Genomic DNA, 70414 nt, shown 5'->3' on the forward strand with positions numbered 1-70414 from the left:
TGTTTGTAACCATTTACATGTAATGGTTGTGATTAAATCTACCATCTGGATGTTTGTTCTCTATTTATCCCATCTGTTCTCTGTTCATTTTTTACCCTATTTCCTGCTATTGGTTTCTTAGCTATACCTCTACCTTTTAGCTTTTAGTGGTTGTGCTAATGTTTATAATATATATCCTCAACTTACCAACTTTACTTTAATTAATAATGTTTGAATATTGTATAATAACCTTATAACAATATACTTCCATTTTCCCCTTCCATCCTTTGTGCTATTGTTGTCATACATTTTATTTCTGCATAAGTTATGAACACATGTTTATTTTTGCTTTATATAGTTAATTAGTCATAGAAGAGATTTAAAAGTGAAAAAATACTTTCATATTTACCCACATATTTACCATTTCTCGTACTCCTCATTCCTTTGTTAGATCCAAGTTTCCATCTGGTTTTATTTTTCTTCTATCTAAAGAACTTCCTCTAACAATACTTACAGTGATGTTAACTGGCAAAGCCTCTCAGCTTTTGTTTGTCTTAATAAGTCTTTATTTCACCTTAAGGTAAAATTTTTAAAGAAGATTTTTGCTGGATATAGAACTCTATGTTGACAGTATTTTTTCTTTCATTCTACAATTTAAAGATGTCCATGGTCTTCTGACTTGCATCATTTCTGAAATCTGCTCTCATTCTTATCCTTATTCCTCTGTACACCATGTGCCTTTTTCCTCTGGCTGATTTTAAGATTTTCTCTTTATCACTGTCTTTCAGAAATTTGATTTTGATGTACTTTGATGTTATTGTGTGTGTGTGTGTGTGTGTGTGTGTGTGTGTTTATGCTACTTCAGGTTCCTTAAGGTCCTTAGATCTGTGGGTTCATAGTTTTTATTAAATTTGGAAGTTTTTCAGCCATTATTTCTTCCAATATCTTTCTGTCTCCCTCTCCTCTCCTCCTGCCAACACACACTTTTCTGGGACTCCAGTCAAACATATAATGAACCACTCTATATTATCCCCAGGTCATTGAGGCCTGATTTATTTAGTTAGTTAATGTTTCAGATTGAATAGTTTGTACTGCTACATCTTCAGGTTCCCTGGTCTTTTTCCATGTCTAAGCTGCAGTTAGTCCCACCCAGTGTATTTTTTCACTTCAGATATCTTAATTTTCATCTCTGGAAGTTCCAATTGGTTCTTTATGTCTTCACTGTCTCTCCTGATTATATTCATATTATTTAAAGATCCTTAAACATGTTGAGCATGTTTGTAATAGGTATTTCATTGTCTTTGAATACTAATTTCACCATCTCTGTCATTGGTGGGTCTTTTTCTATTGATTCTTTTTCTCCTCCTGGTTATGGGTCATAGTTCCTGATTCTTGGCATGTCTAGTATTTTTTTTGGGGATCCTGAACATTGAGTCGTTAGATCATTGAGTATCTGAACTTAGCTATCCTCCTTTAAAGAATGTTGGTTTTGTTCTGGAAGCTAGTTAAAGTCCTGGAAGATCAGATTGGTTTGATCCTTTCATGGCTTCTTTTTAAGTGTTTAAGGGTACATCTGGAGTAGTCTCTATTCTGGGCTAGTTTAGCTCTACTACTAAGGTGTGACCCTCTGGGTGTCTTGCACAGTCACTTTGGATGCTGGTCTCTTGAAGGCATAATGTGAAAAGATCCATGGCTTGACCTTGACCTGAAAGATCCTTGGCAAGAGATTCATAAAATCCTCTCTCCACATGGTACAGCTTGAGACCAAAGAGTTGCTGTGAGGGAACATGGAACTGAGGTTGCCTGCAGTTGCATAGAGGGACCAAACGTATGGCTGGATGCCGAGAAACAGTTAGAATGCTCCTGTGAAGAGAAGTGGCTGGCGGATAGTGGGTCATTAATCACCAGGTCAGTACTTCAGTGTGATACTTGATTCCTCTGTATACAAGGACTTGGCAGCGTTTTGGCCTGCTACATAGATGATGCTGAACTTTCTGGTCCCTGTTAGGATTAAATGGCACTGAAGGTTGCATTAATGTACGAGGTCCTAATGCATCTCCTCAGGACCATCAGCCTACAAATAGGAACTTAGAGGCATTGCTACAATTTTGAAGCAGTTGTCCTTTACCACGTCTTTGCTTAATTCCTAAACTTCATAAAAGTTGTTAAATGGTTTTATTTTGAGAGATTTCTTCATATTTGAAGAAGCATATCTTGTTTCACTCATTTGAAAATGACTTTGGTTACTATTTTTCATCACTGTCCTTTGTTCAACACAATAACTGACTTTGAAAATCGCATTATCTGGGGATGGTTTAGGAGTAAAGTAAGGGAGATGGCTTGGAACCATTTGAAATCATTTCACCATATCTATTTACTTCTTTTTCCCTGAGCTGGGGTGAGTAGAGGTTTAGCACCAACCATATCTATCTTATAAGGTGTTTGCTTCTTCCCACATGGATATTCAACTTGGTGTCTGAGGTTATTCAAATGAAGCTTTAAGTCTGACTGCTTTTTTTATTGTGGTTTTTACAGCATTGTTCAACACACTCATTCCATTAGGTCTTGCCGACCATTAGCTTGTGGGAAATAGTTCCTCTTTGTATGTTTAAGCCTAAACTTACATTGGCTTAGTTTAGTTGCATTGTTAACCTTTGAAATGTAGGTAATTTTAATGTCCCCAACACAAGTTGGCCCAGAAATAGATTTAGTGAATATTCATTTACAACACCAAACTATCTTTTCTGATATCCACCATGAGGCTCTCCAAAGATTTCCCGTTGTTTTTATTTACTTAGTGTCTAGAAAGCCACACATGTAATCTGACGGATGAGAACAACCAGCAGGTTTACCCTTCGAAGGGTCTGGGTTCTCTGCTCTGTTCCCTGGCTCCAGGCTGTATCTTAACAAATATAATATCCTGTAGAAGGAATAAGAGGCATAGGGAAAACAACACCTCATTACAGTAAACGTTAAACTAACCTGTGACAGAGCTGTTGGGAATTCTGTGCATAAGGTTCCAGACAACCTTGGCACTTAGGCTTAAGAGTGCAGGAGCCAGTCTCCACTGTCGGTAAGAGTTCACTACCCAGGGCACAAAGAGAACAACAAATTAAGGAAGTCGTCATGGAACTTGGAGGAAGCAGCAATGCTAAATTTACCCTTTGCAACATGAAGTTCAAGTACTGGAGCCCAGAGCACTTTACAGAGCTAGCCAACCGCAGGCCAAAAATGGGGCTGAAAACACACGTAGTTGAGGCTTAGAGGACAGAACTGTAAATCCCCTTCCATCAAAAAGCTTCAGGAAAGCTCGCAGGCCTTCGGTCTGCATTTGAAAAACAGCACATGTGTGTCTTTTAGGCTATTTAAGCAGATCAACAGCAACAAACCTGCACACGAAGGGAATTACTCCGGACACCTGTGACTCTTTGTTTTTCCTATCTCCCCCTCCGACCACTAAGAAAACTGCCTCATGAGGGCAACCTTGTGTAACTCTTACCCTAAAGCTTTGATGTCACCTGCATTTGTCTTTGTTCTTCTCTGATGAACTCGTTAACATTTCTATCGGTGAGGATGCTAATTGGATGATTACCAACCTTAACTACGAGGTGCTCTGAACTACGCTGATTCTTCTTCCTTCGCTGAAGGTCACTCATGTGTGCACCTGAGCTGTGAAAACTCCACGTGTATTTGATATGGTTTGAGGCACGCCCTGAACACACCTGCTTCCCAGAAACTTTGAATCTGTGCTGCAGGCGCCTGGGCCCCATGCCTTGGCCACAGATGATTGGATAGAGTTGTGCACGTGGTTCAAGGACCGTAGGTCGGCTGAGCCAATCAGATTCTACTTCTCAGGATTTTGGACTGGTGAGCTAAGATGCAGCTTCCTTCAGTGGCAGGAGCACCCTTGTGTGCCCGGAGGATGAAGAGTGGGAGATGGAGGTGGAGAGAGACAAAGAGACGAAAGGAAAGAGAGATCATGTACAGAGTGAGGCGGGGAAATCTTGAGCGATGAGACCATCTCTCCGTGGATTGTGAGAGACGCTGCTGGAAGCTTTACTTCTTGGCTCTCTAAGTCCCAGGTGCCTTCCAGGAGGACTGGCTGTACTTCCTGCCCTGTCGGTCTGTGGGATTCTCCTTATGGAACTGACTTAAGTGGTTTTCTATCCTCACAACCTAACTGCTTGAACAGAACCCAAAATATGTTAGACACATACTTGCGTTTCTGGCAAGACTGGCTTTTAGGCTCAGGCAGTATTTCATATTAATCATAAAAGAGCAACTTAGGCTCATAAACATTTGTCATTCACACTAAAATCCCACACAGAATTGGAATTCATGGATTTGCTCAAAACTCTTCCTTATTACAGACGTTGAGCCCGTGCCCCCTCTTCAGGCCACTATCGACGAGGCCTGTGAGGGTCAAACAGTGTGCCTTTCAGATGCGTGAAGACCCTAGGAACCAAGGCGTGATGGATGTGTCTGGTGGAGAAGAGACCATTACAAGCCACTTGTTGTTTAAGAACTCTCTTCTGTCCCATTTGCCACCAAAAGTTATTTCCTCTGTGTTGGTAAGTTTCCAGGCCTTCATTTTTCCTGATGTCAGTTGTGCATGCCAAGGGGTGTGTCCTGCTTCTGACTTTAATAAATACCTGAGGTGGTCTCAGGCTGCTATGCCCTTGCTTCCCTGTTTGCCACACCAGCCTCACCCTACACCACTGTCCCCTACCTGCGACCTGCCAGGAGGCTCTGCAGAGTCCAGGCTGGGGTCAGGCCTCTTCCACCAGCAGTGCAACATGGCACGTGTGTTCCCCGGACATATTAAGGTTCTGTTCATTGTTAGGAGTCCGTGACCCCAATAGGCAATGTTTTTTCATGAGCTATATTTGTTTAAGAACCTGTTTCTCGGTGAACTCAATGTCCTTGGTTAATTTTAACCTCACTAAAGATAAAATGTTAACAATACTTGGTTTGACCTCTTATGTCTATCGTGGCCATTCCATAGGTCTCTCTGACTGGATGAGTATGTCGGGGTATCATTAACTTCAGGAAGCTTCTCTCCCCAGGACTACATCTAACTACATCTAAAAACTTGGTCTCTTCAAGTCCTGGATCAATAAAAAAAGAAGGAAAAAAGTCATCACACTATGAGATTCTTTGCTTCTTCAAGAAGGTTAACAGCTGAGTGTGGCTTTCACTACCAACCTGTGATTCGGAATTCATTTGATATTAGTATGAGCACTGTTCTAGTCACAATATAAGACCCACACTCCTTCCCACAGGAGCTTGAAATCCAGTAAAGAAATAAATGTGATGAAGATTTTTGTTAACCATAACGAACTGAAATCAAAAGGAGGTTCTTGCTGATTTCCACTAAGAGAATGTAGAAACCTAGGGAAGCCTTCTCAAAAAGGTAGCAAATGTAACTGGGACTATCTGAGGGCTGATCCAAGGACCTCCGCCAAGCAGAGGGTATGACTCAGAGGAGAGATCCCAGCCCCCATGCACCTCCTCAGTCAGGTGCCCTGAGCAAGGCACATACTGGGCAACTCTACACAAAAGTTGGACCAATAGCAAAACAACAAAACGAAAGAACTGCCCTCCCGTTCTGGGCAAAATCCCAAGCTCCCAGATAAATAACATCAGAAGCTATTGATCCTTGCCTGAAACTCATGTTTCACTGCTACTAAAGGGTGCTCTACAGACCAGTGCCACATAGCAAACTCTTTCTGCCCATCTGCAAGAATGTACAGAAACTGAGAGCAATTGTTTAGAAACTTGTATAGCAATTTGATCTCAGTGCAACATTTTAATTTAATTTTACAAAAGTGCCAGTCTGCAAAGAATTGGAAATTTTAAGAACAGGTCCATCACCACAGATTCACCATGGATAGTTTTATAAGCACTGTTCTGTCACAATTTTCAAAGGAAAAAGCCACTTGACTTCCTGCTTTAAAAAGAGAATCATGTGACATTTCCTTTTCCTGTACGTACATGGAGTGTCTTCTAGTCTGCTAGCACCTAGAAAGACACACAGGAGGGACAGCTGAAAATGCAACCAGTAATACAACTGGCCTCACAAGCCGACTGAAGTGTCCACTCTTATCTTGTGAAATATAAACCAAGTGGAAAAATTAATTTCTCATTTACCACTTTCTGACTAATGAATTTAAACATAGATCAAATATACACCAGCGCTCAGTTTTTAATCTATCCAGCATGCTTAATTATAGCTAAGGGTAGCTTCTGATAAGAGATATAAACATATATTTATCTTTCCTATTTAGCTATAATGATACAAATATTTTATAATAAACATCATTTCACCAGGTATCACCTCATCTCTGCTCCTTTTTTATTTAAGGGAGTCATAAATGTGTCTACTTGGAATCACATACGGGAAGTTCCAGAACATTCACGCAGCTTTTCAGGTCTTCACCCCCCACCGTCAGTTTACACCAGCTGCTTCTCATCACCTAGCCCTGGGGTCCTTCCCATGAAGTTCGGTCCAGCAGAGAAGCCAGCACCCAAAGGAAGTCCATGCACACACTGAGCAGTGGACAAAAGCCGAGACTTGAAGGTACATGAAGTAGATCCCAAGTTGTTTCCCAGATTCTGTCTTTGGGGATGACAGTGATAAAAAGACATGGGGCCAGGAAAGTCTCAGGCCTTCATGTTTGTCCTTATAAAGGTGTTGATGTATGGTAAGGAGCAATGGAGTAAAGTTATACGTTATCCATGAAGCCTTCTAGCATTACCGATTTGACCTTCACCCCACCTTTTCAAACTCGAGGATGAGTAAAACAGAATAGTAAAATGCTATGCTGATAGTTTTAACTACCATCCTCTATATGGTTCTGTCCAGATGTTCCGTCTGAGGTTTTATAAGTTAGAAATAAGAAAGCCTATTCGTAAACAAAGAATATTATTTCAATGGAAAAAATATTTCTGTACCTCAGGAATGCTTCTTAGGGCACATTCCTTATTTAAATAAACTACTTGTACAGAAATGGGTTTTACAACCCATCTAGACTAAGTTGAAAATACTTAAAGTGAGCATTTAAAAAAAATTTTAGGAAATTGTCTTGACTAAACTTTCCAAGTGACTAAGTGACACTGGTGGCAGCAAAATGACTTAAATAATCTGAGACCTGATGACGTTGACTATGAGGACCAATGGATCAATTATATTCAGAACTCTGTTTTTGTGGGTTTTTTTTTAAACAGAGAGTGGTATTTTCTCCAGAGACACCGGATAGGAATATAACTTGAATGTCCCACATGTGGTCCACTCATCCACGCTGGCTTTGAACCACACTCATTCCACGCTGAGCTCTTGTTTCCTAAAGCGCATTCTATGGTCTTCCAGTGCAGACATATGGCACGCACTTCTGGCTGTTCTACAGAGCCTTCTGGTCCAGGGCTGACTGAATATGTGAGTAGTTTTTCTATCACTTATAAACCATGTTGATATTAAGCATAAATATAGTCCAGATAAGCTTTCATTTACTTAGCCTAGAGGAGTATGACAGGATTAAAACCAAAGTGAATTGAGGGACGACTCAACTGTTTTCAGCAAATAATATAGAAGTGATTGTACCATTTGGACCCACTTAATTTTGTGTCTGACTATAAAGCAAACATTGTGACAAACGGGATTTGAAGGAAACTGAGTGACTATAGAGAAAAGTATAGTCTATATACTTTTATACTATATAGTATACTTTATACTATACTATATAGTATAAAAGTATAGAAACCTAAGTATAGTCAATACTAAGGTAATGAAACAATATTCAACTTATGACAAGCAACCCAATAGACCATTAAAGTTTTAGATCTATAAAAATATATATTTTAAAAATTTACACAGTAACAATTTACATAGTCTTAAGCAGTGTGAAACACATTCTTATAAAGAGAATCACACAGCTTTAGAAACTTGCTATTTAAGAGAACTAATTCTGAATTAGTCATTCCTTTATTCCTATTTGTATAGGTTTTCACATATCAAGTCAGTTATCAGTTAAAATACAGGGCTTCCCTGGTGGCACAGTGGTTGAGAGTCCACCTGCCGATGCAGGGGACACGGGTTCGTGCCCCGGTCCGGGAGGATCCCACATGCCGCGGAGCGGCTGGGCCCGTGAGCCATGGCCGCTGAGCCTGCGCGTCCGGAGCCTGTGCTCCGCAATGGGAGAGGCCGCAAGAGTGAGAGGCCCGCATACCGCAAAAAAAAAAATAATAATAATAATAACCTTCTTTAATGTGAATTCCCAACATTTTCAGAGTACTCATAAATTAGATTTTTTTTTTCCTCCCCAAGGCCTGCTTGGACAGAATTAAAATGGTCTTTCTTAGATCTCATTAAAATATGAGAAAATCATCTGATATATAACAAAAACAAATATTTCCATCCAAAATCCATTTGCAGAAAGTCCCTGGAAAATTAACAGGAATGCCCCTGATCTGGGCTGCTCTTCTCTCCTGGAGGCTGGGCTGAACCTATGCTAGCTCTGTCTTGGGCTCTCCCGTACACCAGAGAAGGCCCTGGGGCTTTCCCCTGGCTCCCCCGTGGGTGGAAATGACTTTGGTTCAGGGCTGTGAAGGCCCACATCCAAGAAATTCAAGGCACTAAGGTGGCCCTGAACTAATAAAGTTTCCTGGGGACCTTTCAAATGATAGTGTTCCTAGGATGAAACCAGAAGCCATCTGTAGTTATTTCTTTACTCTGGAGACAAAGCAAAACACAATTTGCATGACTCATTTGGTCACCTAAACCCCCCTCACATTGGACTTTACACTGAGGGTCTTTTAAGGCTAGAGGAAATAGATTAGAAGGACACGATAGAAAGATAAAGTGAAAAGGAAAAGAAATCCAGGTACCAGGCAGGGGAATTAAACTTGCTTATCAAAAAAGTCAGTCTTGAAGATAAAAGTTCTAAGGATGGATGGTGATAATAGTTGCACCATGTGAATGTACTTAATGCCATTGAACTAAACATTTAAAAATGGTTAAAATTTTATATTATGTATATTTTACCACAATAAAAAAGTCAGTCTTGGTACTAATATTCATACAACCCCTCAGTGTGGACACACATGGCCAAAATTTAAGAGAGAAACTTATTCAAAAATCAAAAAAGAAACTTTATTCAAAACTTTATTCAAAAAAAAAACTTTATTCAAAAACTTTGAAACTTTATTCAAAAAAAAAAGAAACTTATTCAAAAATCAAAAAAGGACAAAATTTAAGAGAGAAACTTATTCAAAAATCAAAAAAGAAACTTTATTCAAAACTTTATTCAAAAAAAAACTTTATTCAAAAACTTTGAAACTTTATTCAAAAAAAAAGAAACTTATTCAAAAATCAAAAAAGGACAAAATTTAAGAGAGAAACTTATTCAAAAATCAAAAAAGAAACTTTATTCAAAACTTTATTCAAAAAAAAACTTTATTCAAAAACTTTGAAACTTTATTCAAAAAAAAAAAAGAAACTTATTCAAAAATCAAAAAAGGACAAAATTTAAGAGAGAAACTTATTCAAAAATCAAAAAAGGACAAGGGCATACGTTTTCATTTTTGCTAAAATTCCTCTCATCATTTGAACCCTGTAAGGTTAGAGAGACATTAAATGTTGGCATCACACAGGAAATTCACTTCCAATTCATTGTTGGCATTTAAAAGTGGTGCTAATTTATATGCAGTTCCTTTTAATTAGTTTGTTACATTCAATTATACAACTGAATTAAAAACATAAAAACAACTGAATTAAAAACACCCAGTACCTCTTCCCTTAAAATCTTCTGTTTTGATGCTTTCCCAAAACACAGCAACTACTGAGAAGTTGTCTTTATTTTTTACTTTCATTGTATCGAAATGTTTTCCACAATCTGGTCTTGCCCCTCTTCTTAAAGAATTCTTTTCCCACCCTGCCCCATCCCCCCAACACAGTTAAGGATAAACATCATGGGTTGATAGGTCACAGAGTTATAGGCTGCCCATCCCTGTGAAAAAGTTCTTCCTTTCAGTCCTGGATCGATGTGGAAATCATTGCACCGGATAAGGAGATGCCAAGGCCAGTGGGAACACACATGTGCCAGGGACATACCTGGACAGGCCCAGGTGGAGCCAGGAGTCCGGAGCAGCAATTCTACGTGTATCAGTCTCAGCAGAACTGCTGCAGGCTGTCATCATATCTGCTTGTGAACACAGAAGGGAGAGTTCATTTTTTCTTGCTCACAGTAACACATCAAGGGGATAACGTGCAACGGTGTCAATTCAGTGACGGGGGTGATGCACAACCACAGATGCCTCCAGGCAGGAAAGGGCTGTAGAGATCTAGTGAGAACCACTGCTTCGCCTGCCTGTCAAGGCAGTGCACAGCCCCCGGGTCTGAGCTCGTTGCTCTCCAACTCTTCACCAGAAAACAAAATGACAGCAGGCACAGCACTGGCTTATGCAGGACATACAGGTGATCGTCCCCATTACAGAAGAATCTGAATGTTATTTTCATACACCACAGCATTTAACATACCTCTTTTTTATTTACAGTAAAATATAGAAATGTGAGAAAACGTTAGCGTCAAACATGTTAAGACGTTCTTAGAAGGGATGTGTAACTTTGAAGTAGTAGATCATTAGCCAAGATTTTAAAGGTTATTTTGTATTCAACATTTGTTGAAATTCAAAACAGACGAGCAAAGTACCTCCAAAATAAAGATTACCAAAATAAACTGAAAAAGTATTTCCAAAATAAAGAGGATCAAAAGCTAGTTAGCCTGAGTATATTAGTTGTCTACTGCTGCTGTAACACATTACCAGAAACTTAGCGACTTAAACAGCATATCTATCGTCTTACAGGTCTGTAGGCCAGAAGTCTGACATGCGCTCCACTGGGCTAAAATCAAAGTGTCGGCAGGGACGCGTTCCTCTCTGGAGGCTCTAGGGGAGAATCTGTTCCCTCGCCTTTTCTAGCTTCCAGAGGCCGCCCACGTTCTTTGGCTTGTGGCTCCTTCCCGAACCTGCAGTAACTTTCTTCCTGTATATGCTGTAAGTAACCAACGCCAGCCATGTTGCATCTGTCTCTGATTGTACCTCACATTTCCCTCTGACTGACCCTCTCCCAAGTCCGTCTTCCACTTTAAGGACACTTGTGATTATGTTGGGCCCACCTGCAGAACCCAGACTCCTCTCCCTATTTCAAGGTCAGTGGATTAGTCCCTTAAGTCCACCTGCAACCTTATTCTCCTTTGCCATTTAACCCAACATATTTACAGGTTCTGGGGATTGGGATGGATTCTCCCTAAACACATTAGATACACTTGTAAATACACATTAAATATACCGTTTAATATTTTTGTGACAGTACAATAATTGTCATTCAGTTGCCTTAATCTACAGAATTTCTCTTTTTGATCTATATAAAACATATTAAACTGGCCAGATGCAATAGTAAAAAAAAAAAAAAAAGATAAAACAAATTGTACAACATTACAAAGTAGTGGCTATGTGTAAGTATGTGTTTGTTTAGATATGTATATATAAAATTATACATGTTTATGTGTATGTGAGTGTAAATACACACACACACAATTTTAAAGTTAATCGAATGGTTCTGGAAAATCAATATACCATAGAGATCCCTGGGAAGGTAATGCTTATAAAATAAGGCCATGTTTATGAAGATCCCAAATCAGTCAAAGACAAGATTCTTAACAATGAACATCAAGATTATAGACAAAGCAATTCTTTCCCTTTAGTCCTTTTCCCCTACTTGTTTTTTTCTCACTTTCTTCCTGTTCTTGTTCTTCCCAAACTAAATGTCCTTGTGCTCTGTTGTGTGTGAAATGACCAGAGCCTTTACAAACAAGGTCAAACCACCAACCCACAAATGCATTAGTGCAAGGGCTCTGGAGGAAATCACTGGAAACAAAGGGAAGGCACGTGGGTCTCCGTCCAGTGTACCTGTAATCCTGGAGAGGGAGGTCCCGATTCCTCCAATGGCAGCAATACTAGCTTTGCTTTTCTAGAAACATGACTTGCAAGTGTGACCACTGTCACCGGCGAGAGCTGGTGCCCGGTCCAGGCAGACTTAAAAGACAGGAATGTGATAGTGGCAGTCATTCTCGGTCAGCAGAGAGACCTCCGGCCACTCCCTGAGCGACTCCTCTGGGTAGCAGACTTCAAAGTCTCTGGAGTTAAACCTGAACAGTCTGAACACTTTTATCTTCACTTCCAGGGAGTATCCAAGTACAAACATATCAATCTGGGGACGAGATGAAAGAGAGGTCACAGATACACATCTCCAAATTCCCACCTCTTACCAGCGGAGGGCGAGTATTCTTCTGCAGCTCATGAGATGATGATGTATTTGCTGACCCACACATGAACCAGGGAGGGGGCACAGAGCTGGGGAACGAACGTCCGCTGCGTGGAGGGCAGGGGACAAGCAGAGAAACGTCTCCGGGGAGTAGCGTGAAGAAATCACAGGGAAAGCTGCCTGGAAAAAAAAAACTAATAAAAGGAAGGCTTCAGTAAAAGTTACACCGTTTTTCCAACGGTTTTTTTTTTTATCGTCTTAAATCAATTTTTATTAAAATGTCAGATGATTTTGAGCACCTCCTAGGAAAGGAAAGCAAAGCAAAGCAAAACGAAAGCCCTTTTCTATGGGGAAATGAAAGCATTGTCTGGACTTCTTTTAAAATTTCAATAACTTCTACTTGTCTGCACTGAGTAGCCAAATGCTCTCCCAGATGTTGCCTCAGTTTGCAGCTGGACTTCCTCCTGGGTAACCTCTGTTGTGGGAAAGCCTGTTACTGCCTGAGAGGCAGCGGGAAGGTCAGGAACGCTCCCAGGACTGCCATTCGCCAGCCACGGGGCTGCAAAGACGCAGCCGCCAGCATCGGGCAGGAAGGTTTATCACTCTTCTCTTCCTCACTTGAGGGCAATCACACCCACCCGCCACCTTTTTGCAGCTGGATTTATCATGGCTGAAAGCAAACTACAAACAAACACCTATGTGCTCAAGTGTTGCCAGCATCGTCCTTCATCATACACACACGATTCTTCTGCCCCATTTACCTGCTCTAGTCCACACGTGTCACCTACAGAATTCAGGTGATTCATCATGAAGCTTAAAGGGTCGGAAGAGGTTTCCCGGGTAAACAGGAGTCGAAAAAGACTGGGAATGGCCTTTTCGGTCTTCATTTGTTCATAAGCCTCAGTGACCTGATAGAGCATGATGAACTTCAGAGCTTCGTAAAGTTTATATTCCAGGATAGCGTCAGAAAAAAGGATGTTGCACATACTTCCTCTCTTGTGATAATCTTTAATTCCACTAAATTCAGTCCACTAAAAACACAGATGTAAAGTGAAACTTAAACGGGAACGGTGAATACATACACCATTGCATAACTGTTCAAGTACTTATAAAACAAACCAGAGATTAATAGAGGGGAGTCGAACTTTAACTTTTCATTTTATATCATTTGACACTGATGTTTTTAACCCTAAGTACTTATTACTTTTACATTAACAAAATATTTCATTTAAACTGTTTTTCAAAAAAGCACCACCTACTAGGTAAAATACTAAACAGGTCAGTTTCCTAAAGCTGCCTCTAAGGGTGTTGGGTTACACAAAGGACTTTCCAGTGACCAACAGTACTAATTAGTATTCTTTCTTTACCACTCACTGTGTGCCAGGGCGGAGTAGAAAGCGATCTACGAGCATTCTCTCATTAAATCCTCACAATAACTAACTGTACAGGGTTGAGACTATTCACATTTTAGTTTTACAGATCAGAAAACCGTGGCACAGAAATGGTATTTCCCAAGGAGGATTCATTTCAACGATCTAAAATCTGTGTTTATTCAGAGCAGGAAAAACAATCTTAGTCAAATTATAACATCTGTCCTGTCCCCAAGTTACTAATAGGCACATTTCAGAAGGGCATTTCCCAGTGCCTTGTCTGGACCTTGCACCACATTTTTCTGGGGAAACAACAGAGGTATGTGATTGTTAAGGTTTCCCGGCCAGTCCACAAAAGCCCTTTTAGCCCGTGATAGGTGTAATCATCGCGTAGAACAGCATCGCTCCCGTTCATTACTGGGAAGGACACAGAAGAGCAGGGAAGGAAGTGGTCAGCTGCTGGAAGACCATTCCTGCCCCACTTCCTACTAGCGGGGCGTAGAGCGACATGCCTGGCATGAGAGAAAAGGGGCTGTGTGTGGGGTGCATGCTTTCATTCCTAGTTTTCCCCCCTAAAGACTCACCTGTGCTTTCAATAATTCCACACATTTACGTAATTTTCCAAACACATTCGAACCTGTATACTTCTCAGGACCAAAACTGTATTGCTGGATCCAATTACAACCTTGTGAAAAGAGCAGTTTTTCAGGAAGCTTAAAAAGGAAGTAGATGCCAACAGTGATCAGTATCTCAACATGTCTGACACACAATTTGGAATATGTCACAGGAGATAATCTTATCCCATTCAGAATCTTCATTTTAAAAGACTATAACAACAGTTAAGTAAAAACATATAGTCTTTGTGTGTGTGTGTGTGTGTGTGTGTGTGTGTGTGTGTGTGTGTGTAGTACACGGGCCTCTCACTGTTGTGGCCTCTCCTGTTGCGGAGCACAGGCTCCGGACGCGCAGGCTCAGCGGCCATGGCTCACGGGCCCAGCCGCTCCGCGGCATGTGGGATCCTCCCGGACCGGGGCACAAACCCGCGTCCCCTGAATCAGCAGGCGGACTCTCAACCACTGCGCCACCAGGGAAGCCCTATAGTCTTGTTTTAGATTTGTGGATTAAGTGATTTGGATCATCTTCTTAATTCAGTTTCACAACTAATGAAAACCTAAATGAAGATTACGTCTACAGAAACAATCTTTTTGGATAAAACATTTCCCGAACTTCCTAGGTATACCCTTTTAGAAATTATTTTTAACCAAGCACCGTTAGAGTAACATAGTATATCAGGGGAATGTAGATTGTACAAGGATGCACTTTGGGGTTCAAACCTAGCTCTGTCACTCGCCTGCTGAGAGATTACTCACCCAACACTGTTTATGTAACCTCTTAGCCTCATCCTCCACTGTAATGGAGACAATGAAAATTGTCAAAAATCAATGACACTACTATCCATTTTGCAGGACTCTTGTTGGGACTAAATAAGATTACAGAATACATAAGAATCTGATCCACTGTGGGTATCTGATCCATTTTCCCACCCAGCTGAGCTTGTGGAGCCCAGGGCCTCGGCTGAGTTCTCTGTCCTCAGCAACTAGCAGCAGGGCTGGCACACAGCACACGCTTAACCGCTAGACGCAATTAAACGACCACTAAAAACAGCTCTAAACAAAAGATGGTAAGGAAATATGCAAATACTTTATATTTCTTTGCTCCTCCATCCTTAAATGTACATCTGTGGTTAGGCATACTACATTCAAATAAAAATTAAGGTTATTCGTAAGACTGTGCTGCTTTAACTGTTAAGAAAATGAAAAAAATAAGGTACTGACTGGGAGAAAATATTTGCAAATGACATAGCTGATGAAGCACTCATATTCAGAATATATAAAGAATTCTCAAAGCTCAATATTAAAAAAACCCAAACAACCCAATAAAGAATGGGCGGGGCTTCCCTGGTGGCGCAGTGGTTGAGAGCCCGCCTGCCGATGCAGGGGACATGGGTTCGTGCCCCGGTCCGGGAAGATCCCACATGCCGCGGAGCGGCTGGGCCCGTGAGCCATGGCCGCTGAGCCTGCGCGTCCGGAGCCTGTGCTCCGCAACGGGAGAGGCCATGACAGTGAGAGGCCCGCGTACCGCAAAAAAAAAAAAAAAAAAAAAAAAAAAAGAATGGGCAAAAGATCTGAACAGAGACTTCTCCAAGGAGGTAATGTGGATGGCAAATAAGCACATGCAAAGATGCTCAATATCATTACCCATTAGGGGAATGCAAACAAAAGGCAGTGACACAAATGCACCCCTATTAGAATGGCTAAAAAACAAAACAATAAACCTGAGAATGTGGAGCAACTGGAACTCCGTTATTGGTGACAAAATGGCAGAGCCAGTTTGGAAAAGAGTTGGCAGGTTCTTATCAAGTTAAACCTATCATGTGACCCAGCTATCTCACGCCTAGGTATTTACCCAAAAGGAATGAAAACTTACGTTCATACAAAATCCTGTATGGGAATATTTATAACAGCCTTATTCATAATTGTCAACAACTGGAAGCAATCTGGGGACCTCCCTGGTGGCACAGTGGTTAAGACTCCACGCTCCCAGGGCAGGAGGCCCAGGTTTGATCCCTGGTCGGGGAACTAGATCCCACATGCGTGCCGCAACTAAGAGTTGTCCCACATGCCACAACTAAGGAGCCTGCGAGCTGCAACTATGGAGCCTGCCTGCCGCAACTAAGACCCAGGGCAACCAAATAAATAAATAAATAAACTGGAAGCAATCCAGATGTCCTTCAACTCATGAATAGATGAACAAAATATGTGACATTCATATCATGGAACACCATTCAACAATAAAAGGAGTGAACTACAAATCCATGGAACAACGTGGATGAACTGCAAATGCATTATGCTAAGTGAAAGAGGCAGATTCAAAAGGCTACACACCAAATAATTCCATTTACGTGACATTCTGGAAAAGGCAAAACTAAAGGGACAGAAGACATATCAGTGGTCGCCTGGGGTTGGGGGTGAGAGAAGGATTGACAAAAAGGGATACAAGGGATTCTCTGGGATGGAGGTTACATACTGTGCTTGTCAACACTCAAATAACCATAGAGTAGAAAAGTGAATTTTAGCAGACCACCTAACTTATAAAGGACAGATGCCCTGCTCCAGAAAAGATGCCGGCATTAAAAACAAACAAAATTGAGTGCGACTATCCTTCTGAGATGGTTTGTTTGCAAACTGACACGAGAGACAGAGGACTGGGCTAAAGGACCTTCAGTCTCCTGACGCCCTGTGTACAAAGCCACCCACAGAAGACCCCGAGCATCTGTGTTGCAGTCCCCATCAGTGTGACCTTTCCCGAATTTCCGGTGTGAGAACGTACCTTCGCAATATCTTTTTCTTTCATCCAGGATGGGAAAGAGAGGCCCTGGCTGAAGATTTGGAAGAGCACCGACCTTAGTGCGTCGTAGTTGTCTCTCCTTACTTGTCGAACACATTTAATATGCCTCCGCCAAAACAGCTCCTCATAAGCCTATGAGCACGAGAGGAGAGGCTGTCTTTAATTCCACTGGATGAGAGAATAAAGAAAGCAAATCCACTGCACCTTCAGCAGGTGTTACTCCCAAATAAAGTGGACAACAGAAACAAAACAATTATAAATTATGAACGCGAACACGTGTAATTTTCAAGTGACTTTTGTGTGTATGGAGTCCATGTCGTGCTATTTTAGTTGGTAACTTCCTGGAAGCCCAGAGCCAGGAAATGTCATTCTGGGGAGATGATGTCTACAACTTGAACACAGTGAAAAATACTATATATACTTTTAAGCCCATGCTAAAGTGTCATTTAAATGTACTTTTCTTTTTCTTTCTCTCTCTCTCACTCTTTTTTTTTTTTTTTTTTTTTTTGGCTTTAGCTAGTGACAAGGTTGGACAGCACTGCTGGGAATATTTACCAAGATTGGTCTGATGGAAAGTTCTAAAAATCCTCAAAATCTTTTATGTCAAGGTGCCTGAATCCCTTCAAGGACAGAAGTCTCCACTGCATGTGCAGATGTGTTCATAGGCTTGGTCAGCAGGGAGCTGAAAAGGGTACAACGCTCAAGTGTCCTGAAATTACGGGCCTAATTTACCCAAGTCCTCGAAGGCACTAGCTCTAGGTGAAAGGCCTGAAGGCAATGTCTAGCAGCTGTTTGGCTTTTAATTAGAGCCACAGTTGTTCTTGGTGCCACATTTGGTAAAGCAGAATGGAATGCGTGTTTCCCGATTTTTACACACAAATTCTCCACCCACCACGAGCTGTATAAACAGACACACCTTCCTCATCAGCTTGGCATGGGGTGTCTCTCCTTTCCATTCTCTTGCACAATAACTGAGTAAATCAACTTCTGCCTCCACACTGAGGTTCCCTGGACCAAATCAAAGATACAAGGTGGTGAATTTTCCCTTTCCTTTCCCTTCTTGAACCCTCTCTGCACTTTAAAAATAAGGAAACATATGCATGAAAATATTTACTTTTGAATCTCCTCTGCAGATATCCAATCCACCTAAAAGATAAGGGAACGATAATATCAAAATTCTATTTTAAACAGCAAGGGCATTTTTGAAAATTAAAGATGACATAGCCACATACCTTTTCAGCCGGTGCCCTAAATATAAATGTAGCCTTCTGAAGTAGCAGAGGGTGCCCACCAGAAATGAAACTGCCAGTGTCACTGACCCCTTTCCTACTCTCCATGCGGTATCTAAGGCTTGGCTGGTGACGAGTGTCCAGGAGTGCACTTGGTCATTTCCTACAAAAATTTAATAATAATAACACTGTATAGCATGGGGAACTATATTTAATATACTCGATAAACCATAATGGAAAAGAATATAAAAAGGAATGTATATATGTGTCTGAGTCACTTTGCTGTACAGCAGAAATTAACATTGTAAATCAACTATACTTCAATAAAAAGTAAAATAAATATACATCACAATTACACAAGCCTGCTTTGTTTAAGGGGAAAAAAAAGATACACTGGATAATTTTACCTGTAAAGAGTCTATCATTGATTTAAATAAACATTTTTTAAAGCATTTGAAAATTCAATCTAAAGATTAAAGAAACACCTAGTTCTCCTATAATCAGTGTCATATATAAAGATATCTTTGTTCCACAGAATTCAAGAGGAATAGGGAACATAAACAGCATGGGTTTCGGAATCCCTCAGACCTGAATTTAAAACCCATTTCTCCTACTTACTCAGCTGCCTGACTGTGGGACACCTCATTTCTCTTCCCCTGAATTTTCTTGACTGTAAAATGGGAGTAAAAATACTGACCTCGCTGGAGAAAGATGGAATGAAATCATTTAAGAACTAGCACAGTGCGCCTTGCACTGTGTAGAATATCTGTTAAATCCAAGAATGATCAAGGGAGTCTGCTCAGCACCGAGCCCACAGGAGTCAATCACACCAGGGGGGTCTCCTGCCGTGTGGCCACGGTGATACTCTTAGGTCATTATGGGGCATAACACATGCCATCATCTGAATGCACAGAACGAGACTCAGACAGCAGGCACAGAGACATGGTTTCCAGAAAGTGGGCCACTCAGAATAGTCGTGGATGGAGCTAGGTGTGCAGCTTACAGGGTACACTACGATTCCTGATGTGACAGGAGAGAAAATTCACAGGCCAGGAGAGCCCAAACTACGTACTTGCAATATTTTACTATGTGCAACAGACTCCTAATTATATTATGTTTGAACATGTAAAATGCTGAAGTACAAATGAGGAAGAGAACTTTTGAATGGTGGCCAAACCTCCTGGGGTTCATTGTGAAACAGTTCCCTCCCTGGCACATTGGTTTAGTAAAATTCCAATGATTAACTGTAGTAAAAGCCTCCTGGATTCGGAATCTACAATTTTAGCATTTTTGATCGTATGGATATCTGACATGCATATCTCAGTAAAGTTGCTATACATTCTCAATAAATATATACACTCTCAATAAAGAAAGAATTTACCAGCAAATAAAGAAATAAAGTTACCAGCAAATAAAAATATGCATGTTTATAATTATTTAAAAGTACATTTTTTTATTATTCAATTAAACTATTTATTTTTAGATCGTTGTACATTCATACGCAGCTCTAAGAAATAAGCTTACAAGAGACAGAGACATCATGTACCCTTTACTGGAAAAGTACATTTTCAAAAGCAGGTACTTACCTGTTTAGAACAATTGATTGGCTGTTAATTATGTATTTACTTCTACCTAGATATTTAGTACAAAGTTTTTAATGAATTGTTTAAAAACGTAAGCTATAATGCCTTTGCATCTATAATTCAGACTTTTATTAAAGCCTACATTATTCTCCTTAAAGAATGTATAATATTTTAGTATAAAGAGAGAGCATCATATGTATACACAATCACTGCCTTGTTGACGAGCATGTGGATTGTTTCCCAGCTTTTCACTTTTACAAACATTTTCCTCCAACAGTCCTCGTGGACTCACGGTATCTTTTAGGATAATTTCTAGAAGAGGAAACTCTGGGTCAAAGGGTGTGCACATCTCCAGATGTTACAGATGTTGCCAAAGTGCCCCCTCAAACAGCTGACACTCCCGCCACATGTACGAGCCTGCATTTCCCTAAACCCCAGGGCCGGTTATGATTTCTCACTGCAGTAACACGTTCATAGTTCTTCCTCCGTGAAGAGCCTTTTGGGGCATCTGCCTGCTTCCCACCGCGTCGTCCTGGGTTTTGTGTGGACTTGGAGGGCTTGCAGTCACTGGGCTGGGGGCTGGCTGCTGCCCCCTCCATGGGGCACTGCTCTCATCTGTCACACACAGACTCCAACCGACGTGCTGCATTCTTAAAAGATACTGCCCGGCCCCTCGGGGCATTTGATTTGAGACCCCTGAAATGGGGGCTTCTCCTGAGCCTGAGGCCTCTCGACAGCTGCCAGGGCCTCCATGGGGACCCACCGCAGATTATGGTCTCCTCACACCTACACACACGTGCATGCGCACGCACGCACACACACACACACACGCACGCACGCACTTCCCTAGCCTACCGCCCTAATCCTTGAAATTAAACCCACCTCCAACCCAAGAAAGGGCGATACGATCAACTTCTCAGAAAAAAACATGTGAGGGCTGAACACCCGCTTCCCACGCAAACCAAGAACACGAGCCTAAACTCCTTGCATCCACTCTACCCAGTGCAGCCACAGGTACTAGCCAAGAGGGGCTAGGGAGCGGATCGGGGGGCTGGTGTGGGTACCAGGGAGTGGCCTGGAGGTGGGACTCAGGAGGTCACAGGGGAGTGGGCTGCAGCTCAGAGAGAACCCCGAAGTGTTCACATAACTTCATATGGAAATATTATCAGGAGTGGGGCTTTGACAGTTTAAAAGAGCTACAGTTTGAGCTTTTGCTATGTGCCAGGCCCTGCAGCAAGCGTTTTACAGGAATTGTCTCATTTGCTCCTAGAAACGCAGTGGCGTAAGGAGGCCCTGGTCCTGCAGTACACGGGGTGGGTGACTCCATGCCCCCAAGTGCCTGTTCCTTAACCCCGGGAGGGAGGGCAGCAGGACAGCCCAGCGCCGGGGACGCAGGGTGGCTCAGGGGCCCCTCTCGCTGCCGTTACCCTGGTAACACGGAGGCCCCCTTGGAGCTGCGGGATGCCCCAAGGAGATGTTGGGAAAAGTGCCGAGCTCATGGCCGGGCACACGGCAAGTACCCAAAACATGTTCATTATTATTTTATCACCTGAGGACACTGCGAGGGACAGAAAGATGAAATAAGCCGCAGAGCTAGAATTCAAGCACACGGGGCGCTGCGATGCAGAAGCTGGACGCCGTCCCACTTGCCTACCCTGCCTCTGAATGATGGAGCTGAGTGAATCCCAAGCCAGCTCCGCTACAGCAAGTGGAATCCAGGCTCTTTAAAGAGAGAGTTTAAAAAATTTCTCCTGCATGTGTCAATAACTGGATCACAACTCAAAACAACAGACAAGGAGGAGAACACCATAAATGAGGCACCCAGCAAAATACTATCATGATCACAGCTTTGATGATCTCCTGAGTCAAATCTCATTTCCCCCAAAGCAGCCGAGACGGGATAAGATCTTCCATGTCAGAATCTTCCCGGGGTCCCCCTCGGCCAACCGGCCAGGGAGAAGTCAGCACCCGCCCGCCCAACTTCCCCTCCCCTGCCCGGTGCCCTGCCTAACAGCGAGCTGGCCTCGGGGGGCGCCCCCTGGACTAACAGGAAAAGAGAGAAGTTCCACCACCATGGAGTCAGTCTTTCAACGTAATAAACAGAGGAGCGAGAAGAAGGGCAAGAAACAAGGGCAGTAGGGGACGAGGGGTGGCTTTGGCAACGAAGAGGCGGAAAACAAGCTTTGCCAGGAATTATGGATTTGATCCTTTTTAACGCTCATCAAGAGATAAAAATGAAATTTCTTGTTAACCCTTTCGGGCTGGACCGCTTGGGTGGTGGCTGAAATGAGGTGATACGTGAGGCACCAGGCATTCCTGTGACAGCGGAAAGTGGACGAACTAGGTCTTACACATCCCCCAAGTCATCAGCATTACCACCTGCGGAGACCTCAACCCACACAATCCGAGGCAACCCTTAGGCAGTTGCGATGTCCTTTGGGTAATGACACCAGAACCTGCTGAAGCCAGTAGTGTGGCCATCTGACGCTAAACTCCGATCTGTGATCACTCAGACTACATGTGGCAGATGAGACCATTGACTAGAACTGAAAAAATAAGAAGCCACTGTTTTTTGTGGTAAAATTCTACTCAGCCTTTTTTTTTTTCCGTTCTCTAAACTGTACCAAAACTGAAATAATTCAAACACTCAAACAGGAAACCAAAAAGAAAAAAACAAACCTGAAAACAAAACTTAAAAGACCCAGAGGAGCCAGGAAACCGAGTGATCACCCTGACAGCACTTGGCCCCAGCCTCAGGCGCGCTCTCAGAGAGAGCCCCGGGGCCTCGCTGGGGCCCCCGGCCCTGCCCCACAGGCCACCCCTGGGGCTGCGGCGGCACAGGGAGCTCGCTCCGCCCTCGCCTCCTCTGCCCCCCCCTCCCCCGGGGTCCAGCCCACTGACATCTCCTGAGGCAGAGGAGGAGATCAAGGGCTCCGGGGCGGGCTTCGCGGCGGAGACTAGGCCTGAGCTGAACAGTGGAAAAGGCGACCGAATTTCGACATTGGAGACAGCAGGGGCAGCGAGACACACAACATGGGAAAATCACCTTGTTGAAAACTTTAAGGGGAAAAATACTAAATTTAACATAATAAATACAACAGATATTTCTATCAGCGTCAATGCCACGTTCTGGCTGATTAGCAGGAGATGGTAGGAAGAGTGGCCAAGAGAGATGGATGGGTTAGGAAGCAAACAGGGCCCGGGATGGCCGTGCCCCTTCTCTGTGGCAGGAGTGGTGAAGGGATGGGGGTGCCCCAGAGAGGGGTACACACAGGCCACGTGGTACAGTGGGCTGGGAGCGGCCCGGGAAGCCCCCGTCCCTCCTGCCCCTCGCCCTTTGGTTATGCTACTTCTTCCTACCCTGGGCTGGGCGCCAGGCTGGCAGGCAGTGAACTGAAAAGACACATGCTCTGGCCCCAGGGAGCTCTTGGTCTGGTGGCACGAGGCTCTGCTGTCAGGAAAGGCTACTGGTCAGCTTGCCCGGGCCCACAGGTTAGCATGTCCTGCTGTCGGGGTCCGGCTAACACGAGGCCCTCATGCTGGATGCCCAGGTGGGTCATCTCTCTCAGAGGGGAGCTCTGAGAACCTCAGAGGCTCGAGAATAAAGCAAAATACAGTACGTTCGTCCAAACATATAAGCTAAGCAATATGCAAACAGAGCGATAAACATACAGAACAAATCCTGTTAGGACATCACGGCTTCTGAATAACTGAGAGCAAATGGGAGACTCCTAGAGAAAAGTCAGCACAGTGGAGTGAAAGGCTGCGTTTAAATGGTCTTGGCTCGTGCAAAACCATAGGTTAGTTGGGTTTTTTTTTTTTTTATCAGCTATGTGGGAAAGAGAACAAATAACCTCTTAATAAATCTTTGAAATGGTGAGGTCAAAAGACTTTCTACACATTGGAATTTCAGGTACTAATCCTGCTCAGTTAAGAAACAATGGTCTCCCGCTTAGTAGAGTTCTATCACCAACAACTACAAGATCAGTATCGCTGAGGAAGAGAACCCCCAACGTGAAAGTTTTTATCTCGAAAGTCATGACCAGCGAGACACACAAGGGTAGCCCTGTCGTGCAACCAACTTAACAAGGGTATGCGCGCAATCCCACGTCCCGTGGGACCCAAGGCTCCTGCCAACCAAGAGTCACCAAACACGGCAGGAAACGCTGCTTGCCAAACACTGAGGGGACTGTGTGCGTGTTTTTAGTAACATCATAGCTCAGAGTATTTTCATGTACTGGGCACAGCGTTTGGTGTGTTAAGTCCCACCCATCACTTTAATTTTCTAACCATGTGGCAGAGGTTTAAAACCCACCCAACTACAAAAGCAGTAGGTGGGATAGGCTCCGGGGACCCCAGAACTCCAGGTCACTGTACCCAGCCAGGCAGACTCCCTGTCCCTGGTCCGGTGGAGACAGCGGGCTGGCAGAACAAGGCTGGGACCCAGTCTTTATTCTGCCATTTTCTAGCTGCAGGACCTCAGATGAATCACTTTGTCTCAACAAAGAGGCGAGTGGTTGGTGTGACCAGATCTGTCACCACAACTTGAATCGTTGCTGCTTGGCGTCACGAGGAACGTGTCTGATTCTTCCTCCACACGACAGCCTTTTAGATCTTTGACAGAAACACGGGATGCTTGGGCCGAAGGGGCTGGAATCCCACTGGTTCTCCAAGGCCTGAGTCACACCAGGCCCTCAAGCAGAATGAATCTCTCCCCCGGTTCCCCCCTACACACACACACACACACACACACACGCTGTCCACACTGCAGGTTAGTTCCGGTTCAGTGGATTCATGACTGTGTCCCCCACTGGCTGGAAAGCACTTTTGAGGTGAAAGCTGAAGCTTAATTCACTGTGGACCTGGCCACCTGATGAGCTGTCACATGCACACTTCATCTTTGAAGCCCAGAGAAAGCAAGCAGAAGCCTGAACTTGAACCCACATGTTCTGACTCAAGGTCAGAGCCCTTTGAATTAACTACACAACTGCCCTTCCTGAGTAATTCTCTTCCAAGAATTCAAAATAATTAATAAGCATGAACTCGGAAGGCAGCTGTCATTCCCACTGTGCCTTTTTCTCTTCTAGATCAGACACTCCCCCTTCTCTCCACCAGGCCTCACTTGACATGATTTGGTGGCGAGGGGCAGGGGGGTAGTCTCTTCACCATCCCGGTCACTCTTCTCGGGACCCACCCCACACTCAGAGTGAGACCGCAGGTCAGAACACACTGTCCTGGGTGTGACCAAGCGGGAGAGAATTCAACCACGTAACCACTTCTTCATGCTCCATCGGGAGTCAGCAAGTTTTCTGTGTGGGGTCAGAGAGTATTTTCGGCACTGCCAGCCGTCTGGTCTCCGTCCCATCCACTCAGATCGTCCCCGACAGAGGGGAAGCAGCCATCAGACAGTACACAGCGGGTACTGTGGTGTTCCAAGAAAACTTTTTTACAGACGCTGAAATTTGAATTTCATATAAGTTTCACATGTCAGGAAATGGTATTCTTCTTTTGATCTTTTTTCCAACCATTAAAAAATGTAAAAACCATTCATAGGTCACAGGCCATATAAAAACTGAGTGGGACAGATGTGGCCCATGGGCCGTGGTTGGCCTGCGATTGCATTAGTATTCAGCCTGCCATCAACCTAAAGCCGTTTAGACCTGTTGCTGGAGCACATCTCCGCATCTGCTGAAGGGGGAGAGAGAAAAGGTGCTATCATCCCACTGTCCTCAAACCTCCAGGTGGAAGAACTGTCCAGGAGATCTGGTGCTGGCCTCCACCCCTCTACCCTCTCCTCTTCCTCTTTCTTGAAGGAGGAAGACTTACCTGATGGCAGGTGTAAGACCCTGTGCTCACCTTAGCCCCCTCCTCTCCACTAGGATCTGCCTGCCTGCCGAGAGGTGCCCTTGGGGCTGCTGTCTCTCTGGGAGGGAGGCCTGACCTCTGAGGGGAGAGTACAGCTCAGGCACTGCCTGCAAGCCCATCTGGCCATATGACTAAGACATAGGGATTTTATCACCGAGCCGACGTTTTAAAAATCCCTGACTTCCATGTCCACCTTTTAGTTAGTTCAGAACCTGGGAAGGGAAGCAAGGGGTTATCCAGATCGCGTGTGCAAGCTCTGTGCTTTTTCGACCCAGGAGCTGACACACAGCCCTGCTAAATTTCACGTTACTGGACTTGGTTCACTGCTCTGACCTGTCGTGGCTTCCGTGGTGCTCTGTCCCTGTCTCAACTCTTAGGCCTTTAAAAATTAAGCTTGTCTTCCACATCCCAAACTAGATCATTTATGAACATGTGACCAAGAGAGAAATAAGGTACACCCTGAGACAAGCCACTTTCGCTGCAGTGATTTTTCCATTAATCAGAATCATTTGGCCTCTGTCGCTAGTGGTTACTCATCCTTCTAATTGGCTTCCCTTCTCCAACGCCATTTTCCGCTCTGAAGCCAATGGTGTGTGTGTTTTGTTGGTTTGTTTTTTGCATCTTTTTTTACATTCAATGGACGTGTCATCTCCTATTCAAAAATCTTTCTGGCTTTTTTACTTATAGGAAGGACCCACATCCTGGCAGCCAGTGGAGTCATCTGGAAAGGCCTCTAAACAAGTGAGAGAGTAATGGGGCAACGCCTATTGCACCATCCTAGCCACAGGCCTCGGAGCTGGTTTTCCCGTAACCAGGGACCGGCCTCACCACGTAACCCCAGCCACTGGTGGAACCAACTGAGAAGTCGGGCTGGGCCCACCACTGATGGGAGCCCAGGGCAGAGGCTCCCTGTCCTCCTCCCCTAGTCTCTACCCCTCGCGGACCCACCTACCTTTACGTGGTCCTTCAGATCTGCTCCCCTGAAAAGAAACCAGAGGCTTCCAAACAAACTCGCCAAACATTATAGAGCATTGTACTCAAAGTCTATTGACAGCGACACCCTTACCAGCTGGGCACTCAGAAAGACAATCCTGGGGCCCCATGGAAGCAGAATCTGTGTTCTACAAGATCCCCAGCGATTCAAGCGGAACCAAAGCCTGGGAGGCACTGCCACCGAGAGGGAACCGTCCTTGCCCTGGCTCTACCTGTGGAGAAGCTATTTATTGGCTGGGCGCCGGGCTTTTCTTTAGTTCCCAGGTGATTCCAATGTATCACTGGCGATGAGACACACTGCTCCGGAGTCAGGGCTTCCTCCACCCTCGGCTGTTTCCATTAGCTCAAATATACTATCACGTGCCAATTGATTTCCAAAATTACCCTTAGGGGAAATCATGCCAGATAAAGTCTCACTGGTCATGTAATCCAGCTACAAGTAAGTGCTGCCTGTGTTTTGTGTCTCTTTCCCTTTGGCCAGGGTGGGGCCACTTTTACTAGTCAGTTGCTATTTTTCCAAGGCTGGGATCTATGCCTCCCTAAAAAAGAACTTTGCTGAAATTAATAATCAAGGAACCCAACTACTAATGTGACCTCCGGGGAGGGTGACCAACTCCTCCTGGCTTGCCTGGGACTCCCCCAGTTTTAGTGCTGAAAAGCTCCTCGTCCGAGGACATCCTTGGTCTCAGGCAAACCAGGACGGGTGCTCACCCCGCCTCCAGGGTCCCCCTTGGTCTGACCCTGACTCTTCCCTATTCTCTCACCTCTTCCTCTGGCTCCAGGATGACTGGCGGCCCTCAGTTCCTCCATCAGGGCTCACTCTTGCCTGCCTTTGCCCATGCTCTTCCCTCATCTGGAATACTCTTCACTTTACTCATTCTCCAGCTCTCAGCTCAAATGTCACTTCCTGGGGCCAAGCTTCTCTGACCCAATCCCAACCCCCAGGCTTGGTCAAATCCCTGCTACACTCTCTCACAGCACACAGTGTCCTTTTCCTTCACAGCACTCGTCACAGTTTATACAACTGTGTTTGTGTTTGATTAGTGTCTGTCTCCCTGTGTAGGTAAATGTCTTAAGGACTGGGACTGTGTCTGTTTTCTCTCTGCTTTCCTGGTCCCTAGAAACATGGTAGATAGTTAACAAATATTTGTTGAATAAATGAAATGAATCGATGTAGTCAGAATCCAGTCCACATGTCTCCACGACAGAGACTGCCGGCCAACCCCAGTATCTGTTCTCTCTTCTTCCACAGGAATAGAATCCTGACTTTGGCTGGATACGTAGCTACTCAGAATAAAGGCTACATTCCACCTTCCCTACGTGCTGGGTAGAGCCATGTAAGTGAATTCTGGCCAAGAAGTGTTATGGGCAGTTTTCAAAAGGTTCTGTTGAGAGGAGTGTGTACTCCTTGCCCTCCCTCCTCCCTACTAGCTGGAATGTAGGTGTGATAACTGACATTCAGCAGCCATCTTGGATCAGGAAGTAGCTGTGGGCGTGAAACCCATGCAGGGTGGAAACAAAGTGGAAGCAGCCTGGGCCTCTGACACTACGGAGCCCATTCCAGCCCTGGGGAGCCATGTCTGAGCTTTGCCATAAAAGAAATAAACTTAATCCACTTATTTGGGGCTGTTCTGTTATTCCACCATACCTAATCCTGCCTAACAGCCTCTCTCTTGCTGGTCCCTTCTGACTTCTAACATGCATGTCAGAAATGGTGTGGGAATTCCCTGGCGGTCCAGTGGTTAGGACTCCACACTCCCACTGCAGGGGGCGCGGATTCAATCCCTGGTCGGGGAACTAAGTCCCACAAGCCGTGTGGCATGGCAAAAAAACAAAAAAGCAAAGCAAAAAGAAAAAAGAGAAATGGTGAGCCACCACTCTTGTTTTCCCTTCCCTTAAATACACTCATGTAAATATAACGCAGGAAGTGAGGCTGTGAAGCGGTCACCTCGTGGGATGGCTTCAGGGCAGTGGAATGAGCGGGCCCCAGGGAGTCAGGAACTCAACTCCAGGTCTGGTCCTAGACAGTCGAGCAACCTGGACCTCAGCTTCCTCCCCTATAAACAAACACAAGGAGGCCAGGCCACTCAGCGCCATTCTCCTCCAAATGCCTCTTTATGTTAACATGTTTCAGAGTTATGTTAGTGGAATGGTCACGTTGTGGTACAGGCACAGGATTTTAAGCAGTTGTGAAACAACCGAGGTTCAACTAAACTCAAAACATCACTCAAAACTTGCACTACAGGAAAGACGCCTGAGCGTGTACAGAAGATACATGAGACCTTGACAAATGCCAGCAAATACTTCACCCCTGAGACATGCGTGCTTAGGTCTGCATGTCTATTACACCAGCTGACCTGAAAGCAGAATTTTGATAAAGAGCCTTTTCCACAAGGGCTTGCGTGGAACCCCAGTTTCTAAATGACAGCAAGAAATAAAAGAGGAAGATTGAGGAGCCTGGGGGAGTGGGGAGGGAAAGGAGAACTGTACCTTCACATGTTAGAGGCTCCACACTTTGAATGAATCAATGAGGTATATGTGGGAGAAGATGCTGGAATATCCAAGCATGAGGACCAGTGCAGTACAAGGTAGGTCTATAAGCAGTGGCTGTACCAGTCCTCTGTCATGACAACCAGCTGAGTATCCCAAACTGAGTTTAACAAATGTTTAAGATACAAAAGAGAGGGATACACCGTGGATAAAACTGATCTAATAAACTCTCAGTTTGAGAGATTTTTCTTTTTATTTCAGATTTCAGAGGAAGGAATCGATGCACCCAAGGCTTGCACTGCTTCAGGTGCAAAACTGAGGGACCCAACATTTACATTAATAATTCGATTGGCTACGTTTGCATTTCAAGGTGCGAGGCCAGCCTTAGCTACGAACTGAGCTCCCAGTTCATTTGTTAAATACCAGGTAAGATGACACAGAGCTGATTGGGTCTGCCACTCAGCCCTTCACAACTGGATGGCGACTGACTGTCCTCACCCAAGCCGGCCTGGCTGGCCATCTCTTCCACTTCTCCCGTCCTCTCAGCCATTCTGCTTCTTCCACAGCATTTCGACCTATCCTGGCAGGCGATTTGGAAGACACAGAGCACTGTTTTCCTGTCACTTTAGAGATCTCACAGCAAAGTTGAGGCCTTCTTGTCGCAGATCAACAAATATACCCACGATGTGCCTGGTGTCACTCTAAGACCCAGGGAAAGGTTCTCTCTTTACAGGGAAGAAGCTCAGTCCACTTCTCTTCAACTTGGGAGACAAGACGCTCTGGGGAACCTTCTCTGCCCCGGCTTAGGGGAGAGACACACAAGGTTCAAAGCCCACGCCCCTACCCACCTCCACTCCTGAGCCACTTGGGAACGAGCCTGTGCCCACGAGGTCCTCCAAGCCTGGGGGGAACAGGAGCTCAGGTCCACTGTATGGGCACATGAGAAGGAAGGACGCTTCCCCCCCCCCCCCCCCGCAGTGAAAAAGACAGCTGTATGTGATTTACATTTAACAAGATTTACAGAAAGGGGTAGGCGTGGTCCTGCGCTCCTGGCCCCCCCAGATCTGGGCAGTGCCTCCAGGACAGCCTGACAGGCCGAGACCGGGACCCCCAGGTCTTCTGGGTCCCTTCCGGCCGCCTGGGCCTCAGCGTCTGACGGCCAGCTTGACCTCTGAGGTGGGCCCACGGCACAGAGCCCACCCGGAGTGCAGGCGCCCCACAGGCCAGGCCAGGTCGGGAAGGCATCTTGTGGCTCTGGGGGCCGCAGGCACTCAGACCCCACCCAAGAGGCCAAACCCAGGTATCTGGGCAGCTGCCGGTGCTCAGGGAAGTGGGCTGGGATTCTGCTTCTAAGTTGGGAGAGGACTCTTGAGAAGCTAGCTTCCAATTATCGATACATTATTACTCCCTCTGCCAGAAGACTAACCCTAACTAATATTCAATAAAAATCAATAACACTGGCAAGCAGAGACAGAGCTAATAAGGTGTTTTAAATTACTATGTATCTAACATCCAACAGTTCCACGTAAACTCAAAGTCAGAGTCACCTGGTTAAATCAACAATGGAAGACTTACTATTAAATTCTTAATTCAGAGGTTTATTGAGCATAGCATCTTACGTGCTACGGTTTCTGGGATTGTTGTTTATTGCCTGGGAATCCCAGCAACAGTACTAACAGACAAGCGTCCTTAGTCTCCTAGAAATGAACATAAACATTTTATCTTCCTCTTATTTTAAACATGATGGCACGTCTATTCCGGCTCAGTTAAATGAAAAAGTAGAAGAACAGAGTATGACTAGAACAAGAGATCACTGGAAAAATGAGTGTATAAACAAAAACTTCTCCCTGTTGACTTATTGTAAAATGACATTTAAGTGTTCTTCCATTCAATTAATTACAAATCAATAAATGTGTATATAACCTCCGTCTTGAGAACAGATTGTCCTAAGTAACTGAACGTGGATCAGAGGATTCAAGTGGGCAGGAGAGAAAGGTCAGATACACTAGTCCATTAACTCCTTTAAATGGTACATAGAGACTTCAGAGCCACATATAAAGAAACACACGTGTAGGAAGTTTTAGCTCGATAACGATGACTTTTTCTCCCGGGCACACACCTGTGAGTTCCCTTGAGCAACAACAATGGTATTACGTTGATAAGCCAACTTTACTTGAGAACAGCTTAACTGCGATGAGGTACCCTTGGAACCTAGAGTGCTCCCAGGTATAAGCCTGACTGCTTTAGGAGACAGAAGCGGGCGATGGTTAAGAACGTGCTGCGGGAGAAGCCAGGCCGCCAGGGCTTAAATCCCGGCACCACTTACTAGCTGGAAACTCTGAGGAAATTCCGTGACCATTCCGAGCATCACAGGACAGTGGTTGTAGAGATTACATAAGACTATGTATGGGCAGTGTCTCCGCGTCCAGCACCTAGAAGAGAACTCCAATACCCACTGCTACTGTGGCAGGGACAACGCTGGGGGCTGCAGACACATAGGACAGCACCCACCTGCTCCGGGGAGCCAGGTGAAAGGTCACTTTCAAATTCAGTCATTGTGCCAATCAAGAATTTCTACTTAGCTAAAACACATGGTGCCAAAACTTACATTTTATTTGCTATTTAATCCATCTCACAGGAACGTAAGAGTAGAAGTATAAAAGTGACAAACAGGCTGGCAAAAAATAGCAACTGTGGACCACTTGGTTGTGAACATTCTCTTGTAGGCTCTGTTGCGGGCATGTGTTTTCAATTGCAGTGTTGGTTTTCCTTTTCCTAAGCCCTCAAACTACTTTTTAAGGAAGGAAAATGTTTCCCTTTAGGCTGGAGCTGAGGAAAGAATTCTCTCTGCGCTCACAGTGCCTGCACACCTTGAACCTGGTGCCGTGGAAGGGAAAATTCCTGACAATTACATTAAGCCAAAAGTAGATACCCTTCCGCGCCCCCCAGTCAGCTTTTCCCAGCTGTGCCCCACCTCCGCTTCCAGCTTTGCTCCACCGAAACAACACAGGGAGAAGGGAAGAAAATCACATATGAAAAAGTTCGGATGGATACACCCCCAGGATTCTATAAGAATCCAAGGTGCAGAAAGGTTGAAAATGAGTTCATTCTCCAAACTTTTGAGGGTGGGAGATACGTCAACCACAGAATTCTAGACTGGGAGGGGCTTTATGGATCAGCTAGCCCAGTGCCCTCATTTTATGGACCAGGACCCAGAAGCTTCGAGGCCCGCAGTCCTGGGCAAAAGGATGTCTAGAACTCATGTCTTGTCTCCTAGAACCGGGCTGTTTTCACCGCACCCGACACTTTGCTGTGTGAATCAAAAGTTCCCGCTGGGACCAAGAATCCGGACTAAGAAGCAGTCCCAGGAACTTCCCAGTGACGCTGCGGCACCTGGAACAGGAGTGCTCCCCAAATTCACCAGTGGGCTCTCACCCCCCGGGTGGCCTCCAGGGAAATACACAATCGGGAATGTGCTCCAAACTGAGAAGCAACTCATCTTCCTCAGACCTGGGGCTGAAAGCATGGGAAGGAAAGCACCCTTCACTCGTCCGGTGAGGGCCCCGCTACGCACGCAGAGGGCAGAGACACCGCGACACAGGTGGCGCGCGGCGACCCCGGCCACCTGTGCCATATACTGTGCTGCCGCTCCTGTCCCTGGTGACATTTTTTGTTTCAAAAGCCAGAGTTTTCTCTGTTGCTCATCGAGTCTCGACTGCTGCGAAGGTGTCGGCCACATCCCCTGCCAGCAAAGCGCGAAACCCGTCAACTTCCCTCCGACAACAATCAAGGGCTCGGAGGGGACACCGAGAAGGGGACACCGGCGCTCGTGGACGCCAGGGCCCGACCCCAGCCGCTGCCGGGGCACCTCACGCCGCCGCAACGCATCCTGGCCCGCAGGACCCGCTTTCTCTTTCCAGGAACCCGCCAGCTCTGCCTCGGAGGGTCGCTCGCTGCCTCGGCCCGAGGGCGCAGTTCCTCACTGAGGAGCGACCCCGCCCCCGACGGCCCCCCCAAACCCTGCAGCCCGTCCCCCTCCCCGCCCCGGGCAGGGCGCCCAGGACCTCCCACCCTTGGGATGGCGGGCCCCGAACCTTCCAACGCAGGGCTGCGCCGACGGCCGGCGGGGAGACCGCTTCCCGGGCGCCCGCGGCCCCCGCCCCGCCCCACCGGGCCCCGGGCCCACCTGCGGCGGAGTCGCGAGGTCGTTGCCGCTCCCGCTCCTGCGGGGGGCTCCTCCGGGCCGCCATGGCGGCCGCGTGCTGCTGATGGCCGCGGAGCCTCGACCGGTGGGTCTGTCAGACGCGACGGCAGCCGGCCGGCGCCCCGTCTCTCTTCCCGGCGGCTGGCGTGCGATAGAGGCGCCGGCAGGGGACCGCAGCCTGAGCTCCCGCCCCGGGAGCCCGCTGGTCGACTGACACACCGGGCCACCAATGGGAGGCCGCGGCGGGGGCGGAGGCGGGGGCCAAGAGGGCGGGGCTTTTAGGGGTGGGCGGGGTCTCTGCGCCTTCTGGGTCGCCTGCCCGGGCTACGCAGAGCCGCTGGTGCTCCGCGGGGCGGGGGTGGGAAAGACACTGCTGGGATGCAAACGCCGCTTCTCGGGAAACATCCTGGGGATTCCACCTGGACGGGTCCTACGACCTCCCTGGCACTTTATATCGAAGGCCCACTGAGTGGGAAGGAAGGAAGACTGGTGGGTGAGATGGTGTGGGAGAGGGACTGGTCCCATTTTCCTTTCATGGCAAGGTTACAGCATTCCCTTCCCTGGCCCATACGTTAAACCGCTGGTCGGTCAAGGTTATGGGTGGGCGAGACCGGAATCCAGCTGTTGACCCAGGGCCTGTTCCACTAGACTCGGCAGATTTCCTGATCTTGATTTCCCTCCGGCTCAGCAGAACGGGGTTGTGCTCACTTAGAACTCAGTTTACATTAGGTTATTGACAAAGCTGATCATCTGTTAAAGTGGTTTATCAAAAGGAAAAAACAAGGCAGTAGTGAATAGTAAAATTAAACAGTCCAATAATAAAAAGGCACTCACAACAAGGTTCTTTCACCCCTGATTTCCTTGTCAGATGACCTTTTTTTTTTTCACAAGAAAAAGGAAGAAACTTAAAATCTTGGTGAACACTTCCTCCTTCTCCAATATACACAACTCCAGAGACAAAGAGACTTGCATATGACATGGTTTGGTACCTTTTGAAAAATTCCATAACTAAAGAAAGATGTGGGAAACACCCTGGAATTTTAGGTGACTCCAGTATACTTAGGGCAATGTCTGCAAGTAACCACTTCCCCCCTCTGAGTCTCACTGCAAATGATTAGAGGCCCACAGGTCTTTGGCAACTTCCGGAAAATTCTGAATCAGAGCAACAGCAATTAATATAATGCTGGACATTTACTGAGAGCTGACATCAGGCCAGGCACTTTGGTAATCCTTTTATGTCTTACTTTACGTATTATTTCACCTAATCCTCACTGGCCCAGGAGGTAGGTACTATTGGTTGTCTAGTTGTTGTGCTGGGTCTTCACTGCAGCACGCGGGCTCTTCATTGCAGGCTTCTCTCTAGTTGCGGCCAGGTTTAGTTGCCTGGGGCATGCGGGATCTTAGTTCCCAGACCAGGGATCGAATCCACATCCCCTGCATTAAGGGCGGACTCTCAACCACTGGACTACCACGGAAGTCCCAAGGTAGGTACTGTTATCTCCAGTTTACAGATGAGGAAACTGAGGCTCAGTAAATGCTGGTGCAGAGTTTGAACCTAGGTCTGATCTCTCAACCACCCCACCATTCTGCAACCCATGATTCACAGAAGATAATAAGAAACGTTCCCAAACTCTGCTCCATGTTTAGAAAAAAAAAAATCCCTTCTATCCAAGTCAGATTTTAACCTAGAGGGGTAGTTTTCCACAGCCATAAACCATGATTTGCATATATAGAGCCATGTTATACAAAGTAAATGACTTAAAATTGCTGTGTATAATTAAACCTAAACGAAGTTATGAGCTGTGATGAGTATAAATTGTCTATTTTAGAAGCTGAAAGTACCAGGGCTAATTTCTTGTGATATAATAAAATAAAATTTTCTTGAGTCCTTTAACCACAAAACAAATGAGCCAGTAACTTTCCCCTCCTCCCACAAGAGAAAATTTATGAACACAGCTGTTTGGACTCAGCCTAAAATCCTTTCAATTAATTCACAGTCAGGGTCCCGTGGTTTGCTGTAATGTTCACTGTTATTCTGAAAGCTGGGTGGAAGGCCTCTTTGTGTGGTACTTACAGACCTAGACCTTGGAACCAGACTGCCTGGCCTGGCTGCATACTAGCCATATGGACTTGCTCAATTATTTAAACTTTTTGTGCCTCAGTTTCCTCATCTGTAAAATGGAGCTCAAATGAGTATCTTCCTCATGGGATTGTTATGGGGATGAAGTAATTAAATATATCCCAAACCCTTAGAGTAATGCTTGGCACATAATAAACACCACATAACTATTCATCAAATAGAGGATGTGGCTACACCTAGAGATTTCTGATTGGCTTTCTGGTCTACCCAAGTGTGCTTTACTACCTGTCTTAACAGTTACGAGGCCATCGATCTTTTTTTATCAACATGGATTGTGAGCTTTTTAAGGGCAAGAATTCTGATCTAGAATTCTTAGTGTCTAGCTCAGTGATTGAATTTTTTTTTTTTTGTATATAGACTGTGACAAACCTTTATGGCCTTTACTAACACACATTCTTGCCTTCTACATTATATCACATCTTGAATACATAGGCTTAAAAGAAAAACTATCTGGCTGGTGCTGCACTAGAAAAATAACTATCATTGAGCCCAGTATAATAAAATCATATTTCATGGACCTATTATGTAGAGCTTGAATTTTTTTGAATGGGTGAGGCCATACTTTCATAAAGGTTGCATTCAGCAAAGCCTGTAGCAATTGTCTCAGCTGAAATGTTGACACATATTATTAAACTCACGGAAATATTGACCTTAGAACAACTGATGACAAAGTCAGTGCCTAGCGTTGTGCCTAGAAGCACATCGCTTGACTGTGATGCTGGGGAGTTTGGACTGAGTGGCCAGGGGCAACGGCTACTCCAGTTAGTCACATGGACGAGCCTGATATGGTCCACATCAGAAGAAAGAAAGGGGGGGGGGAGAGGGGGGAGGCTCACTGGTCAATAAAGCATAGCAAATATTTTCTGAGAATTTTTGTTTTCATAAAGTTTTCTTGACCATCTGAACTCTGAGAATGGAATGTGAATATCGAGAACCCCTGAAGACATTGCAAAACGTATTCTCCATTGCTATGCCAAACTTTTCATGTTACTCAAGAGTCACTCATTCATATCTGGAGCAGCCTCAGGCTAGGACAAGTTGACGTTTGCTCTGAGAACAGCGGAACTCGTTACACCTTTGGGCAATAATTGCAATCTTCATTGCTATTGAGAGTTTGCTTCGTTGACGGGCTTCTAGTTAAATATCCTCCTCTAGCTGGGAGGTTGCAAAGGAAGTTGCCTACCCCAGGAATTGTGCCAGGCACATGGAAGGTACTTATTCAGTATTCATTGAATGAGAACGAGTGAATGTGTGAGTGAAGGCAATGATTGGACTTACTACTGAGAATCAGTGGAACTTTCCCAACTGTACTCACTTCCAGCTGTCCTTATCCAAATTCACTGTCTTTCTTTTTGGTGGTAAAATATACATAACATAAAATTTACCATTTAACTATTTTTTTTTTTTGCGGTACGCGGGCCTCTCACTGTTGTGGCCTCTCCCGTTGCGGAGCACAGGCTCTGGACGCGTAGGCCCAGCGGCCATGGCTCACGGGCCCAGCCGCTTCGCGGCATGTGGGACCTTCCCGGACCAGGGCACGAACCCGCGTCCCCTGCATTGGTAGGCAGACTCTCAACCACTGCGCCACCAGGGAAGCCCTACCACTTAATTATTTTTAAGTGTACAGTTGAGTGGCATTAAGTGCATTCACATTGTTGTGCAAATATCACCAACCATCCATCTCCAAAATTTTTTTCACTGAAACTCTGTACCCATTAAACTGTCCCTCCCCATTCCTCCCCCTCCCCTAACCCCTGCCCCTAGCAATCATCACTCTCCTTTCTGCCTTTGATTACTTTCTCAATGTGACTACTCTAACAACCTCAAGTGGAATCATACGGCATTTGTCCTTTGGTGACCGGCTCACGTTACTTAGTATAATAATGTCTTCAAGATGCATTGCTGTTGTAACACGTGTCAGAACGGCCTTCCTTTTCAAGGCTGAAAACTATTCCATTGTATGTGTATATCACATATTGCTGCTTCTCCAGTCATCCATCAATGGACACTTAGGTTGTTTCCACTTTTTGGCTATTGTAAATAATGCTGCCATGAACCTAAGTGTACAAATCACTGTTTGAGTCTCTGCTTTCAATGCTTTTGAATATAAAGCCAGAAGTGGAATTGTTGGATCATGTGGTAATTCTATGTTTAACTTTCTGAGGAATAGCCATACTTTTTTTCCACAGCAGAAAACACTCCCACCAATAATGCATAAAGATTGTATTTTCTCCACATCCCCACCAGCACATTTTCAATTTTTTAAATAATATCCATCCTAATGGGTGTGAAGTGATATCTTACTGTGTTTTTTTTTTTTTTTTTTTTTCAGTACGCGGGCCTCTCACTGTTGTGGCCTCTCCCGTTGCGGAGCACAGGCTCCGGACGCACAGGCTCAGCGGCCATGGCTCACGGGCCCAGCTGCTCCGCGCCATGTGGGATCTTCCCGGGCCGGGGCACGAACCCGTGTCCCCTGCATCGGCAGGCGGACCCTCAACCACTGCCACCAGGGAAGCCCTTTACTGTGGTTTTGACTTGCATTTTCCTAATGATTAGGGATGTTGAGCATTTTTTAGGTGCTTATTAGACATTTGTACATCTTCTTTGGAGAAATGTCATTTAAGTCCCTTGACTACTTATTGTCTTTGAAAACATTATGCCATCACTGTTGATATCTATAAAAATTAAAATTTGAGAGACCCTTATCTTCACTTCGGTTCTGCATTGTATCAGGTAGGGTCAGTTTTTCTAACAGAGGGCAGTGCGTAGAGGTTAACAGGTACTGATGATGACAATGGTAGAGCTTAATCGAGCACTCATGAAGTACCAACCTCTATTAAGTGCTCCACATGTATTAATTAATTCAACCCCCACTTGAGATATGTACTATTATTATTCCCAATATACAGACAAAGAAACTGAGGAACTAGGTCATTCCGCTAGTAAATGGCAGCTGGAGAGTTGAACCCAGTTTCTGGGGCCGTATGGAAAGTATCTCCTAAAAAAAAATCACTTCTCGTGGAACTCAATGATTCCCTGAAAGCCACGTCTGTTCTTTTCCCTGAATGAGCTGAGGCTCAGAGAACCCTGGTGCACCTGCAACATGCCAGTCCAGGGCCTGGCTGAGATGCACCATGTCCACCATCACAGCATGAGGCAGAGCAAATGTGTGAGACCAAGACCCAAGCTAGCATTTCACAGCCAAAGCTGAGAAACCCAGAGGGTCAAAGCAGGAATGGGGAAGCCAAGGTGTGAAGCCTAAACCGGCAGAGAAACCAGGAGAGTCCTCGAGAGAGGGGCCGACGTGGCAGGAGTAGAAGCAGGTCTAAAGAACCCTGAAGCTGCCCAGAGGGCACTGGCAGACGCTTCTGTGACTCCCGACACTGAAGCCTTAAGCTGTCCCAGCTGGGGCCTCATGCGACAGTTTAAACTGTGTTCCTTGGTCTGGGATTTTGTCTACTGTAAAAATAGTATCAGTCAACTCAATTACAACACTATCCTATCAGTCATTCACACCTTAGTGTCAACAAGCCTTGGTTCCCACTAAGAGCAGAGGTTGGGAAGTAGAGTGCAAAGAGAGCCTAAGAGCTGGCGAGAGGGATAACGGAGATCAGCTGAGAGCCATAAAGGGAACTGAAGGATGTGAGGGTGGTGTGTGTGGAGAAGAACTTCACAATCTTGTGTACGTCCAGACCAGAACTTACCAGAACTTAGTGTTTCCTTTTTTTTTTTTTCCAGCAAATTAGATGGTTTCACTTGTTTCCAAATTCCTGACAACTGCCCTGCCTGCAGTTTGCATAGAGCGGGGCTTGCTTGCGGTCTCCGGCCTTTGACCTTGGTGTTTTGCACTCCCTGGGTGCTTTCACCTGGCTGGCTCCAGTGGTCCTTCCAGATTCGGCTCAAGCCTGCTGGAACCCCCATGATGAGTTAGCAGTCTGGCTCCACTGCCCTCTCATGTGTTCCCACTGTTCCTACTGCACCCAGCACTCATCTCCCCATGCTTGACCGTGAGGTCCCAAGGCCAGGGACAAGATCTCAGTCTGCCCTGGGTCTCCTGCTCAAAGTCTGGGGGACACTGCATGAGCCCTTGCAGAGTACAGAATGTAGGAATCATGCCTCTCTTCAGGGGCTTGCCACCCACTTGCCTCCTCTTGGCTGGGCTCAGTGAGTCTGCAGATCGATTCCTTCTCTTTCTCTGCAAATGGGCTCTGAGGACGCAGAGGTCCTTGTCAACGAATTCGTCTCCTGAAGCTTGGCACCTCCTCCTTCATGCCTGGTAAGCTCTTTGAGATTACAGAGGCAGCAGGAGCCTCGCCACATGAAATATACAAATGAAAAAACAATTTTGCTGTATAATTTGACGATTAAGTGAGAATACATGAAGAGGCACGATCTCTGAAACTTTTAGATGTGTTACTGGGCTTGCAGCTCTGACTAGCCAACAAAGCATATTTTTATATTTAGTTAAAAAGGAACAGACAAACAGCAGCCTTTGTGGCTTTGTCTACCCCCGTGCCACCCTCACTTTTATAAGTAAATCCAGGAGCAGGGAAGAAAACCATATTGCTCTTTTTCTCTGAATCATTTATTTTTCAGGCTCCCTGGGTACGCACACTCCATTAGTTGACTGCTTTTCCAGCCTGACATTTTGCTTCAGGGTTGACATTTAAGAGAAAGCCGCTGGAGGGCTTCCCTGGTGGCACAGTGGTTGAGAGTCCGCCTGCCGATGCAGGGGACACGGGTTCGTGCCCCCGTCCGGGAAGATCCCACATGCCACGGAGCGGCTGGGCCCGTGAGCCATGGCCGCTGAGCCTGCGCGTCCGGAGCCTGTGCTCCGCAACGGGAGAGGCCACAGCAGTAAGAGGCCTGCATACCGAAAAAAAAAAAAAAAAAAAGAGAGAAAGCCGCTGGAAAAGAGTGAACCTTGGAAACATTTTAGATCTGGCTCTCCACCATCAGTTACTTGAAAGATAATGGGAAATCGCTTACCCATTCTAGGTCTCAGTTTCCTTTCCTGTAAAAGGAATAGAATGTACTGGATATGATTTCTCAGATCCCATCTAATCCTATAATCATGATTGTGAGATGAAGATTTCCTCCAACAGGTTGTTTTAAAAACTTGTGGTGCATTTTGGGACTTCCCTGGTGGTCTATTGGTTAAGAATCTGCCTTCCAATGCAGGGGACACGGGTTCGATCCCTGGTCGCGGAATTAAGATCCCACATGCCGTGGGGCAACTAAGCCCGTGCGCCTACTGAGCCTGCGCGCTCTAGGGCCCCCGCGCCACAACTAGAGAGGCTGTGCTGCAACTACTGAGCCCATGCACTCTGGAGCCCGTGCAGCACAACTAGAGAGAAGCCCTCGCGCTGCAACTAGAGAAGCCCGCGCACCGCAACGAAGAGCCTGAGCACCGATCCCGCGTACCACAACTAAGATCCCGCGTGCCAAATTAAAAAAAAAAAAAAAAGTTAAAAACTTGTGGTGCATCTAAATGATTACATATCAGGAAGCAAATAAAACTCATCGTGTCAAAGATATTGATGGACACTGGAAAGACATATTTGTCTCTTTTTGGGGAAGAAACGCTCTTTCTTCCCTTCTGGAGGGATTGTTACTATGTGGGTTAAAGGTACGATGGGGACTTTTTCAGCCCTTTTGTCACTATAAGGAAAAACCCTGCATGATATTAACATGTATGTGGAGGAAGTGGAACCAAGAGATGGAGAAAGAACCCAGTTCACTGTTTGAGCTCCTCCATTCAGCCGTACCCGCAGCAGTAATACTCCTGTGTCTTGCAGTTACAGGAGCCTAAAAACGCCCCTTACTCCCATTTTTTTAATTTTAATAGCTCAAGTCTATTTAAGATAGGTTTCCCATCGGTCACCACTGAAATAATACTAATACAGTATAGGCAGCCAAATTTTGTAGGAAAAAAAATCTATGCACAGAATAATATGGGAAGAGTAAACCCCCAAATATTAACAGTCGTTATCATGGGTGATAAGACTAAAGGCTATTTTTTATTTTCTTCTGCTTACTTCTCAGTATTTTTCAAGTGTTCCAAAATTATATATTACTGGTATAATTTTTAGTGTTATTTTAACACATGATCCCCTAAGAAACTGGGGGGACTTTTTTGTGTTACAGAGAATCTTGCCTCCTTGTTTTGGCCTTTTTATCTGAGGTTGTTTTCATACACTATTGATGTTTCTTGTGGAATAGTCACTGCTCAGGCCCTAGGTGGGCAAGCTTTCTGTAAAGGGCCAGACAGCAAATAGTTAAGGATTTGTAAGCCACATACTCTTCATGGTAACCGCTCATCTCTGCCATTATGGCATGAAAGCAGGCCTAGATAATTTATAAATGAATGAGCGTGGCTGTGTTCCAATAAAGCTTTATTTAGGAACACTGAAACTCAGATTTTATGTAATTTTCACATGTCACAAGATATCCTTTTTTTAATTACTTTCGACCATTTAGAAATGTAAAAACCAATCTCAGCTCATAACCATTACATGTGCTGGGCTGCAGTAGGCCTGCAGGATGTATTTTCCTGCCCCCTTGCTCTGTAATAGGATTTCTGTCATCACACTAGCTTTTGCTTCAACTTGCATGTCTGTGACATTCTGCGTTGAGTTTCCATTAGGAATGATAGTCCTACCATGTCTGGCATGGTTTTTTAGCAAATCTCTGGGGCTTGGGCGTCGTCGATGATGTTTGTGTCTCTGCAGGCATTAGTGTTCTTTCCCTTTATTGAGATGCATGTAGGAATCTTCCTGCTTTTCCACCCTTTATGGTAGAGTCAGAATTCTCACCCCCCTGCTCAAGAGAGCAGCCATGTGGCAGTTCTTGGGGTGGTCAAGCCCCACTCTGGAACCTGAGCTTGAAGCTGATGGAACTTTGAAGGATTTTTTGTTCATGGCTGCCAGACTGGCTTTCTACTCTGTGATGACCCCTAAGTGGAAGAAGTTTATTGCTCAGTCAAAAACATTAGGCAAATGATTGGCCAATGGCAATTTAAATTTTTAAAAGAATATTCGAGTTGGGAACATGTTTGAAGTTTCACTTTAAGAAGGAAAAGACAAGTAAAGGGGTTTACATTGATTGCCATCTTGGTGTGTTGAGAATGTTTCCAGCTATAACTAACAACAAATCTAAATTATGGTCAATAAAATGAGTAAGAGTCTCAGGTCACAGGAAGTCCAGAGGCAGGCATTGTTGGTGTTGAATCCACTGCTCAATCCTGTGACTCTCTCGGTCCTTCTAACATGAAGGCTGTTGATGCTTTAAGCATCGTGTTCAAATTCAGGGAAGGGAGAAGGGGAAGAGACAGCACCAGCTATAGGTATCCTTCCCAGAAGCCGCCAGCAGACAACCACTTAAGTGACATTCTACAGAATGGTGTCCTGTGACCGCCCTGGCTTCAGTGGAAGCTGGGAGAGAAAGCGTGAGCTTTTTCAGCCTCTAAGGTGGAGGTAGCAATAGAGACAGGAATTAGGAGGAGCTGGTGGTTGGCATAACATTTATGTGGTACTGAATAAAATTCCTGAGAGCAAGCAAAGCTATTTCACCCTACCCCATGGGTCAGACCACTCAAGGAAGCACAGACTTCATCTGTCCGTGCATTGCGGTATCCCCAGCTCCTAGCACACCGAAATCACTTAATAAGTAATTGCAGGATGAATGAATAAATGAGCCAATGACAAGGCCTCCTGGAAACTCATTGTTGGTATGATCTATCCTTTTCTGGATAACACACCAACAAAGAACCCTTTGGTTCACTCATGCCTGTCCAATCTTCAAGCATGGTTGAAAGCTGCACCTTGTGACCGAAAGCCCTTACACACAGCTCACCAGCTGTCTCTGCTCATCATTTAAACCCTGCTGAAATCCTACCTGTTCACGGGCATCTTCCTTGACTGCGGAGAGGAGATGCACTGCTTCCACCCGCTTGCCCAGTTCAGAATGAAGCTTGTTTAGTGGCTACCTAGAGCTGGAAATCAGGAGACGGATTAGCACAAAGAGGATAGAGATGGGGGTTGCGGAACAGCATCACAAAGCTTCATTCAGCCCTTCCTATGTTCCAGATACTACGGGGGGGATTACATATGATTATTCACACTTTATCACTGAGGAAGAGAAAGCTCACACGATTAAGTGTGAGCCTTTGAGAAATGTCATGGGTTAAATAAAACAAGATTAAAAAAAGGAAAATTTTAAATTACCAAAAGTTGAAAATTGGTAGACGGTGGTTAACAGTGGCAGGTTCCCTGAAGGCATTGTCTCTTCTAACCTAACATGACCAGAGGAGAAGAAAACAAGGAAATGGAAAATCAAAGAAGAAACACCACTGGGTAAAAAAAAAAAAAATTGCATCACATTTTTAGATGAGGGAAGGTAGATAGAGCAGGGATGACTGAACAGAGAGAGAAAGCTTCCCCCTTCAATGCCCACTATGAAGAAACCAAGAAGAAGAATAGCTAAAAATAATCTTGATAATATATACTGAATGATTATCATATTCCTGGTACTTCCGTGCATCATCTCATTTAATCCTCACCAAAATCTCACCAAGTAGGTAAGATTATGGTCCCTATTTTACAGATGAGGAGACAGAGGCACAGAGATGTAACAAGATGCTTAGGAACTGGATTAATCAGAGAACAAGAAAGAATTCTTGGAAGTTAAAAATGTGATAATCCAAATAAAACATTCAACACTGCCTGACCCAGAGTATAAGTTTAATCAAGGAACACTTACTTTCCAGTTTCACTTTTCTTTTCCATTATTGTTTTATGATCTACACTTGCATCCAAGACCGAGTACCCTTTATGTTATGACAAGCTCTTATTGGACAGAGGATAAGATTTTAGTATCTTGGATAATAGCACAAACTCGACTCTAGATCCCTCCTTTGAAGGGAATTGACTGAGGTGAAAAGAAGCCCATCAATTTTCCTAAGGTCATGCAACTGCTTAGTAGGTACAACCAAGAATAGAGCCCTGGTCCCCTGGCTCCCAACTGAATGCCCTCCATCGGTCTTTTCTTGGTTCAGCACTGCAGTGGACATGCGGGGTGGGTCAGCTAGGCCCCTTCTTTCAGGGCATCCCACCCTCCCTGGTTCTATGATGTCTTAAAGGGAATGCAAATCACAGGGGCCATTAGATCACCTCATTGCTCTGGTCAAGAAGGGGTCAATGACCCACAAAGAGCCAACTGGAGCCTTCCCTGGGTTTGGAATATGGACATTAGAATAAAGAAGTCACTTTTCACTAGGGTTGCTAGTAGAGGGGAAGGAAAAAAGATCTTTTTCCTATACTCATCGTAGGTACCCCGGCTGAGATCCTATAAATTAGGCAGGCAAAGACAGATTAAAAGAGAAAAACAAACAGAAGTTTTTTCTCATGTGCATCGCACATTACGTGGGGGCACCCAGTGATGGGTAGCCCAAAGAGGTGGCTAGAATTTGGGCTTATATGCCATCTGAGGCTAAACAAAGAAGAGGGGTTTGGGGCTTTTGGACAAGCGAGGCACTATGAGAAAGGTGACCAGGAAAGCTGTGCTAAACCAGGGTTGTTTAGTGAGGTTTGTTATGCAGAGTTAAATCAGTGCGTAAAGGTCCTTCTCTTCCTACTACAGGAAAGGGGGACCTCTTGACAAATGGAAATTTACTTCAAAAATATAAGTTTCCTTTACCAAAAAAGACAACTTGTGCCCTGTTTTTGGAGTTTTTCCTGTGTCTGCTGATTCTCAAAAGTCTTTTTTTTTTTCAATTCTTATTGGAGTATGGTAGATTTACAATGTTGTGCTAGTTCCTTCTGTATGGCGAAGTGAATCAGTTAAACATATACATATATTCACTCTTTTTTAGATTTGTTTTCCCATATAGGCCATTACAGAGTATTGAGTAGAGTTCCCTGTGCTATATAGTAGGTCCTTATTAGTTATCTGTTTTATATACAGTAGTGTGTATATGTCAATCCCAATCTCCCAGTTTATCCCTCCTATCCCCTACCCTTCCACCTTGGCAACCATAAATTTGTTTTCTACATCTGTGACTCTATTTCTGTTTTGTAAATAAGTTCATTTGTACCTCAAAAGTCTTTAGCTCAAAATACTTTGGGTGTGGCATGTTCTGGTACCCTTTCTTTGTTGGGGAGGATCTGCAGCCAGAGTGGCCACAGCCATCTTACTGTATCAAGAGTGACGGCAGGGCCATCCCCGGAGATGGAGACAGAGATAGACGGCCTTGGTAATGCCACTGAGTGTGGCCAAGGGAAGTACCTAGATGACAGCTGTGTGTGCAGCTGGTCTAGAGATCATTCAGTCCAGTTGAGACAGGAAGCTGGAGGATTCCAGAAGGGAGGCCTCCAGGGAGGAAAGTGGAATTGGTTTTGTATTAATGCATTTGAGCTTTTGAAAAGTAACATGGCAGGTGCCTGGTGGAGCTGATGGCACACTTGGAAAAAAAAAATATGAGTACATAGGAAACCAAGCAAGCGGACGAAGTGAGGCAATGAACTCCAGGAAGAGCAAACAGTTGTACAAGAAGGGAAACGTATATTACATCATAATTCTTGGCTCATGGATGGGCAATATTGACATTGTTGTAATAAGGTTAGAAAATTGTGACACATGCTAGTGGGATGGGAGGAGATTAAGAATGTGGGAAAGAGTAACGGAAATTTTCATCTCTTGTAGCGGGAAGTCAAAAGATAATGTCTAAAATGATAAACAGTAGAAAAGGTATATTATTTAGGAATATGAAAAGAAATACCAGAAGAACTAGGAAAAGAGTTGAAGTTATAGAGCAAAGCTTGGGAGTTTTGCTGTTGTTACGAGCTCTTAAAAGCTATGTGGTTTTTAGGGCTTCCCTGGTGGCGCAGTGGTTGGGAGTTCGCCTGCCGATGCAGGGGACACGGGTTCGTGTCCCGGTCCGGGAGGATCCCACATGCCGCGGAGCGGCTGCGCCCGTGAGCCACGGCCGCTGAGCCTGCGCGTCCGGAGCCTGTGCTCCGCAACGGGAGAGGCCACAACAGTGAGAGGCCCGCGTAACAAAAAAAAAAAAAAAAAAAAAAAAAAAGCTATGTGGTTTTTAAATTTATGGTTACTGGGGGGAAGGGTGGGGGAGGGATGAATTGGGAGATTGGGATTGACATATACACACTACTATATATAAAATACATAACTGATAAGGATCTGCTGTATAGCACAGGGCACTCTACTCAATGCTCTGTAATGACCTGTATGGAAAAAGAATCTAAAAAAAAAAGAGTGGATAGGGGAATTCCCTGGCGGTCCAGTGGTTAGGAGTCTTCACTTTCATTGCCAAGGGCATGAGTTTGATCCCTGGTTGGGGAACTAAGGTCCCACAAGCCGCATGGCCACACAGCACAGCCAAAAAAAAAAAAAAAGAAAAGAAAAAAAAGAAATGGAAAATTAAAAAAAATATAAAAGAGTGGACATATGTATAACTGATTCACTTTGCTCTACACCTGAAAATAACACAACACTGTAAATCAGCTATACTCCAATAAAATTTATTTTTAAAAAGCTATGTGGTTTTAAAGTTATACATACTTACTATTTTATACATATTATGAATAGAAAATACTTGTACAGTAAATATGTATATTTATATATAACCATATATACGACTATGTTGTATATATAGTAAATATATATATTCTTACTAAATACATATAAATTTCCAAAAAGTATTTATTTTGGAAAAATGTAACATAATCAGTAGTCCCTCAGAAGCCATAAATGCGAGTGGAGTCATTATCTTACTCTATTGTATAAGTCAGCAAATAAGCACAAGAAATAAAGTCCTATGCCTCCCTCAAACACAAGTTTCTGTGAATACAGTAAAACTTAATGATATAGAGGGAAGAAAAGGAAAGGAAAAAAGTTTTCATTAAAATCAACATCTTTGCAACAAAACAATGCAAAAAGAGGTCTTTACCTCCATGATGGCCCTGGAACTCACCCTAATAGAGAGGTAGCCAGGCTCTGGCCCCACACCCTTTAGCACACCATGTTCACGGGCAGGGCTGAGGTCTCAGTCCATAAAAATGTCAACATCTTAAAAATAACAGCTATGAAGTGTGGGCGTGTATCTGTGCCAGAGAAAAATGAAGAAAGTTTCCATTTTCCAGGCACTCAGTATTCCCAAGACTTCTTTTCTTGCTGCAGTTCTTGGGACTAACTCCCTACAACACTTTCCCTTTGATCCCGGCCCTCCAAAGTCCTGCCAGTGATGCACGGGACATTTGTGATGCTCTCAGTTCTGCCCTGATGGCCAAGAGAATATTCCTGAGTTGTGTGAACCACGAGAGAGGGTTGCTACTTGCCTTTCTACCCAGGCTGAGCTCCAGAATCACGTGGGGTATGATTTGGGAACTCCTGGTCTGAAGTACCATCTCCAACTACACCAGGAGGACCTCTTCCACGCACGGGACCACAGGAGAGCAAAAGAGCTGAAAAAGAAGTGGGATCCGCCCTGTGGAGTGTCGCTTATATGATGTATAAGGACCTCGTGGTTTTGAGAGACTGAATCCTAATTGGAGTTATCACTCAATGAATGTTACCTAGTTTTAGTATAAACAAATCCAGTGTTTTATATTTGGAAGCCTTTCTTGACTCCCAACAGCTCGGATATTGCTGCTAGGTCTAAAGGAACTGGCTTAAATTTAGGGCCAAAGATGAGGGTAGTGAGGGTATGAGCACACGAGGCTCCAGAAATACTTAATCTCCTCCCAGATACGGTCTCTCGAATCTGCATGTCACTGGTCTCATGCTTGGCCCCTTTAGGAGCACTGTCAGTGACTCAACAATTGCACATACTATCTTGAAGTTATTATCTTGAAAAATAAAAAAAACAGTTATGCATAAATAATCACAATATTTAAATTGGTTCAACATACTACAAAGCAAGGCTCAAAGACACCCAGATCCCTGATCCTTCAGGGAGGTGAAGTCGCCCAGTCGGCCATCTTCCTGTCCCCATCCCTCTTCCCATCTCCCTCTTTTTTTTTCAGCTTTATTGACATATAATTGACACATACCATTGTGTAAGTGTAAGGTGTACAGCATGTTCATCTGATACATTTATATATTGCAGTGGATCACCACCAAAGCATTAGCTAACATGTCTATCAGTCACATAATTGCCATTTCTTTTTCGTGGTGGAGAACGCCATCTCCCCGCTTTGCTCACTTAATTGAATCTCTCATCCTACTTCTTTCCCACCTTCCGCAGGTCCTCTTTATCCCTGTGAAGAACTAAAGAGAAATTTTAACTTAGGTCATTGCTTTCCTGACCCATTTACAGGTCAGGGTACCTCTCAGCAGTTCACATTTCAGACACGTTTAGGATGGAAGAGACATTGGTCCCAGGTAGAGACCGAGAATGGTTGGCAGCCATCTCCTGAATGAATTCTGAATGAAGACGGTGTGGAACCCAAGTTTCATGTGGTTTTTACGCTATGGCTGGCAGCTTGAACTTCTGGTAAGCATGTCCACGCCCATTCCGGCTCCCACACGGCAGCAAGTTCACTTTCACCTGCTCTGCAGCCACGATGCTACTGGTTCCACCATGACCATTTGCTGTTTGCCCCGGGAGCAGCTTGGGCAAACAGAAGAGATGGGTAGGCGGGGCAGGAAAGGGCCCTAATCACCCCCGACTAAAAACACAGGGTAAAGATGGTTTTATAGCAGGTAGCAGTGCCGGCGACAGTCTCACCTTGCAGGGCCCACAGGAAAACAGAGAGGAACTGAGTTCACCACACTGGGTAGTCACTGCCTCTAACTGGTTTGCTTTAAAGCAAAGTGTCATAAAACACTTCAGCAGCCACTCAGACAGAAGCAACAGAAATCATGGAATAAGCATTATCTTGTCCTGTTGCTGGGTACTCTTGGAGTCAAGCATGGAAAATTTTTTCTTTTCTTCTTCCTTTGCTTCCTTAAAAAAAAATAATAACAGACAGCTGTCAGTGACCACAGAAATTCAGCTTTGCTTTTTAGGGTTGATTTGACGCTTGTTACTGCAAACTGGGCTCGCCCCCTGGAGTCATTCTTCTGCCCCCAGTTCCTAAGGCTGCCCTCCGTGTACAGAGACGAAACGCAAGACATCAGTGTGCACAGGCAGAAATGTATTCTAAAGCCCTCCTTAAAAAAAATTTGTTTGAAGAGCTTTCCTCCAAACCTCTACAAATGAAAGGGTTGAAATTTAGAACTGCTGCAATTGTCCCAACTACAATTTGAGGATTTTCTGGTGGGAATTCACTAGGGCAACTTGAAGGTCATATATACACTACCAAATGTAGAATAGATAGCTAGTGGGAAGCAGCCGCATAGCACAGGAAGATCAGCTTGGTGCTTTGTGACCACCTAGAGGGGTGGGATAGGGAGGGTGGGAGGGAGACGCAAGAGGGAGGGGATATGGGGATATATTTATATGTATAGTTGATTCAATTATACTCCAAAAAAGATGTTAAAAAAAAAAAAGAAGTACAACTAAAAAAAAAAACTTGAAGGTCAGAGGCAAATGGGCGGCCTCTGTCATTTACAGGCATCTTGAATGTAAACAGGGAGAGTCTGAGAATCACTCAGCTCCCCATGTGGTTAGTTTCCTGGGAGAGCCGCATGGACTTTCAACTTCTTGGTCTCTGCTGACTAAGAAGAGGAAAAGGGAGGAGAGAGTCAAGGTGCACCATCCAGGGGAGGGAGCTGGGTGGGGCCCTGGTGTGGGCGTCCCTCCCCCTCCCCCAGTCAAGTTTACAAAAGCGCGGTATCTCCAGGGAACAGACTGAGGCGTCTGTGTGGAAAAGGAGGGGACCAGGCACATCAAGTCCATAACCAGAGCTGGTCACTAGGACACCGCCTGGCTTTCCGCCCCTCTGGCTGCACACTTGAATCACCCTGGGTACAAAGTGATGAATGTGAGGGATGGAGAAGGTCCTGAGGGGCAAAAGGACTTGCCCGCTGAGGGAAGGTGTTTGGTTCTCCTGCCGTCCAATATCAAGGGAACCCCACGGGGCAGCAGTAGTTCCTTTGATTCAGAGAAACCAGATTTAAATGCTATGTTATTTCAGTTAATCTGAAAGGACCGGAACTCTATTTTACAAGGCCTTTTAGTTTAAGTCCTTCCCAAATTGGAATCACCCGAGGGACTTTGGAAAACCAAAACCCGATTCCAGACCACCAGCCCCAGAGATTCTAAGATGGAGGTTGGAATGGGGCTGAGGTTTCTGCGGTTTACAGTTTCCAGGTGATTCTGATGGGCAAGTTCTCTGTTTAGAAAGTGGGCTAAAGCTTGGATATAGTTTATTTTCCTATGGGTTATTTTTCAGGCATTACTAGGTTAGTAGCCAGAAGTGGGTAACTGTCAATCAGGTGACTACTTCTATAATGGCCAACATTTATGAGATGATCGTATAAATTGATTAACAAAGATGTGCACACACAATGGACATGTAAAAGGAGGGTGAACAGACAAGGGAAACCCAGTCTCACTGCATCACTTGGCTGTCATTCCCTCCAAAGGGTTATAATCTACTCTTCAGTACAACAGTGAACATCATAAATAAAAATGATAAATGTTCTCGTTGTTGGTTAGAAGTTACAGGCATAACATACAATAAATAAGAGAGTGTCTTCAAAAAGAAGATGTTATTAAGATTTATAAGTTGGGGTATGGCATTTGGGTATAAGTTTGTTCCCATAAATAAAAAGCATTTTTGTGTAGAAGATTTAAAATGAATGTTTCAGGGACTGATGGTACTCCTAGGAAGGTGAGAATGCTTGGACTGATGTGTGTTGAGTTTGTCATACAAGCCTGGATGATGACACTGTTGTTTTTAATAAGCAAAACCCTCACAGTAAAATACCATGTGTGTACCTAACACTAGCTAGTCGTACCTAAAGCTAGATGTCAGCTTTCCAAAAATTAGAGCTCACCTCAAAAAAAAAAAAAAAAAAAGATTACCATATGATCCCAAAATAGAATTACCACATGATCCAGCAATTTCATTTCTGAGTATACACCCAAAAGAATTGTAGGCGGGGTCTCAAATAGATATTTGTACACTCATGTTCATAGAAGCATTATTCACAATAGCCAAAAGGAGGAAAGAGCCCAAGTGTCCATCAACAGATGAATGGAAAACCAAAATTGTGATATATACACATGACAGAATATTATTCAGTCTTAAAAAGGAAGGACATTCTGACACATGCTACAACATGGATGAACCTTGAAGACATTATACTACGTGAAAAAAGCCAGCCACAAGAGCACATGTCCTGTGTGATTCCACTTACGTGAGGTACCAAGAGTGGTCAAATTCATAGAGATAGAAAATAGTCTGCAGGGACTGGGGAGAGGGAAGAATGGGGAGCTGTTTAATGGGTACAGAATTTCAGTTTTGCAAGATGAAAAGAATTCAGGAAATGGATAATGGTGATGGTTGCACAACAATATGAAGGTACTTAATACCACTGAACGGTATACTCAAAAATGGTTAAAGTGGTCGATTTTATGTTATGTACATTTTACCACAATTTTTAAAAATCAGAACAAAATCAATATAATTTTATTAGTTATGCTTCGGGGGGGTGTTAAAGAAAAGAGACCCAGGGCTTCCCTGGTGGCTCAGTGGTTGAGAGTCCACCTGCCGATGCAGCGGACGCGGGTTCATGCCCCGGTCCGGGAAGATCCCACATGCCGCGGAGCGGCTGGGCCCGTGAGCCATGGCCGCTGAGCCTGCGCGTGCAGAGCCTGTGCTCCGCAACGGGAGGGGCCCCAACAGTGAGAGGCCCGCGTACCGCAAAAAACAAAAAACAAAAAACAAAAAACTGTAGACAGTAAAGAGCCCTCACGGACCCCGTCCTGCCCTAGACTCCTCTCCCCACCCCCATCCCCGTGAGAAGCTGCTGGTTTATTCCTGTGGTCAGGACAAGCTGTCTCTCCAGATTTTCTAGGGCATTCCCCGCCCCCAGCCCTCTGGCAAGTGTCCCACTGGAAGAAAACTGAGAAGTAATTCTGTAACGTCGTCTGTAGAATTTCCTCTTTGAGGGCTGACTGTTGGTAAGCAGTTACAGTACCAGGAGGGGCTCTGGGCAGTGTTCAGAGCTTCTCAACTGTTCCAACCTAACTTCTGGAGCCTGGAAAGGCTGGTGGGAGTTGTGTTGGCTGGCATTTCCAGATGGGCATTGCCATTATGCCATAAGATGTCTGCAAAACAGGGCAGAACATACAGTAACCAGCTACGAGAAAGCATCCCTAGGGGGATCGTCTATAGTTTAAGTACGGCTTAATGATTCTCTTATGATGGCAGAATGCATTTGTAAATTTAGGTTATACTGTAGCCCACAAAATACTGGGCATGTGGCAATGAAAGCTGATGTCCTTGGCCACACCTTGTGCCCTCGCTGTTGAGAGGATGCTTATTGGTGTTACCCGGGATGTGACACAGAATTTCCATACAAGTGTTAAGAGAGAAGAGGTCCTGCCAACCCAGGTGGTCTGGAGCATAGAGAAGAAAGTACAGACTAGACCAAAATAGAGTCTGTCTTCTTCTGGGCACACTGGTTGCCATCAGACCTTCAGTTTGATTTATAACAGGACCCCATTGAATAACCTGTGCAAGTTATTGTTTATTTAAGTATGCAAACTATTCAGGACTCTTGCAGCTGGGAGTGAAGGAGTCATAACTAAAACTGCCATTAACAAAAAAAGGGAATTCATGGCTCACGTTACGAACACATCTGGGTTGTTTCTGGTTGTAGACATGGCTGAGTCTGGTGTTTAAATCATGTCATCATCATCCTTTCTTTTTTATCTAATGATTTTTTTCTGTTCTCAATGTTATAGATTTCTTCTCTTATCTTAATTATATCCTATACTACAAATTTGGAAAACGATCAGTGTCACCTGGTTTGCAGGACCTCTTTCATTAGATAAAAGTCAATGAAACCAGTACTCAGATCTCTGTTTCTAAATGAACATTCTCCAGTAAAAGGAACCAGGATGCCTTAGTGGAATGGCAGGGGTGGGGAAAATACAAGATGAATCTGAAGCATCTTTAGTACCAGAAAGTAAGGAAGTACAAAAAAAAAAAAGAAAAGATAGGGGTATGTCAAAGGGACACAGGAGCCAACCAGAAAGAGCTCCCAGAAAGAGCTCCCAATGACTGGAGCTGGGACAATCTGAACAACAGATTAGGGTATGTTAAGCAGGCAATACAATAAGCAGTCACTATAATTATAAATATTAACATTTTAAAGCACATGGAGGCAAGTTAGACTTTAGAAAACAAGACATCAAACTATAAATCCATCTATATAAAATTTGCATAGGATAAATAGTGAAAGGTCATAAAACATCCAAAATGTCAAGAGGGGTGATGTTGGTGATGGAATCCCTTCTTAGTTTCCACAATACTGTATTACTTTTATGTAACTCTTAGGAAGATTAAATTCATAATGCAAATAATCACTCTCTAATTGCTTTTAAGACTATAGATGTTCTTGCCTGAGATTTGCTTCAAGACCTGCTTATCTATAATCAGTCTGTGCTGCAGACTTTGAAATATACATTTATGTTGTGTCTGGTGACATGTCAAGAAACTCCAGAAAGAAAAGGGAACCCTTCTACACTGTTGGTGGGAATATAAGATGGTGCAGCCACTACGGAAAACAGTATGGAGGTTCCTCAAAAAACCAATAATAGAGTTGCCATATGATATAGCAATCCCACTCCTGGGCATATATCTGGACAAAACTATAATTCGAAAAGATACATGCACCCAAATGTTCATTGCAGCACTACTCACAACAGCCGAGACATGGAAACAACCTAAATGTCCATCAACAGATGAATGGGGATAAAGAAGATGTGGTACATGCATACAATGAAATACTACCCAGCCATAAAAAAGAATGAAACAACGCCATTAGCAGCAACATGGATGGACCTGTAGATTATTATACTAAGTGAAGTAAGTCAGAAAGAGAAAGACAAATACCATATGATATCACTTATATGTGGAATCTGAAATATGACACAAGGGAATTCCCTGGTGGTCCAGTGGTTAAGACTGTGCTTCCACTGTAGGGGGCATGGGTTTGAACCCTGGTCAGGGAACTAAGATCCTGCATGTCACATGGTGTGGCCAAAAACATATATACATGACACAAATGAACTTATCTACGAAACAGACTCACAGACATAGAGAACAGACTTGTGGTTGCCGGGGGGAAGGGGAGTCAGGGGAGGGATGGACTGAGAGTTTGGGATTAGCAGATGCAAACTATTACATATAGAACGGATAAACAACAAGGTCTTACTGTATAGCACAGGGAATTACATTCAATATCCTATAATAAACCATAATGGAAAAGAATATGAAAAAGAATACACACACACACACACACACACACACACACACACACGTATAACTGAATCACTTTGCTGTATACCAGAAACTAACACAGCATTGTAAATTGACTATACCTTAATAAAGTGCATTAAAAAAAAGAAAACTCCAGAAGGATTTAGTATCGCCTCTGCAACCCGACGGCCATCTTTGTCGTTGGACAGATGGACACTCCTTGACTTTGAGGGTGTAGTTTCTCATTATAAATCATCTTTGTGAGTGAAGCGTTGGGTCGGGGTAGGGGATGTGAGCTGAGATTGTCTCCCACGTGAGACAAGCATGGTTAGGGCTTGCCAGGCATGGTAGGGAAAGTTCCTTCCACCTTCCCCAGGGAGAAGCATGACGCTGAGGTTTTCCCTTTTATATCAAATGCCAAGAAATTAATCCCACATAAAATATCTTGTTGACGTTAGTACCTGAGGGGAAATCAAGTTCAGCCCACGATGTGAACGGGAACGCACCATAAATAACACACAACTTAGGGACTCAGGGGCGTGGCCAGCCTGAGTTTTCCCCGGCGTTGTAACTGCTATAGTGTCTGGCTTCAGCACACCACAGGAAGTGCAGACAAACCCTGAGAAAAATCTACTGGGACAAAGGAGATCCCTAACCTATGAGCTGCCCATGGCTGGAAATCTGGTATTCCAGGCACATCTTACCGGGGAAATAAAGTGAGCGGCCATCGGGGCCCTGGGCTGCCCACAGGAGCCTAATTGACCTGCCGGAAGCTGAGCCCAGGGGAGAGGGGGTCCTTGTCATGGAGCAGAACAAACCCAGGGTGATCTTGGTTTCTCCCTCTAGAACCCACATGTGTGAAGAACAGTGGCTTGAAATTATAGAGAATGAGGAAGCAGATGGTGAAATGGCTTCTTCCTTCTACAACTTGGAAGGGAACTGTGGGCCCTTGCAAAGCCTTTAGTAACCAAAGCACTGATTCTTTGCAAGGTCTACTCTGCCTTGAAGGTGTGTGTGTGTGTCTCCCCGTATGGATATGCATGTAGACATAGGGCATCTACACAGTTGTCCCACCACACCCAGCTGCAGTAAATGCTACCTTCATTTTTTAAATCACATAACTAACTTGGTCCACTGCTACAAGAGAAATGACCAGAAAATCTATCTCCCTTATGTGGGAGGGGGAGGTCCCTCTCTGCTCCCACGGTGTTCTGCTGGAATTCCCTGAACTAACGCCTTCTGAGAATGATGGAGCAGAGCTTCTGCTGTTCCTTGCAAGTAATAATAGTAGAGCTACTGTATGCCTGACAGTGTTCTAGAGACTTTCTATGTGATGATTCCTTTCATTCCCACAACAGCCCTGTGAGGTAAGCACTATCATTAGCCCAGTTTTACAGATGGGGAACGAGGTGGGGCTTGGGCTCTTACCCACCACGTGGGACCACCTCCTGGCCTGTGGCCACCGATGTGGCTGAAGCTTGGGACTTCCCTGTGGCCTGGGGTTGCGCACAGCCAGGACAGGTGAGGAGCCTGACAATACATCTTTCTTTTTTTTTTTTTTTTTTTTTTTTTGCAGTATGCGGGCCTCTCACTGTTGTGGCCTCTCCCGTTGCGGAGCACAGGCTCCGGACGTGCAGGCTCAGCGGCCACGGCTCACGGGCCCAGCTGCTCCGCAACATGTGGGATCTTCCCAGACCGGGGCACGAACCTGTGTCCCCTGCATCGGCAGGTGGACTCTCAACCACTGCGCCACCAGGGAAGCCCTGACAATGCATCTTTCTGAACCTGCCTTGTGGGGGACGGAAGAGCCACCCCCTGTAGGGACGTCAGGACCTGTGCGTGGGCACGAGGGATGATGGATGCAAAACTGGCTCCCCAGCAAACACCCCGTGTGTGCAGGATCCCTGTGTGCAGGACCGTGCCCACGATGGAGGAGAAAGGGGATCGCCTGGATGGGCAGTGAGCCAGGCCTGGCTCTGCTCTCCACCCCAGGGACTCAGCTATGGGTGAAGGGTAAGGTGGACAAGCTGGGATGAGGGCCAGAGCGGAATGACAGCTGGCCCCTGGCTGTGAGCGAGAGCCGGTCACTAGAATACAGGAGTATGCTGATCACCAGCTGCATTTATTTCATCTACTTTTAGGAGCCGAGGATGAACAATAACTTCATTAAACTAACGCAGAAATGGCACTAGATGAAGGAACAGAAGTCATACAATGAAACTCGGATAAAAGAGCTGAAATTTACAAACAAACTCAGAGAAAAACATTCCAGGTTATTAATATTCAGTTTCACAAAATGATGACATGTTTAGCTCTAGAGCCTATTAAATAAGCAGTTACTTAGAAGAAATAAACTTGATTTTCTTCATTTAAAAAAAAAAAGGTCACTCACTGGCTGGAGCAATTACTTTGGCCAGAATGACATTTAAAAGCATGAAGTTTTAAAATTGATTTCAATATTATAAAAGCCAAGACACACGTAAAGATCATACAGCTGAGAGTCCTCCCCCACCCCTGTCACTCAGCCACTGTGTTCCTTCCCCAACATTCTGTGTCTTTATATATTCCACCAGAGGGGCTTCACATACATAAATGTATATAGTCTCCCTTTTCCTTCTCTTTTTTATACAAACAGGAGCTCTTTATACCCCATTCTAAAACTTGCTTTAAGAAACTACCTGTCTGGGGCTTCCCTGGTGGCACAGTGGTTGAGAGTCTGCCTGCCGATGCAGGGGACACGGGTTCGTGCTCCAGTCCAGGAAGATCCCACATGTTGCGGAGCGGCTGGGCCCGTGAGCCGTGGCCGCTGGGCCTGCGCGTCCGGAGCCTGTGCTCTGCAATGGGAGAGGCCGCAACAGTCAGAGGCCCGCGTACTGCAAAAAACCCCCAAAAAACAAACAAAAAAAACCTGCCTGTCTATCTATCTATCTAATCTATCTACCTATCTATCTTATATATCATTCCATATCATTTATAACACATTTCCTGGGGGAATGAAATTGCTATAACAGATACAAACTCTGGGGAGGGCATGTCATGAGATACTTTATTTTCAAAGGCCATACGTATATAAGTCAACGTATTTATTGGGTATGAATAACCCAGGACAGCACAGCAACTCCTCCCAGACTCAATGCTGTTAAACTGGACAGAACAAAACGTGTTGGGATAATTATTTATCAATTTATAAACAGTGACTTCATAAATCCGTGGGGGAATGTGTGGCTAGAGAGCCAGGCTTTAAGATCGAAGACGTTCAAAAGTTTCGACACGTGAAACCCAGCGCCAGCCCGTCCCCAGTGTAAGGCAAATAGTGTCAGAATTGAATTGAGGAACCCCCTGGAAACAACCTAGGCAAACTGGTCCTACCCTAATATGAAACCAAGACAGAAAAGATGACCCTGTTTCCCAGGTCCCAGCTGGTGTCTGAGAACTGCTTGGTGCTGTAGGAGAAACCCCACACCTTGGAACTGGGTGCAGAATCTTCGTGTAACCAAAAGTGGGGTCCAGCTGCTCACCGCTCACAAGCCAGTGAAGAGGCCAGCTTAGTGGAAAGGAAAGTTTGCTTTAATTTGGGTGCTGGCAACCAGTGGGGAGGGCCGATGCCTGTCCAAAGGCCACCTCCCCCCTAACCGCCCCCCCCCCCGACAATCAGGGGGCTACATGCACAAACAGCACAGTCAGCTCTGACAGTCATCTTGAAATTGGTCATCGGTGGTCTGACCAGCGTCATCTTGATTGTTTTAGGTACAGTTCATCTTCAGTTCCAGGGTCAGTTTGTTTCCATTTCTTTGAGGCCAGTTTTGGGAACTGTGGCAGCTTATGTCATGGCTACAACCTGGTCACCATGTAGTTAACTTCTTCCACCTGGTGGAGGTCTCTATCTATAAGACAGCTCACAGGAGATGGCTTGGAATATTATCTGTAGCCCTTAAGGAGGAACTAAAGGTCCTTGACTATGCTTAATGACTAAACTATTATTATTTGGTCTCCTTTGACCGTTCCTCTGTTTCTGCATTTTCTCACTTCTCTGATTAAACTTATTCTTTGGCCAAAGTTTTTCCACAGACAAAAGGCAGGCTGAGGACATGGTGGGGCAAGGACCATAGGGTCCTGCTACCGTTTCATTAGGTCCACCTCCACGGCTGCTGAAGCACCGGAGGTTGGGTGGTTCAGACTCCCAGGCATGTGCACCCTTTGCCTAAGGCCCCTGTGGCTTGAGGACACTTGAGGAAGCCCTGCGTCCTCAGAGCCCATGTGGTGCCTTTGCTGGGGCTAGAAGGGACCCGGGTCGTGCCGTCCTGCCCAGTGAGCCTGCAGCTTAGGAAACAGGCTGATCTCATCCTACCCTTCGGGGAAGGGTCTCAAACTGAACTCGTGAATACCCTCTGTGCAGGGGGTGACGTTTTGGTTTTGGGTTAAGTTCTGATGTGGTGTGAGGAGAAAGAATAAAATCTCAACGCAAAGGGCACTATGAAAGCCCATGGAAATGTCCCAGACTTCCCTGGTGGTGCAGTGGTTAAGAATCCACCTGACAATGCAGGGGACACGGGTCCGAGCCCTGGTCCAGGAAGATCCCACATGCCGCGGAGCAACTAAGCCCGTGCACCACAACTACTGAGCCTACGCTCTAGAGCCCACGAGCCACAACTACTGAGCCTGTGTGCCACAACTGAAGCCCACACATCTAGAGCCCGTGCTCCGCAACAAGAGAAGCCACCGCAATGAGAAGCCTGCGCACCGCAACGAAGAGTAGCCCCCGCTTGCCGCAACTAGAGAAAGCCCACGCGCAGCAACAAACACCCAATGCAGCCAAAAAAAAAAAATAAATAATAAATAAATAAATTTATTTTAAAAAAAAACAGGAAGCATTTTCAAGGAGCCTTCTCCAAATAAAAGCGGGATTTTACAAACAACACCCTGGTTGGAAGAGTTTCCATTGGGGACGAGTGGGCCTATGTTTGGGAAATGACCCCCACCCCTTCCCCCTACCCTTTTCTCTTCCAAGTCATGTGCTGCAGACAGTGAACGGCCCAGCACTGCTGACTCACAGATTTAGACCCAGCTGGCGCTTGGAGAGGGCCGCTGGGTGCCAGGACCCCTGCCGGTGCACCTCCACTCACAGACCCATCGTTCCCACTTTAGAGGTTAGGAGGGTGACCAGTTGTCCTGGTTTGCCCTGGACTGAGGGGGTTCCCGGGGTGCTAAACCTGGAAACAACCTAGGCAAACTGGTCCTACCCTAAGATGAAACCAAGACAGAAAAGCTGACCCTGTTTCCCAGGTCCAGTGGTTAAGACTCTGTGCTTCCACTGCAGGGGGCACGGGTTTGAGCTCTAGTTGGGAAACTAAGATCCCGCATGCCATGCAGTGTGGCCAAAAAAAAGAAAAAGAAAAATGCCCTGGATTCCCCTGTATGGCTTCACCAACACCACTGATGCCTCTTTTGACAGACTGGCCTCTCCATTCTTTGGTTGTCCTAACTAACAAACTTCCTTCCTGGGCTCACGGGCCCAGCCGCTCCACGGCACGTGGGATCTTCCCGGACCGGGGCACGAACCCGTGTCCCCTGCATCGGCAGGCGGACTCTCAACCACTGCGCCACCAGGGAAGACCCCTAATTTTATGCTTAAAACATTTTTTTTGTACAACTCAAACTAATGAGTGGTATATTCAAACCTTAAGTATTTTAAGTTACTGGGCACTGGGCTTTCATTATTAAACATTTAATTACAAGTTTATCACCAACTCAGCAAAGAAGGGATACAGAAAGAGACGATGTGAAAGCACCCTGCTTCTTACTCCTAAGGCCCTGGCTGTCTGTATATTCTGGAAACATACTTCTGAAGAGTCTCGTGCCTGGCCAAGGACCTCGATTTCCTTCCAAGTTGTTGCTGTAATTTATGGATTAAGAACTTTCCTCCTGCGGGACGTTGTTCGATGCTCTTGTCCAAGTGCTCTGTCTTGTTTATCCTGGGGGACTAATAAAGCCTGGCATGTTTACTCACTGGGAGAAACGGGGCTGGACCGTGAAGGGACAAAGGCAGCGAGACGCAGAGGCCCGTCTGACTCACTGCTGCTGCCACTCTCTGACTGTTCTCTTCCTTACCCCTGCTCCAAAATAACCCCAACAATTTATATCGGGATATAGAGGCTGGAGATGCACTGTGTCGTTCCCAGGTAACTTTCCACCCTTATCTTTGTCATTTTTAAAACTCTGCATTGACGGGTGAAAAGATTTAATCTCTGTGTCTGTGGTTTTGATGCTAACGAACTGACCCTCAGAGGCTTATACGATAAGAGCAGAGCAAAGCTTTTCACCCCCATGTGCGCTGCACAGACTTTAACAAGCGTCCACGGCACTGGGGATCTTGCTAAAATGCTGATTCTGATTCAGTGGGACTGAGATGGGGCCTGACATTCTGCATTTTTTTAGGCTGAAATAGATTTAATTCTTTTTATTTAATAAATTTATTTATTTTATTTATGGATTTTTTTTGGCTGTGTTGGGTCTTCATTGCTGCATGCGGGCTTTCTCTAGCTGTGGCGAGCGGGGGGCTACTCTTTGTTGTGGTGTGCAGGCTTCTCATCGCGGTGGCTTCTCTTGTTGCAGAGCACGGGCTCTAGGCGCACGGGCTTCAGTAGTTGTCGCTCGTGGGCTCCGTAGTTATGGCTCGCGGGCTCTAGAGCGCAGGCTCAGTAGTTGTGGCGCACGGGCTTAGTTGCTCTGCGGCATGTGGGATCTTCCCGGACCAGGGCTCGAACCCATGTCCCCTGCATTGGCAGGTGGATTCTTAACCACTGCACCACCAGGCAAGTCCCTGATTTAATTCTTTATTCCTCATAGATATGCATGGACAGAAACACTAGGTCATGAATGAAGTAATGGGAAGTCATGAGGTAATGAGAAGACTTAAGATCAGTCCTCTCTTTGTCTATGGATTTCTCTCATTACTTCTGTTACCATAGGTTTACATGCTTTCATGCAGCAGCGAACTGCAGGCCTTGAGCAGGATGCAGTCGTAGGTTCTTTTCCACCACGTGGAGTTTTACATTGGCCACTAGGCTTATACATGCATTCCACAAGCTAAAACCAGCATGGCACTCTTTACTCCTGGCTGAAAGCAGGAAGGAATGGCTGGGGTTAATAATCCGAGCAGGAAGCGGTATTCTGCCTCTCTAACCAGCTCGTGGGGGATGCTGAGGCGGCTGGCCCAGGGGCCCCATTTGAGTAGTGATGGAGTTGAGCGTGACACATGCCCAGGATTTAGGGGGCCAGGATGAAGTTAACAATCAAATTCTTCATGAGACTCCAGTAGAATTAAACACATATAATTGTTCTGTAGACCACAGATTCTATAACTTGTGAGCTTCTGTTTCTTCACCAGTTAATAGGATTAATTATACATGGCTATGAGGATTAAATAAAAATAACATTCCCTACACTCAGGGGTCCACACATACTGTCTTGCACTGTGCTTTCTTTTTTTTTAAAATTTATCCTGGTGATTTTTCCAAATCCATAGAGAAATGACCTTATTGATTGAATAAATGGTATAGTATTCCCTGGTATGAAGGTACCTTATTCAATTGATCCAATACGAGTGATCCTTTAGTTTGGGTTTAGATCTATCTTTGGAGGTTTTCAGAATACCCTGAACATTAGCATTTTCAATGCCCCAAAAATGACCAGTGGAGACCTCGTGTTCATGCTCGCCTGGCATCCTGTGAAACTCTTGAGTGTTGGCCTGGGGTGAGGGGTCACACAAATTGATGATAATCTAGTCAGTTGGCCTAAACCATACATCTCCCAAGGCGAAGTTAATGAAAGGGAAATTTAGAAAAATATGTTCTTAAAGTAACAGTGATATCACTTTCTGAATGACAGGCCTATGGCTCCAGCCTCCGTCCCCTCCCTCACTTACCACTTGCTCTGCCTTCTTTTCTTAACAGGAAAGTTTTAATACCGCTGACATTCAGATGTCAACATTCTGATGATTCTCTAACCTGTGGGTCCAGCTCAGGTCTTTCTCATAAGTACCAGTCATTTACTAGGTGGTATGAATTCCAGGATCTTCTCCCAAGCAATCATGGTCTCTTTGAATCCTGGCATAGCCTAGAACAACCAAAGATAAAACTAGGCTGTCCCACTGGGTTGTCTGTCCCTGTGTCAATCCCAGTGTCCTGATTACTGGAGTTTCACCCCACCCCTCCCCCCTCCCCTCCCCCTCCCCCTCCCCCCTCCCCTCCCCTCCCCCTCCCCTCCCCTCCCCTCCCCTCCCCTCCCCCTCCCCTCCCCTCCCCCTCCCCTCCCCTCCCCTCCCCTCCCCTCCCCTCCCCTCCCCTCCCCTCCCCTCCCCCTCCCCTCCCCTCCCCTCCCCTCCCCCTCCCCTCCCCTCCCCTCCACCCCTCCCCTCCCCTCCACCCTTCCCCTCCCCTCCACCTCTCTACCCCTCCACCCCTCCCCTTCCATCCACCCCTCCACCCCTCCCCTCCCCTCCCCTCCCCTCCCCTCCTCTCCCCTTCCCCTCCCCTCCCCCTCTCCACTCCCCTCCCCTTCCCCCTTCCCCCCCATCCCCCCCAATATTTATTTATTTATTTATTTAGCTGCACCGGCTCTTAGTTGCAGCAGAGGATCTTCGTTGCCATGTGCAGGATTTTTTTTTTTTTTTTTTTGCGGTACGCGGGCCTCTCACTGCTGTGGCCTCTCCCGTCACGGAGCACAGGCTCCGGACGTGCAGGCTCAGCGGCCATGGCTCATGGGCCATGGCTCATGGGATCTTCCCAGACCGAGGCACGAACCCGCGCCCCCCACATTGGCAGGCGGACTCCCAACCACTGTGCCACCAGGGAAGCCCGAGAACTGACTTTTTTACAATACTGAGCCATCCAATCTATGAATGTGGTATTTCCCTCTGTTAATTAGTACTTTTTAAATTTCTTGGCAACATTTTGCAGTTTTCAGTGAAGAGATTTTATGCACCTTCTGGTAGACTTTTCCTAGGTATTTTATTTTTAAAAATATTATGAGAAATGAGTCAGTTTTCTTTCATAAAGTACCCTGGCTACCACCCCCCAAATCCCTGCTTTCATGACTATGATTTACGTTTGCTTAAAAAAAAAATTTTTTTTAACTCAAACTGAGCAATAGCTTCCTTGTTTTGGGCTTATTCACCCACACTGAAACATGAACGCCTTGGGGACATTGGCACGCATTGATAGGGAGGATAAGATTTCACAATCATTCCCAACTGTGGACAATTAGAGTCTCCTCAGGAAACAAAATGCTCCCAAGGAAGAAAAATACACAGAACCGTGGAATAGAACCCATTTGAGGAAGTTAGAGGCAGAGCGGAAGGGTTCTGACCACGCCAATGGACATGCAGTGGTCAGGTCATCCTTGGCCTCTCAGCTTCACAAATCCTTCTTAGAAATTATTTTATGGAAACACGTTTGATTTGCCTGCTTTCCAAATTTGGGAGCACTTTAAGATATGAGGTGCAAATGGGTTATCACTGGTGTGGAACTGGAAATTCTTGCCTAGAGTTAGGACTTCAATACCACTTTGCTCAATGTCAAGTGCAGAATCTGTCAATTTCGATTATGGGCCAGAGCTGACAGTTACTATCCCTTGGTGAAGCGAGCAAAGACGTCGCCCTGCAGTGAGACCAGACTAAGCAAAGAGCAGGTGCAGCCAAACTTCCAACAGATGGAAACCTATTTCCGGGTCTCTAATTGAGAGAGCAAAGCTATCTGCTCAAGGCTTTTTTTTTTTTTTTTTATAATTACTTTGCTTATCTTCCAGGCATTGTTTTCCTTCCCGGCCTGGGCAGCAATTTAACCTAAAAGAAACGACTGCCAAGCTCCCTGGCAAAAGACCAGATGCCACCTAAAGTCAATACTAGGACAGATTAGTTCGCCTTAATGTCATTTAAAAGTGAAGGACAGTGTTGTGTATTTAAATGGCGTATGGAACCCAATGAAAGGAAATGGTCTTTTCCATTTAGTGTCTCAGATTTTATTTTGTTAATTAATAAACCGATGTTCTCTTTTTACTGGCACCTGCAAAATGATAAATAGCCTTGGGCTTCCCTGGTGGCGCAGTGGTTGAGAGTCCGCCTGCCGATGCAGGGGACACGGGTTCGTGCCCCGGTCCGGGAAGATCCCACATGCCGCGGAGCGGCTGGGCCCGTGAGCCATGGCCGCTGAGCCTGCGCGTCCGGAGCCTGCGCTCCGCAACGGGAGACGCCACAGCAGTGAGAGGCCCGCGTACCGCAAAAAAAAAAAAAAAAAAAAAGATAAATAGCCTTATGAAAAGACTTTTTTCAAACACAGCAATTTTTTAAGCAAACATTTAAAGAAGTTTAGATTACTCATAGAAGCAAGCAGTCCTATAAACACAAATATAAAAATCTGAAGCTGGCGCCCTCATTAAAAACAACCTGCACCGTGTCCACAGAGTCAACATATAATATGAGGTAGAAGCCGCCCGGACTTTTGACAGATAGTTTAAGGACGTTTACTCACGGGGTTTATGTTAGGATAAGGATGGCCCATCACTTTCCACCTTAGCAGATCAGGTCCCAACTTCTAAGCTGGACTGTGGTCCAATAGGAAACAGGGGTTATGGATAAAATTTCCTATGCAAGTAACGGCGCATAGGCAGTGGTTAGCTTTCAGGGGAGCTGGCAGTCCGCTGAAGCCAGAAGGTACCCAGGACCCCCTTCCCAACTAGCCAGAGGGACACAGATGCCCTCGGGGACCAGCCCATGGAATTTGGCTTCCCCTTCCAGTGAGAGTTTTCCTGACTGTGCAGTAATGAGGTTGGGCCTGGACTCTGGGGTGTGGAGCCCAAGGGGATTAGGGGCGACGGGATGCAGCCTGGGGCTGAGACTGGCGTGTGCTGGCTGAGGGAGAAGCCCCGAGGATGGGCTCCCTCCTTGGCACCCCCATCCTGGCCTCACACTGGCCTAGCAGGGGAAGAGGTAAGAGGTAGGCAGGAGCCAGGCGGGAGAGGGGGCTGGCATGGGCTTTGCAGAGAGCCTCCAGGGGGCAAGGGGAGGGACTTCCGGCTCCTGAGTCGGAGGGAAGGGTATTCTTGGGGTAATCCCTGGTCCCGGCAACTTTGTCTGTGGAATGTTCATGGTTCCAGGAAAGTCTGTCCTAGTGGTCTGGGGAGGAAGTGGGCTGGACTCATGCTAAAACATGAGTCCTGGGCCAGCTCTGCCTCTGGCTGGCTATGAGAAGGACAAGACTTTTCAAGGACTTTTTATTTTGAAATAATTATAAGCTCACAGAAAGTTGCAAAAATAGAACAGGGAGGTCCCTTAAACCATTCATCCAGTTTGGTTACATTTTAGGTAACTATAGTGCAACGTCACAACCAGCAAACTGACACTGGTACAATGGACGTGCTCAGTTCTGTGCCGTTTTATCACACGTGTAGATCTGTGGAACCACTACTGCAATCAAGATACAGAATGGTTCCCTCATAAGAGTTCTCTCAGCACCACCCTCAGCCCCTGGTAACCACTAAGCTGTGTTCCCCTCCATAACTCTGTCACTTTGAATGTGTTCTGTATATATGGAATCACACAGTATGTACCTTCGAGTTTGGCTTTTTTCACCCAGTGTCCTTCCCTTGAGATCCATCCAAGTCATTGTGCGTATCAGTCGTTTGTTACTTTTCACTGTGAAGTAGTATTCCAGGATGTGGATGGACCACAGTGTGTTCAGCTGTTCACCTACTGTAAGATAGATACTGTAGTTGTTCCCAGTTTGGGGTTATTAGAAATGAAGGCACTATGAACAACTGTGTACAGCCTTGTGTGCGCACGTCCATTTTCATTGCATTCCCGGGTAAATGCCCAACAATGTGATTGCTGAGCTGTACATACACGGTAAGTGTATGTTTAGTTTTTAAAGAGACTACCCAACTGTTTTCCATAGTGATCGTATCATTTTAGGTTCCCACCAGCCACGTGGGAACCAGTGATCCAGTTTCTCCGTCTTCGCCAGCATTTGGTGTCATCACTATGTTTAGTTTTTGCTGTTGTGATGGGGGTACTAGTAGTGATAACACACCAGTGTCCTAATTTGCTTTTCCCCAATGGCTAGTGATGTGACTTACCTTTCCAGTGCTACTTGTCATCCGTGTATCTTCTCTGACTTTGGATTGCAGTCCTCTGTCTGCCAATTCTGGGAGCCAATGCCCTTTAAAACACAGACTTACTTTTCAGAGCAGTTTTAGGTTCACAGCAAAATTGAACAGAACGTAGAGATTTCTCATGTGCCCCCTTCTCCAAACACACACAGCCACCCTGGCTAGTAACATCCCGCACCAGAGAGGTGCGTGCGTTGTAACTGACGAACCTACATCGATACACCATCACCGCCCCCGCGAACCTACATCGATACACCGTCACCGCCCCCACGAACCTACATCGATACACCGTCACCGCCCCCACGAACCTACATCGATACACCATCACCACCACCAAGTCCATAGTTTCATTTCACTCTTGGTGTTGTGTATCCTACAGGTTTGCGTAAGAGCATAGTGACATATATCCACCATTATAGGATGACGCAGAGTAGTTTCACTGCCCTGAAAATCTTCTGTGCTCTACCTGTTCATCCTTCTCTACCCCGAACTCCTGGCCACCACTGATCTTTTTACGGTCTCCCTGGTTTTGCCTTTTCCAGAATGTTATATAGTTGGAATCATAGCCTCTTCATACTGCCTTCTTTCACTGGGCATTACGCATTTAGTGTTCTTCCATTTCATGGCTCGATAGCTCATTTCTTTTCAGAGCTGAATAAAATTCCACTGTATGGATGGGCCACAGTTTATTTATTCAGTCACTTACTGAAGGACATCTTGGTTGCTTCCAAGTTTTAGCAATTATGAATAAAGCTGCTGTAAACATGTGTGTGCATGTTTTTGGGTGGACATGTTTTCAGCTCCTTTGGGTAAATATTAAGGGCAGGGCTGCTGGTGTGTAGAGTAAAGGCTGCTTAGTTTTGTAAGACGCTGCCAAACTGGAGACGTAAAGCTAGGAACTGTTGGCACAGAGGTGGCGTGGTATGTTGAAAAATGACTCTTCATTAGTCATCTATGTCTTAATCCCTGGAACATATGAATGTTACCTTTTATGGCAAAGATATAATTTAGTTAAGGACCTTGAGCTAGGGTGATTCTCCCGGATTATCCCTGTGGGCCTAAAAAGCCATCACAAATGTCCTTATAAAAGAGAGGCAGAGAAGGTTTTTATATACACAGAAGAGAAGGCAACGTGAGGATAGAGCAGAGAGAGATTTGATGATGCTGGCCTTGAAGATTGGAGTGATGTGGCCACAAGCCAAGGAATGCTGGAAACTACCAGACACTCCTTGACACTCCTTGGAAGTGCTGGAAAGGAACAGATCCTTCTGTAGAGCCTCTGGAGAGAGTACAGCCCTGCTTACACCTTGATTTCAGCTCAGTAAGACTGATATTGGCCGCCAGAACTGTGAGAGGATGATCTTTATTTCTTTTTTAAATGTTTTATTTATTTATTTTGGCTGCGCTGGGTCTTTGTTGCTGCACGTGGGCTTTCCCCAGTTGTGGCGAGCGGGGGCTACTCTTCGTTGCAGTGCTCGGGCTTCTCATCGCAGTGGCTTCTGTTGTTGCAGAGCACGGGCTCTAGGCACGTGGGCTTTAGTAGTTGTGGCACACGGGCTCAGTGGTTGTGGCTCACGGGCTTAGTTGCTCCGCGGCATGTGTGATCTTCCCGGACCAGGGCTCGAATCCGTGTCCCCTGCATTGGCAGGTGGATTCTTAACCACCGTGCCACCAGGGAAGTCCCGAGAGGATGAACTTTAGTGTTAAGTCACCAAGTCTCTGGTAATTCGTTAAATGCCACAGGCAACTAACACAGTGTTATACAAAAGGATGAAATCAATTGAGGTCAAAAGAGCCCGTGTCATCAGAGAAGGTGGCTCCCAGCTGACGCCTGTTAAGTCCCACAGAGGGGAGATAGCATCAAAGAAAAAAGGAATGGTCCAGGAGAGTGGAGGCAAGTGCATTTAACATCTGCACAGCTGCAACGCCTGCTCTCATTTATATTCCCGATGTTGCCCACTTGGCCGTGAAATTCAAAGAGAAAATAAAGGAACGCTGACTTCTTCCCACCTTTGGGGAATATTATCACTCCCGGCGTGGTAGAGCTTAGTGCCATGAGGTAATTTTCATGTTTGCAAAAAAGTGATGCTTTGCATCTTTTCTCTTTTGGCGTGAGCATTTAAAAATAAATAGGGAAACCAGGTCATTTCCATATCTTAACCACCCAGCAATGTAGGCAGTTCTCAAATTATCAGTAGGTGTGTCTGAAAAATCTGTTTAATGTCACCTGTTCTGACCTTTTCTTTCCTGTATGAGCACATTCACATGAGGTAAACTTAGTTATAAAGAAACTGATGGATAGGGTAATATCGAGTGAAAGGTTTTTAGTCTTCAAAAATGGAGCAGAGATGCATGTTTTCTATAAGCAGTAATTATAAAGGAGGCAGTTAGTTTTAAAGGCTCTACTTTTCTTGGCCTTTCACAGGAGGCTTTGCCTTACAAGCCCTTTACCTTTCATATTCTATGGAAGGAGGAAGCAGGAAGATGCTCTGGTAAACTCAGCAGTCCTGAGAAGAAGCCTCTGCACTGGGGCTTCAATAGAACGAGAGCACAGAGTCAAAGACAAACCCCTATAAAAGCTTTGACTTGCAAATGAGAGACAGCCCATGGAAGCAACAGATCTCTAAGGAAGCAAATGTTCTGCTGCCGTAAATTACAGCAGAATCATATCCTTCTCTCCCAACCTTGCCATTGCTGGAGCAACCTGACGCCTGGACCCAACCTGAGGCCAGTCTGGAAACCCTGCTCTTTTCTGCTCCTTCAGAACTTCTGTTGGACAATTCATCGCATGTCCCCTTCTAGAAGATACTGGAGGCAATGCTCTTCCCTTCTCTCCCTCCAGATGTTTCTAGAGACCAGGACTGGCCACGCATTCTCTGCAGGCCCTCCGGTCCTGTCCCGGGCCCACCTCTTCCTGTCCAGACCACTGGCTCTCAGAAGCCTGGCCATTACTTACCATCCTCGTCAGTTATCCTTGCCTAGGTATTCTGTCTGGTTTTGTGGCATAGGAGTAGCATCGCAGTGTTGGTAGTTAAATAAGGCTTCAACAAGAAATGAGTCAACAAGAGGCACAGACAGTAAAATGTGCAACGAACTTAAATTCTGACCGTTACTGGTTGTGTAGTTCCCCCCTTTTATAATTGATAAAATTGGTCGCTTTTGAGAAGAAGATTATGCAGTTGTTTTTGTAGCTCTCAGGAGACCAAGGTCACATAATCTTAAAACAGGAGACATGATCTTAAAATTAACAAATAAAAAGAGAAGCACTGATTCTG

General features: G+C 45.3%; 1 protein-coding gene across 1 annotated transcript; it reads right to left on the reverse strand.

Annotated features, from left to right (window-relative positions):
• Positions 1–12021: 12021 nt before the first annotated feature.
• OTULINL (OTU deubiquitinase with linear linkage specificity like) lies at positions 12022–33554 on the reverse strand. The gene is made up of 8 exons (XM_082834899.1): positions 33423–33554; positions 18309–18468; positions 18191–18222; positions 17993–18084; positions 17059–17208; positions 14253–14381; positions 13060–13329; positions 12022–12244 (listed from the first exon to the last, which is right to left on the reverse strand). Exons 1-8 carry the CDS (start codon positions 33484–33486, stop codon positions 12071–12073), a joined length of 1071 nt encoding a protein of 356 aa, XP_082691025.1. The 5' UTR covers positions 33487–33554; the 3' UTR covers positions 12022–12070.
• Positions 33555–70414: the final 36860 nt, after the last annotated feature.

This window comes from Leucopleurus acutus, assembly GCF_964270905.1.
Source record: "Leucopleurus acutus genome assembly, chromosome: 3".
Taxonomy (NCBI): domain Eukaryota; kingdom Metazoa; phylum Chordata; class Mammalia; order Artiodactyla; family Delphinidae; genus Leucopleurus; species Leucopleurus acutus.

Bases quoted from the DNA above. Each gene is read 5' to 3' on its own strand.
- OTULINL (XM_082834899.1), bottom strand. From the start codon at position 33,486: ATGGCGGCCCGGAGGAGCCCCCCGCAGGAGCGGGAGCGGCAACGACCT. The intron at 18,223-18,308 runs GTATGTGGCTAT...CTTATCTTTTAG, and splicing joins TTAGGGCACCGGCTGAAAAG to GTGGATTGGATATCTGCAGA. The intron at 17,209-17,992 runs GTGTGTCTGTTT...TCGTGCTCATAG, and splicing joins ATGCCAAGCTGATGAGGAAG to GCTTATGAGGAGCTGTTTTG.